At 37.0% G+C, this 63,436-nt stretch overlaps 1 protein-coding gene across 1 annotated transcript; it reads right to left on the reverse strand.

The window, feature by feature from the left end:
- Positions 1-3,158: 3,158 nt before the first annotated feature.
- On the reverse strand, positions 3,159-55,425 carry LOC150101253 (uncharacterized). Its single transcript, XM_090401560.1, has 12 exons — positions 54,528-55,425; positions 47,118-47,188; positions 40,031-40,223; positions 38,261-38,419; positions 33,576-33,752; positions 33,171-33,268; positions 30,771-30,868; positions 22,713-22,881; positions 17,581-17,705; positions 13,730-13,902; positions 9,161-9,302; positions 3,159-3,755 (listed from the first exon to the last, which is right to left on the reverse strand). The coding sequence occupies exons 1-12, from the start codon at positions 54,604-54,606 to the stop codon at positions 3,674-3,676; spliced, it is 1,566 nt and encodes a 521-aa protein (XP_090257686.1). The 5' UTR covers positions 54,607-55,425; the 3' UTR covers positions 3,159-3,673.
- Positions 55,426-63,436: the final 8,011 nt, after the last annotated feature.

Here is a 63,436-nt window from a genome sequence, read left to right on the forward strand (position 1 = left end):
TGAGGTATGTTACATCGAAGTCACTTATAAGGCTAATTAATTTTTTTTTTTTTTAAAATAAATTAAAGCCATTAAGAGTTATTTTAACATGATACTGTATAAGAACATAAATGTGGAAGAACATAGAAGTTACTATTGCACAATATTATCTATTAACATGAGAGTGCAAGCTGATTAATTTTCGCACTGTTAAGCACAACAATCCTTCTTTCTTCCACCTTTCTTTGGGGGGGAAGGTGTCACTTCTATGCTGGAAAGTGGATTATAATGCAGTCGCCCTGCTCAGCCAGGAGTTGATTCCGTGGCTTCCATTCTTGGTGGAAAAGATCTAAGGTGTTGTTTTGCTTATGGTGGTGATGCTCGTGTAGGATCCTACTTCTCACCTTTTGTTGGAAGGCTGCAGTGAGTTGGTCAATTGCCTCTCTCTGTGAAGTTGCTGTGCTGTCTGGTCTTGTATGTCTGAGGTAGAAGTTGTATATTACCGCTTTTGCGGTGGGTGATGAAAAGGTAATTGCAGAACGAATGGTTATTTGACTCCACATGGACGAGATTGAAATATTCCTCTTCTGTATGAAGATTACCACATAGAGAGAGAGAGAGAGAGAGAGAGAGAGAATGCGAATTTTTAATTGACAGAAAGAAAAGGTTTTAGTGTCGTACGTTGCCGGTTGCCAGCCGACTGTTTTTCGCTCTCTCTCTCTCTCTCTCTCTCTCTCAAGATGGACGAGATCACCATGCGTGCTCCCAGAGTAGATCCAACCCTGTCACAATTTGGGAAAAGCCTTTACTCAACAATTGGGAAAAGACTTCTTATTCTTATCAATAAGAATAAGGCATGACAAGTATCTGATTTTAGTTCTCACCATCAAAATTATATCTAATTTCAGTTACAGTAAGGCATACACAAGAGACCAACTAACAGCTGAAACTAGGAGCAAAAAAAAAAAGAAACTATTCTTTCATAAATTCGCAGAATACAGTGTCAATATGAGAGAAATATGGACTACACTTAATGAAGTATTAGGTCGAAAAAGGAAAGTCTCTCCACAAGATTTTATCACCAAAGACATTGGCCAAGAGAAAAACAGAACGAACTTGCTAAATCATTGAAGTATGCCTTCACAAACAACATAAATCCAAAAAAAAGAAGAAAAAAAAAGATACTTTTACCATTAGGTTCTTCACAAAACTACTACCCCAATGTCAACAGCTAACGTGTACTTTCCTCCTATAATCCAAATTCGAACTGAAAGATGCTCTCACACGACTAACACGATAAACGAGTTCAGGAATTAACAGAAGCAGACTCACAGACCTCCTAACATTTTGAACAACTACATGCTGTACTTCTCAAACTTGAGAAAATCATATTCGATACTGGATCTATTCCCAAACACCTGAACCGCGATAGTTACACCTACTTACAAACAGGAAAAAGAAAAAAAATAAGAAATGTTAATTTTAATAAACGTTTTTCGGATCATTCCCTGCTGTAAGAGCAAATGACCACGGATAATGAATGATGGTGGTGTCTACTTACATATATATATATATATACGCGTTAGGGTCATGAGCATAAGTGAATAAATATCTCGTTGTGTAGAATAAGCCTGTATGGTACGAAAGCGTCGGCTTACCTCTAAAAGTATAACTGGACCTTATATAGTTAAATTGCCCACGTGTTCATTTCATTTTTGTTTTCTTTTGTTATAGTGTGACGCTTAACTTACATAAACCAGGTTATATAGAAACTGGGCATCATTCGAGAGGAAAAAAAATCGCAACATTTTATATACGAGTGATACATTTCCCAGGAAATGTTTTCTCTTGATAATAGGGATTAAATCATCTGAGTCAATTATATTTTGATATCAAACTGTCGCCTTTAATAGTTGACGTTGTAATGTGTCATCATTGAATCATATTATGATCCCGAATTATCACTCCTATCCACCTTGCAAAAATGATGTGGCCATCTCTATTGACTAAGGGCTTGTGCAGCTATAACTGTTTAAGTCAATTATGTTCTAAAAATATTAAAATTTAGAAAGGATATCTACACTTAGGAGCAAAACACTGTGATCGCCTACTTATCTATATGTTAGGCCTTTCATTTTGCCGAGATAACTTCTTACCACCAGTCTTGGTATTGACTATACTAGACCCCAGGTGACCTGAGATATTGGCCTACGATACCTTAGACCAACTAGCCAGAAGAACGTCCTAGAGATCAGCGACCGAGCAAAGCGTTGATGTGGACCAGCGGTGCTATGTTGCACATGATCTCACAAATCTTCGATGAAATTCAAATCACAGAATTAAGTTTGCCAGGAAACGCATGGAATGCTTAGATATGCTCTTGGAACAATGTGAGCCTTGTAAAACGAGTCTTGCTGAAGAGTCCAGATCCATTAGATCACATTGGCACAATGTAGTGGGCAAGGAACGAAGTTATCCAGAGGTAAGCATTCGAAATAGAGATGTGCTCAATGGGGAAGAGGACTAGTGATGTCCATGAGAACAATCCTCATAGATGCAGTGCGGTGAAGGGTACTACCATCACCGCACTGCAGAGTTGGCATGTCAACGGTGCAGTCCGGTTAACCCGAAAAACAGGCAGGGTGATCACAATGTTTTGGCTAATGAATGTATTTCTAATAATGACATAGCTTAAAACACACCTGTTGTATTGGAATAATGATGATTACTAATGTCTCCAATCACGAAAGATTGTAAATCAGTTATAGATCAGTACGATGGGGAGAGCTGACGAATTTTGTAAGCATATCTATGTTATTATTATTTATTTATTTTTATTTTATTTATTTATTTTTTTTTTTGCATTTCCCCCCCTATTTTACATAGTTTGGAAGCCTTGCTTTAAGGAGTAAATGGAACCTTTTTTCAAGCTTCTTCATGAGTACAATTAGTGGGAGAGGTAATCTTACGGCCGATAAGAATCGTCTCCAAAGTAAAGAAAGTCACAAACATCAATGACCACGGCTGAATCCGAAAGCCTGTTGGTAGGAGAGGAGATTTGTTAATTTACGATGAAATAGGTATCTAAAAAAACTTAATGAAAAGGGGAAAATATATTTAGGGATTCAAATGCAACACATTCTTACAGATTTCGTTGTTCCTCAATAGACAAAATAGAATAAAAATAAAGAGACTTTATGCGTACATTTCCTTAATCGATAAAGAGTTCTGTTGAAATATTTTCTTACATGCTTCGTTGAATAACATATTAAAACAATTTTCAGAATTGCATGAAGATTGGTTAATCGCTGATCGTTACAAAAATCCCTTGTAAATTTATATAATATTCTAGAATTTCTATAATTCTCTGCGATCTTGTATTCCTAAGGTTCTCTGCTGCTGTCTTTAAAAATGTACAAATCATTTCTGATCCCCAAACAATTCACACTACACTCTCTTCTTAAATGTCCTTCACAACTTAGATCTTAAAAGTTTTAAGTGTCGTAGAAAAAAAAACTTTTTTTTTTTCTACGACAGGTCAAACATACATTCATTTAAGTATCTAAATTTCAGCATCCCAAATTCTTGAACGTACAGGTATGCGCATATCATACCGGAAATGTAGTTGTTATTGGCAAATCTCATCCGGAAACTGGTTTCTCAATACGTACTTCAAAGCGTTGTGATGTTCCATTCATAGTTCAGTTTCATCTTCCGAACTGCTCGATGTTTCAACTTTATGAGGATCCTCGTAGATGTGGGGTACAGTTTCATCACTGGAAAATAAATAAATAAAAAGTCAAAATCGGTGAAAATTATTGAATCAATATATTTGTGTGTTTTCCGATTTGAGTGTTAAGACGAGTGGGCCCATCGAACGGGAACAGATTCTGATGCTTCAGTTTAATATCACATTAAGGCTATCTTCGTTTTAGTTTTGTAAATGCCACTTTGCCGTTAGATTCCTGTTTTATTTTTATTTTTATATTTATTTATTTATTAGGATGATAAACAACTCGCACAGATACATTTGATCGACTTTCATTTTTTCACGATCCTTTTGAAAAGAAGCGAATGAAATTATTGAAAGCGGAAATTTTGCAAACAGATTTGCATTTACAAAGGGTTGTGAAAAATCGATGTGTAATTTATGGCGATGGGAAAGAAGTGAGGAGCCTCCGTAACTCGGTACAGATGAAGATTTTAGTTGGAAAGATGTGAATATTCGAATTCACATAGCGGGTCTCAGAGGAAGTAGTAGTGTTTTTTTACCTGTTTATCATCTCGCAAAATACACATACCGACCACTAAATTAGAAACTTTTAAGAAATCAGTGGTTTCCGTATAGGTATGCGACTGCCAATGCCGATCATCTTGAATTCTGTGCGCATAGTTCGGTGAGATATGGATCGGGAACAGCTTTCATTAAATGTTTCTGTCCATTGATGCACACAGGAAGATCTGTTTGATTTACAAGCCTTCTCACACGACAGTGATCTCGTTCCTGACAGACTATCTTAGGACCACTGTTACGCCTCTTAGACCAGCAAAGCGAGTTATTTTTCCACTAATTAAACACCCGGGATAGCTCACCTTTTGAGAAATCAGTGAGCTTTGTCGTTTTCAAAATCGTGGTTCCAGCCAGACGGTCACCTATATAATAAGCCCTATCGCAACCACATATATCTTTAGGTAGTACAGATTTTTATCCACATTATGATCAGCACTATTGGCGATTACCGACTAGCAACACTCTTAAATAGTTGCCTTGAACAGGTGGTGACGTATGTGACAAAGTATTTTACATATACGCTATAAGTGACGTTTTCGTGCGTCTGCATAAAGGTATCTAATTAAGTGGCGTGGCGATATGTGTAGATAAACCGGCCAAAGGACACACGCAATTTACAGCCATAGCAAATAATGCAGGTTGGAGTAACCCCCCTGTCGAAAGCAGTGTTGGATTTCTAAGAAGGTTACTTGGCTGTAATAGACCATTGAGTTCACACGAAAAGAAAGATGGAATGGGAATAGGAGTAAAATATCTGCCATGCGTCATTGTTCAAACGTTCGTGCTGCTGAGAGATGCTCAGAATGAACGTGGAAAGCAACAACTACCTGCCGGAGTCACGGCAGTAAAAGTCAAATGTCACTAAAGCATTTGACAAAATTTAGCATTTATAATATTATTGACCCCCACTTTTATTCAACAGAATATTCCCTGCCAACTATGAAGCCTAATTAGGAAAGAAATATCAACAAGAATATGCCTGAAAGCTATCCATGAAGAAGAAGAAGAAGGAGAAGAAGATGAAGAAAGGCGTCCATTTTCTTCTTTACCACATGTATCTTTAGGTAGTACAGATTTTGATCCACTTTCGAATAGACAGTAACTGTTTCTGACGTTGCTAAAGGTCCCCAAAGAAATTCTGCCTACCTTGACGACAAACAAGAGGAGAATTGGGGTGTTGCTGCGTTCTCTGAGGAGATGTTACAAGCAGCTTCGTCCAACTGTTTCTATCAAACTAACCTGTAGTATGTTTAATGTCGCGTAACAATTTTGGCACAGTTAAAACAAAATGGATTATAACCTGTGAAAGAAGGAGAAGAAAGATTAATGCCATTCAATAGCTATCAGTCACATGCTCGGGTAAATCAACTGAGCACGGGAAATACAAAGATGTCTCATTGAAACTTCACATGTAAAAAGTGAGCCAGAAATCAAAAACCTGTTATAAAGTATAAGTGCTTCTTCGGCTGAAATTATTGTTTTAATCGGTGTGACTTTAAATTCCCCTTGAAATTGCGAGAAAAATTGCAACAGCAGCAGCATGACCACTAATTATATTTTTTTTAAAAAATGTTATTAAATTAACCGCTTTTAAATTGCAGCTATCATTGCTTATCTTCAGCACTCGTGCTTATTTTGTTTTCGATATAAGAAGTTTTATGACATTAACAATAACGCCAGGAAAGCTTTGCTAAAATGCCGTCACACTAAATTTTGAAGAGATAACAACATCGATAGATTTTCATTGTATTCTTCCCATTTCGAATCAACGATCTTTTGTAAGAGTGTATTTTGCAGTCACTAATTAAATTAGCAGCACAAGTAATTACATTGAAAAGAATAGGTTTGACAAGACGTATTGGTTTGAAAGGTAAATTTCAAAGCAGCACGTTTTCAAATACTAAGAAAGTTCTATACTGCGGATGTACAGGATACAAAACTTAACGGAACGCCACTGGATTTTCTGAAATATTTTACTTTCCCACCATGCAATGACCTTTCATTAATCTCCTGTCGCGATAACAGATGTCGTTTTTCTGGAGAGAATTCTCTGAATGTTACATAAATACAGTATGTGCTATGTTAACAGTTTTCCTCCACAAAATTGGTCTTGTCTTAAAAATGAAGCTGAAAGTCTTGATGTTATCCTAATTCTTTTCGGTGGTTCTGTGGTGAAGGGCTCAAACCGAGACTGTGTTGTGTTTAAGGTTGAATCTCGTTTAGAACACGAAGAACGTTTATGAGGAACTTTACTGACCGTGAGACATGCAGAAGTCTCACGCAGAAGTTTTCGTGCCACAAAACCTGGCCAGAAGAACACACTCAATATCAATATATAAATATCATTTTTTAAATCCAATTAATAACACCACAACCCGATCACGTGTACACTTCTCTTGGGGTACTATATGATGTATTACCATGTTCATTTTTTTTTTTTTCAAATAGTATCATAGCATACGCAAGAGAGAATTATGAAAAATATTTATATAACGTTAGGTGTTCATTTTTCAGGATCTTATAAGATATAGTAGACGAAGCATCTTCCACACTGTGGTAGACGGACGACATGGTGAAGTAAACATTTTCCTGGCAGCTGTCATACCAACTGATTTGTGAATTCGTGACTCCATACCACAACATTCCGAGGGTCAACTGTCCCATCATTGCCAACTCTGCACGGCAAGTCGAATCAGCACGATGTCGGTTGTTTCTCTCATACGAGCAGCTTGTATAAAATTAAAATCCGAAGCTGTCAAGTTCGGTCACAAACATCGATGCTGCGAACGCCCTCAATTCCTAATTGCTAGCATTCACACATGACTCTTGATGGACACTGGAAAAATGCACAATTCTCTCGATCAGTTTATACACTGGTGTAAAAAAGCTAAGAAGGAACTGCGTTTTACCTATATAATGAAAATTTTTTCATGACTGCAGTCAAATGTGGACATAAATTTATTGCCAGCATACCAATAAATTATATTTCACAAAAAACGTGTTATAACTGGCTTACAAATTAAATACGTTTTTGGCAAAAGTTACAAATTTCCTAAGTACATAGTTAAGGAATTAATGTGCAGTTTTTAAAGAAAACTGTGCGTAGAGACTCGTGATAGCATCCAACAGGATAAAAGGCAAAAATCTGCGCTAAGCAAACTGTATTTGAAGAAATCTCTTTTCATGAACGAATAACTGCACACTTGGTTGTCTTGTAATGTCGCAAAGACATCATTACACGATTTCAAGCAGGGAAGTATTATTGGAAAGCTTGAAAAAGCCCTCAGAATTACAGATGTTGCCAGAGAGTCTGGAATCTCACAATAGCGTTGTATCAGGCAGTGTTTCAAATCAATGGAATGTGTTCCAGACGAGGTCGTCCTCGCTCTACCACCGAGCATGGAGGTAGGTTTTTGGTTACGACAGAAAACGGAATGGACGCCACCACAGCAGATCAGCTTAGAAGTCGGCTCTATTCAAGTACAGATACGCCGATATCTCGATAATCCTTCGGAGCAACGATTTGTCCTTATTTGTTTCCTGGAAATGAATTTCTTGCAGCAGTATATCTCTCTTGCGTGCCAAACGTGATCTATTGGCCTGAGTTCTGGGGGTGTGAGCTGGCTACTCGATTAGATTAATATCCTTGGTCTCCAGCAGTATCTCAACCTCTCGTGTACGATATGGAGTGGCATTGTCATCCATAAAAATTAATTTTTCGCCTACAGCACCACCGAAGAATCGAACATAACGCTGAAGAACTTCGTTTAGGAGCAAAAGTCATAGAGCCTTTTTCCAGCACGTTTACCTCGGTGAATTTATTAAGCATAAGTCTCCCCCCTCCCCCATCGCCCCAGAACCGCCGTATCTATCCCTCTCAAGGACATTCTCGCGATGATAAGCAGTACCACTTTCATTAGCTACAATTTTTCAAGATATCAGCGTATCTGTACTTGAATAGAGCCGACTTCTAAGCTGATCTGCTGTGGTGGCGTCCATTCCGTTTTCTGTCGTAACCAAAAATCTATCTCCATGCTCGGTGGTAGAGCGAGGGCGACCTCTTAGCAAATGTCTGGAACACATTTCATTTGAAACGCTGCCTGATACAACGCTATTGTGAGATTCCAGACTCTCTGGCAACATCAGTAATTCTGAGGGCTTTTTCAAGTTTTCCAATAATTCTTCTCTGCTTGAAATCGTGTGATGATGTCTTTGCGACATTACAAGACAACGAAGTTTGCAGTTATTCGTTCACGAAAAGAGATTTCTTCAAATACAATTCACTTAGCGCAGACTTTTGCCTTTTATCCCGTTGAGTGCTATTTGTGCCAATTCGAAAATCTGAGTGCGTACCCGGTTTTAACTTCAAATCGTCAGTTATAGAAATTGCCACAAGCTGATTCATCTGAATCTGCAGTTGTAATCTTCAAAAACAGTGTTCGTCCTTAGATTTTGGACACCGGTGTATAAACTGCCTGACGATGTCTTCTGTTAGCTTCACGATCGCGCTTCCATGACAGTCACAGTTGGATTCGAACGGTCTAACTGTGCTGTATCATTCGCACAGACTGCTGAATAATAATAATTAATGCCATAAATAACTGATAATTTAGTTTATGTATGCTATTTATTCTGAATGAGACTTGACAAGGGAACAAAGCGCAGTAAATTACTTTTTTAATAGTTTATATTCATCATTAATATATTATAACGCTACTGGTATTTTGGAATTCATTGCATTACTTTGGCAAGAAGCGATTTTTCCCCCTCGCTCTAACCTGGATACTAACCGGTAATTGCTGGTTTATTCCAGCTTAACAGTGGATGATGCAATGAGATCCTTCAGAGCCCTCTTTAAATGCGACGAAAGGTAAATAGGAATAGACTTACTCGTCTTCGTGGATTCTGGGGATGGTTTCCCTCCAAATGCGACCATCAAGAAATGTTGAAAACCCGATATTGTTCATTTTTTGGATTTCCGTTGATTCTTCGAAAGATCGCCTTCCAGCAAATTTCCAGTTGCCTTGCAAATCTGAGTGAGAAAAATACGTAAAATGAAAAATCACACCCATGTGCGAGTTATTAATCATAGTAAAGGAACTTTTAGACAGTAATCACACTAACGGTAAGAAATTGTTTTATAAGAATGGGTTGGATGACGAGGAAAACGGAGAGAGAAAGAGAAAATATACTTGCACATGAGGTTTTCTTAAACGATAGAAATAGAAATATAAGCAGAGTGTTGAAATAAGAGACAAAAATGAATGCTGGATTGGTGGATTTATTTATTTTTATTTCCATTATTTTTCATTTATTTCATCTATTGGCAATTTATTTATTAAATTGCCAATAGACAGTGGTAGGCTGCTTTCTTTTCATATATGCGGTAGATTCGAAATGTGTCCTACACGTAGTTGATGTCGACCACGTCCTTGGGCCCGAAAGACCTACGTTGGTTTGAAACCGTATAGGAAGTGAAGAACATTTGTATGGATTTTTCGACTAAATATGAAGTAGTTGTCTCAAAAACTGGCTCTTCGAGGAAACTGAAATTTTACTTCCTTCACAACAAACCGGAGAGAGAATAAGTGCGTAGACAACTTTAACTGCTCTATCGTTAAACGTTACGTGTAAACACACACGCGCGCGCGCGCTCGTGTGTGTGTGTGTGTGTGTGTGTGTGTGTGTGTGTGTGTGTGTGTGTGTGTGTGTGTGTGTGTGTGTGTGTGTGTGTGTGTGTGTGTGTGTGTGTGTGTGTGTGTGTGTGTGTGTGTGAGAGAGAGAGAGAGAGAGAGAGAGAGAGAGAGAGAGAGAGAGAGAGAGAGAGAGAGAGACAATCAAGAAAGATTGTAAACCTTTCGGAGTGGTAAAACGCTAGCCAATCCGAAAACCATATTCTAGTGATCATCTATACTCCTTTACAAGATACTTCCATTACTCCAGTACACAGGGAGTGGTTTGGTCACACGCCGAACATGACTTGTCACAAAACCTTCTAACAACGTCCATGCCATAGTGCGAATCGAATACAACAGCCTGATGGTAGGAGACCAGCGCCTCTATCTGCTCAGCATTATAAATCATCTATAATGATCTAGAAAATGAAGATGCGAGAAATAATTCAGGAATGTGACGCTCCCAAATCAGTGCAAAGAGCTGCGGGAAGGGAACTGACAGAACTTGAAAGAGGCATTTGATACGATGATATATTGCAGGCATATCTATTCGCAAACTGTTGATTAATTAGGCCATCCCACGTCAAAAATCAGTGATACCATACTGAGAAGAAAGCGCAAGGAGGAAACTGCCACTGCTGATAGCAGTGGACGAACAAACTCACCGAAAGTGACATGTGCTGCTAAGAATAATATTTAAAAACCGCCATTCGTCAGCTGATATGTTGAATGAGGAGTTCCGGGCATTGACTAGACCAGACATCTGCAAAAATCATTTAAAACGGATGATAACATGAGCTTCCATGGTAGGACCACAGTATGCAAGCCTCACATTACCCGAACCAACACACAGCGTCTTCAGTGGTGAAAAGAGCGTGTACAGTATGAGCGTGGACGTGGAATCTTGGAAAGCTGTTACAGAGCGGCGCACTCTACACCATCTACTGAGCAGATGAACAGGTGTGGGTGTGCCGGATGCCACGTGAACGTCTCTCACTACAGTGCGTAACCTCAACTATGAAATTCGGAGGTGGTGGTGCGATGTATGTGCATGTCCAGTGCAATGCTTCCTACTTTGTGGCGTTTCAAGGGAATGGACCACTGTCAGAAAGACAATACACCGTGTCATAAGACTACTGCTGTAACTGCGTGGTGTGTATAGACATGAACATCCCAACATTTACTAGCTTCCACAGAGCCCAGATCTCAACCGAACATCGAATATCGACGCTCCAGTTCATCCCACAGATGTTCTGTAGAACATCTGTGGGATAAACTGGAGCGTCGGAAAAGGGACGTCAGGCCCACAAGAATCCAGGATCTCATTACATGTTTGCAGGAAAAAAAACGCTTAACATTCCCATGGATCTTGTGGAAAGTATGCGTCGTGGGATTGTTGCAGCCATTGCAACAAAAAGGCGTATATCTTATTAAGCTTGGCACCATGGCTGTTTGTTTCTCAGTGTGTTGTCCATTAATTTCTTTTCAAGCAGTATATATTTGAAATTTTGCTTGTTTATGAAAACTTCGTTAAATGACAAACTGTGGGATATCATTATCAGCAAACGTATGTTGGGATTAACAATCAATGAAGTACATTGATATACAGAAGAGAAAACATTGACATTACAAAGCCACCATTCATCTTTATCGTTTATCCCGTGGCGTCTGCACTAATGATATTGGGATAAAATAGGAGCGTATTATTGGTCACCTTCAAATGATGAAACTTATTCATCTCTGCTACAAGTAAAATCTCACAATTCGAAACTTTATCTTCACTTGTTTCGCAACGAATAATCATGAATTATCAAATACCGTAAATCGCTCTTGTGAAATGGACACAAGTGAAAGGTATATTACGATTACATACTTGCCTCACTCCGTTGCACTGCAGGTAGCAAAGTTAAGTATGATAGAAGTCCCCTAATTTCTTAAACTAGTGTTTCCAAACTTTTCTCTATCAGCAATGGGTAACTGTGTTCACGGTATTACTCATTGGTGATTGTTACTCATTATTTATTTATTAATATTCATTGCTACCTGCAATTAATAATAAATTTGATAATTACTCTTTTAGGATTAAGTAAACACTTTAATGTTAGTGAATATGGAATGAAATGACTTCTATGAATGGATTCCCAAAAACAATTGCTCAACGTCAAATTCCTAGTACTGCTGGATTTTAGGAAATGCATACGAAGGCGTCACCCAAAGAACAGCAGCAATATAGAGGTGAATTAGACAAAACTTTTCTTCTTCATTTCCTCTCGACACCACCCATTCACGGTTCGAGTCCCAATTGTGAGGTTGAGTCGAACTGCAAATGGAGAGTGTGTACTCGATGCAAGTTTTTAACCGATTTTGAAGGTAGTGAAAGAATTTCTGATGTAAACGCTGATGATTAGCGACCATGGAATTTGTATGCACACGTTCGCTGCAGAATTGTAATATCTGTGTGAAAAGGAGTGGAGAGAATCAGTGAAAGATGGGTCATCAACCGAATCAACCGAATGGATCTTCTTCACTAGATCAAGGATTTTAGGGAGCTGACGGAAACATCCTGAATGAGGGATTAGATGAAGATCACGAACTATTCAAAAATCGTGCCTAGAACGAAAGACAAGTTACTTTCTTGAATGGCGAGGAGCCCATACATCGGAAATGTAAAAGCTAAGAAAAATTACAGAATGAAGTTTATCCCATGGCTCGTGCTGTCCAGAAATTTGGGGATATCCTTGTTAAAAGTGAAGAGTTTATGAATAGCTTTGAAAGAAATCGCATTTGCATTAATAAGAATATTAGATCCTTCTAAAATCGCTTAAGAAGAGATGTTTACCATTGTGGAAGGAGAGAGAGAGAGAGAGAGAGAGAGAGAGATCACCTGGAAGTTTTGTTCTAAAGAGCCCTTTATGTCGAATCAATAAAATAATTTTCTAACAACTTTTATCAACACTGACTTTCGCCATCGTGGTAGCAAGTGCATTTCTGCCAGTCTACGTAACGTGGGAAGAGGAGAGACTATGACAGACAACTGCTGCCATATCGTGATCCTAATTATCACCAATATTCATTATACTTAATATATATCGTGTGAATTCTGCTCCATTTTTTTAAGTTGTGGGATTGAAAACCTGAAATTCAGCTGAAAAAGAAAATACTTATTAGAACCACGTGTATGGAACCAAATGACTTTTTCTATTGGAATCTGCCTATTGGAATGCCTAGCAGGAAATCATACCAGGTTTATGATGCTAGGCATTCAAATAGTCAGAAAAGTCATTTGGTTCCATCCACGTGGTTCTAATAAGTATTTTCTTTTCAGCTGGATGTCGGGTTTTCCACCACATAACTCAGAAAATAGACACTTAAACCATACAAGTAATTTAATATTCTTGTAAGAATAAAATATTTTCGAAACAACTCTCAAGTCATGTCACATCATGTCACTGACTACTTTCTTGCATTGTTTTATTGACAAGTTAAAAAATATGCTTTATCACTATGCCTTCTTTCGAATCTTTTTTTTTTTATTTGGGTGACTTTTTAATAACAAACCTTACAAGAATGCCACTCGAATTTCGGTAGTAACATCGTATAGCAATTTTCTGTCTGTTGCTAGCAATTAATCTCTACAGCGGCACTAAATTCTGCAGCTGCATTAAAACAATATTAATTGTGGACTAAAATGAAAGAAAATGTGTCATTGTTGTCATTGTTTTCACACACACACGCACGGAAGAAAGAAAGAAGAAAATAGAGATGTTTCCGATTCATTCCTTACCCCAACATTTATGCGACGGTCCTGGTTCTGCCCAGCTGTTTCCGAACACGGGAGTTTCCGAGTATGGATTTTCGCTCGACCACTGTCTGCTCGTCATATGTGGAACATCGTATTCATGCCGAGTAAGAGGGGCTGAGGAGGAGGAACGATGTCTGCTGTGATTCTTGATTTTCCTGTAAGAATTCAAGAAATTTTAAAACAAATTTCACATTTATTTTAAAATTTATCTTAAATTTAAAATTTAGATAAATTTTAAAAGAACGTAGAAAAGAAAAACATACTCTGATTATTGATACCATTCTTAGACAGCTGCCACTCTAGTTCTTTCCTTGCTGTAATATGCTGATGTAATAGCTCCCATTGCATAATGATGATAATAATGAAATGCTTTTTTTTTATTTATTTTATGCTACTCAAAGGTACGGCGTTTAGAAATGGAAGCAAAATATCCATTCCTTAAAAGTTTACATTCACTCCATATTCAGCAGTCAGTTTATAGTGTTGAAAAGCTATGCCAAAAAGCGAAATGTATTGTTCCTACACAAAACAGCTTAGTAGGGTCACTTAATCCAGTTATTTACAATGAAATCACTGAATGTCTGGAAGTGTTTTCAGCAATAGAAAACTGGGAAGAATTAGCTGCTTCTCGATGATGAAGTTCGAAACTGTTTGTTATAGTATGATTTTACAGGGCTGAATTGAGCACATTCTCTTGAAGCTGTTTCTCAGTGGCTGCAGCTTTTCAAAAACTAAGCACACGTGGGAGTGCACACGCATTGTCACCCATGTAATGATGCAATAAAAGCATCCGGACATCAATAGTTAAATAAATGCTTTGATGTCATACATGCAACTACCGCGTCATCCTTGTGTCGTATACACAGAAAGATACTCTACCAAAAGTTATATTCTGTGAATCAGCCAAACAGCACAGTTGCTAGATGGCAAAGAATTTATCTCTACCCAAATTCTCATATGCTCTATAGAACATTGTGATACACCGTTGAGGTTTCTAGGATGGCGTCTTTTTTTTGCACATCATTCTCCCGACTGTGTATTTCCAAAACTCTTCCTATTGGATTTTTTTTTTAATGTGATTACAACCCATGGCATGTAGGGAACCTATCTTACACTACTCTTCAGGGGTTTAAAGAGTTAGATCAGAACTCTTGTTCTAAAGATCCAAACCTGTAATTAACATTTCTTCCCAAGCCACTTCAGAGCTCTGATAAGTACGTTGGTGGTTTCGCGACTGAGAAAACACACAGAAAAGAAATTCGAACCCTTGGGCTGGAGATCGAAAACGCTCTGCCACTCTGAAAGACAAGCCATCTTATTGCCATAGGAAGCGAAGCAATTCGTGTGTAAGTAGACCCCGCATGGAACACGTTTAATTGTTCAATGTGGATAAAATAAAGTGAAGTGAGTCTCAAGTAGATGCATCGGGTCTTATAAGGAAATGATTTACTAAAAATAATTAAGGCGCCAAATTCTTTTATTCGAAATGCCTTTCTATTGAAATACATTTGTATCCAGTGATGAGAGAAAAATTTGAATTGACAAACGGGATTTTAGCGTTAGAAGAATTCCCTGCATCCTTAAATGCACAAAACACTGAAATTTCTCAAATCAGAGAAACTGCCTAGAATATTTCTAGGTCGACTTTCTGATTAGAGACAGAGAGAGAGAGAGACGGGGTACGTTTTTCACATTTTCTCCGCCTCCAATCCAAACTGGAATCCACGTATTGAATTTAATCTGTTTCCGAACCACTATCGAACCACTAAATCTCGATCTCGGGATTTAGTGACAGTGTTAAAACTATAGTTCGAAAAGTTTAATAATTTAGTATCCCAGAGTGACCAGGGGTTAGTTAATCTGATTCCCCTTCTCTGGAATCAAAACGTGGTACTTTTTTTAAGCCAGAGGTTTCTGCTTAGAGAGTCCCAGAGCAAGTTAGAAAACTTAATAAATAATAATATGCTGCAAGCAAGAAAAAAAACTGTACATGGCAAAATGATTTTAAGGAATGACGATGGTAAGGAGGTCACTGAACCAGTCGATATAGTGGAGTTACTGAGCGCTCATTTTGCAAAAGTATATCATCCAGGTGGTGACATTGATAAAATGAAGGAGCCATTAGTTTATACGGGAATTGTGATGAATGAAGTGGAGGTGAATAGTCTATTACAGAACCTTAATGTGAATACATCTGTGGGATTGGATGGTATACCGGCACGGGTCTTGCGTGAAGCGGCTAAGGAATTATCAGTGCCCTTGACCATAGTCTCGGGTCTGGTTTAGTCCCGAAGGCGTGGAAAGAGGGGAAAATAGTTTCACTGCATAAAGAAGGATCCAAGACTATGGTTGCAAATTACCGACCGATCAGAATATCAGGAGTTGTTGTCAAGGTCTTGGAGAAAGTAGTCAAGAGAAAAATTCAGGAATTGATTGATGAAAATGAGATACTGTACAGGGGACAGCATGGCTTTGTAAAGGGTAGATCATGCCTGAGTAACTTGCTCAAGTTTTATAACAAGGTGACAGCTGAACTGGATAGGGGAAATGGGTTTACACTGATACTGCTGGACCTGGAAAAGGCGTTTGACAGGATACCACATGGAATTTTAATACGTGAACTACAACATATGGGAATGGATATAGGGTTGGTGAGATGGATAGGTGGGTGGTTGATGGAGAGATATCAAAGAGTGGTTTATTCAGGAGTGGAGTCCAAAAGACGGCCTGTGACTAGTGGGGGCCGCAGGGTTCTGTTCTTGGACCACTGCTGTTTAATCTGTTCATTAACGATATAGGGAAGGATCTAAGTGGAACAGTTCATTTGTTCGCTGATGATGCAAAGTTGGGGAGGGCGATAGTGAATGCAGAAGATGTCAAAATCTTGCAGGATGACTTAGATAGATTGGAGTTCTGGGCTAAGGAGAATGGATGTCAATTTAATGTGACAAAATGTAAGGTTATGCATTTTGGGGTGAAAAGATTAGCAGCAGTATACCACATGGGTAGAACTGTACTCCAAGAGATTGATGAGGCCAGGGACTTGGGAGTGTTGGTGGATAGGGAGATGAAGTTTATGGAGCACATTGCGAAAGTAGCTAAATCACCTCATCAACTCACTTGGTTGTTGAAAAATACCTTAACGAGCAGAGACAAGCAAGTTATTGTACCTCTGTACTGAGCCTTGATAAGACCGCATCTTGACTACTGTGCGCAGATTTGGTCACCGCGGTTCCTTCTTGATGGGGAGGAGGTGAAGAGGATCCAGAGGCGAGTGACTAAGATGATAGCAGGTCTATGGAATGAACCATATGAGAACAGGTTGAAGATTTGTGGGTTGCAGAAACTGGTTGATAGGCGGAAAAGGGGAGATATGATTGAGACATTCAAATTGCTAAAAGGATTCTATAAGATTAATTCAGAGGATATTTTTGAGATCAGGACTGGTGGTGGGAGAACTAGGGGACACCTATGGAAGCTGGGCAAGCGTGTGGTTAGCAGTGGTGTTAGAGCTGGGTTCTTTACTTTTAGAGTGGTAAATGAGTGAAATAAGCTGCCAGAGTCTGTTGTGTGTGCTATGACAGTGAGTGAGTTCAAGGCAAGATATGATAGATACTGTGAGAATGTCGTATAGTTGTGTGGACATGATGTTTAGGGCCTCCCTCGACGAGTCTAAGGACTCCCTGGAGTAGCCCGAAAAAAAAAATAATAATAATAGAAATAATAATAATTCGTAAGGCACAGAAAGATGGTGAAATTAGTTATCATATAAAATGCGAGTTCCCATAAGAGGTACTAATTCTAACTGAATTTAACTCTTGGCAAAATCTTACCGGTTCCAGTACGCTTGATGCTGCCAACGCCAAACGATCAGAGTGGCGATCACCAATAAAGGCAGAAAAAAGTAAAATGCTATGTGATCTTTGTAGCCATAATTGGGATCGCATAATCTTGCATTCTAAAAGAAAAGAAAAGAAAAGTAATTCGGATTTTAAAAAAAAAGAATGTTCTTTTTTTTAAAATTTTTTTTTAAAAGAACATTCTTTTAAAAAAAAAGAATGTTCTTTTTTTGCTACGATTAAGATAAATGAAACTACAAATGTGTTAAACCACTGTTTAGTGCATGCGCATTCCTCTTTAAATTATAACAACTTTAGTTTTCTAATTGAACTACTGTATTTCTTTTAATTTATGAGGTACTTTAATCTTTCGATTAAAAACACTGATACTTTTTTGCGATAAATAAACTGACTGCATTTCCAACAGTGGAGAACACTTAGGACTTGAGACTCCATTTCAAAGGAGTTCCCAGTTTCATTTTGAAGCACGTTGAAAAAATTATATTTTAGAATTACTCCTTTCCATCGAAAAAAGAGGTTGCACGAAGCCGCTTTTGTATAAGAGTTTGCAGTTAAAATCTATTCTGACCAGAATTATTATTATCACAATTAGATCGAAGCGTTAACGGGCAACGATATTTAAAAAAGCGGCATTTATAGTCAATGTTGTCATAGTATGCAATACTACAATGGAGTGAGCCAGGTTGAAAACATCGCGTTTTGCTTCCTAGTCATACTTGATTTACTTGTTTATTTTTTTTTCTTTCACGCTGACATTCACTTTCTACTGAATTCACTTCTTACAGCATTCGCATGGCCAAAATTCAGCAGAAATGCCATCGGTCATCATTGCTCCATCGTATTTTGGACCTTTAAAGATACGCTCAATGACTGGACATCATTTCCTTTATACTTCAACTCTCAACTAAACTTTTTTGTTTCTTCTGTAATTCCTCCTGTCGCTGTCTTTCAGACTTTCTTCCTCGTTCATTTCCTTTACTTTTCGGAAGAGCCTTCGCGCTTGTGTATTTCCTGAAGGGTGCAATCTGCAAATGCTCAAGCATCCACAGAACTAATGAAATATAAGAAAGCCTTCTCTTGTGAGAAATTACCTTTAAAAAATAGTATATTTACATTAGAAGAAATTCTTCGTAGATGAGAAAGTCATGAAGGGGATTCTACGTTCGTTTTGCGAATGCACCTATCAGATTTGATTGATCTGTCCTTACGACGTTACTTCTGGCAGGATGCATTTCCTTCAAATTCACTATTTGGAATCGTAACAAAAATTTCATTTGTTGACCATCTTTCATGCTTTGTTTAATTCGAGCCAAAGGTTTTGATGAAGTCATTAATAACGAACCAGAAAAGTGGAGGACGTGGTCTTTATCAAGTGGGACAAAACGAACAGTAGAATAAAAACAAGCGTTGATTGATTACATCAAGGGAAGCACACCAAAGATGCTAATTGAAGCTTACAAAGAAAAAAGTACCGACTACACAGTAGATTCATAAAAGCAGTACTAGGGGAAAGAAATGGCAAAAAAATCAGAATTGAAAAAAAAAAAAAACCTCTATATTGCTTGTGAAGGAAATATCGATTGCAAAATCTCCTGGGATCACATAGTTGAAAAAGTTATTTGAAGTGAGGATGAAAAATGCCAAGATATTATGGGACTTTAAAATTTAAAATTCAGTCAGATAGACTGAATCTTGAACATACGAGAATATGTCAGATATCACTGTAGTCGAACAATAACATGTATGGTATATTGATGAGGCAACAACAGGGGATAGTAGAGTAGAAGAAAACATGCATGCAAAAGTATAGGGATCTGGAAATTGAAAATCAACGACTTTGGAGCAAGAAAGAAAAACACAGTTCCAATCGTCATAGAAGCGCTAGGAGCATTTCATAAATGTTCTTGGTATTGCTAGGAGCAATACCAAGAACATTTATGAAACATCTGGAAAAGTTGGATCTCCCAGACATAACACCATCTCCACTCCAGAAAACGGCACTTTTAGGGACTTCTCACATTTTACGACGATATCAGTCGTTTCTTATTATTGGCTTTTTTTTTTTGTATGACGCTAGAATGTTTGTGGTTATATCTTTCTGTGCACATATAACTTATTCGACAAACAATAAATTACTTTTATTGTTTATGAAAGTGAAAAACTTATATATATATTAACTCTGTGGTTCCATGAAATTTAGTATTCTGTATCTACTATAATTTATCTAGTCCCTTCCAAATTTTATTCGGGCCATTTTAAGAACAAAATGAAACTGCTATTCATACATTCTACAACAACTTGATTATGAAAGACACCATTCTATGATTGCCTTTGATATCTTTTTCGCTTTATTTATTATTCCAAATGCAAGTAGCGGTGCATCCATGTCCACAGACGACAAATAATTCTACATCTTTAAGCAATTTATCTTCAATCTTCATAGTTTTAATACACATTCAGGCACAATACTGTCGATTAAAGTGCCACGGAGATGGCGGTAATCCATAAATATATTCAAGTATATTAAATAATTTTCAAAACAATTGACATTTTCTTTATAATTCAGTTGAACTGACGGGCAAACCTTTTATAAGAGCTTCATCCGATATCAAGATACGACTTCCTCCAGTGACAGAAGTAGTAGTCCGACCGTGTTATATTCCGACTACAGGAAAAATCATTTCGTGCTGTAAGTTCAAGAATGAAACTCCCTTGTTTGGACAGTATTCGGGAGGGACAGTCTTCGTTTTGATATATTTTGTACTGAATTTTTATCCCTTTATGAGAGAAATTATTTTAAGTTTTGAATTCAGTAAAAAAAAAAAGAGGTATTTTCATTCTATAACTTAGGAGTTTCATCTGATTCTATAACTATGCTGTGAAGTTTCCGTATACTACTGTACACAGGAATCTGTGCAATGAATATAATCCTCGTGCAGATTCGAACGTATCCAGTGTACTGAATTATGAAAAGATACGAGTGGGTTGTATGCTGAAGTAGTTTACATAGTAATACAAACCAGATTGGTAAATTTCAAGTCAAGGGGAAATGGTAGCGATATCATAAAGTATAAAAAGGACATGGTCGTCAGTTTCTTCCATCTCAGATACTGCTCGCTGTATCAGCTTCTCACAGTCCGTAATAGTTAAGCTGTACACAAATGGGCGTCTCTCACCGATAAAACCCTAAACGCAGCAAGGAAAATCGACAAGAAAGTTTGCCCTTTGACATCACATTAAAACAGGAGAAACACAGGAACTAGATCACAGATGAATATGATGCAATTTTAATGTATTGTTGGAATTCTGCTATGGAGGTGTCAACGACCCATTGGTTGAACATTAGAAGAGTGGAAAAAGGTGCTGGACTCAGAGGTCCAGCTGCAGATGAGAGGTATGCCCATTAGCAAACACAATTGCTTCCGTCTTGCAGGAAGGTGATGGTATTATGGTGTGGAATATGGTTCGCTGGTCATAATTAAGTGTCCTATTAATAATCAGCATGTGAACCAATTTAACCGGATCTCAACCAAACCGCGCCCTTTTGGCTATTCGAGAACGTACTGAGAGGCGTATAGACTTCGCACCCTCTTCCATTCAGGGACAGAGATGCCCTGCAAACATCATGGCCACATTTCTACACCCACGTGGATTTGGACATCTAGGAATCCATGCCCCCGAGTTCCACTGCGTGAAAATCGGTCCAACACGATATGAGTCACACGGTGTAAATCGGTGTTATATGAGCGTATGTCTTGTTAATACATGTTTTAGAACGAAGACGCTCATACTTAGACGGTGTTGTATCGGTAATACACTTTCTGAACAAAAATATCTGACTTCTGCTCATTTTCAACTACATATTAGCGTGCATATCTGGTGCAAATTATATCCCGTGGAAATAATTTGCACCAGATTCTGTTACGTTGCTGCGTCACTTCCATTCTTCCAGAGACGAGGTCTCTGTCCAGGCCACATAGCCCAATGAAGTTCTTCACAATACACAATTCCTGCACATACATTTCTTGCACGTACTTCGCTTTGTAGATGGGTTTGTTGTGTTGATACAGGAAAGGGGACATCACCGAACTGTTGCTATAGAGTTGGAAATAAAGAATTGTCTAGAATATCATTATAGGCCGTAGGGTTAAGATTCCCGAACCATCAAAAAGAGCTACAGATCAACTGGTACAACACCTTCGGTAAATAGCGTTTTCCTAGCAATCGCCAAACTCAGACTCGACCCTCAGACTTCCACATGGTATGTACATCATAGCCATATTATATACATCATACACCATAAACAACATGCATCATAACCAAGTATATCCAGACTTCATTACTCCAAAAGTGCGTTTCAGCTGCTTCAGAATGATATGCCTGTGAGTGTTAAATCACTCCGCCTGACTCTCAGCGTTAGCTTACCTAATGTGAGCAGTTGCGTTGCTATGGAAAGTGCAGTCGGTCACTGTACACCAAACGGGTTCACCGAACCCATGTTCTTCGGCTCCAGACAAATATTTATGGTGCTGGAGTTCGGAACTCAGTAGCGAGAGTTTCAACTAAGGACAAGCGTTTTTAGCTCGTCACGCGCTTCAGCACTCGGAGGTCTCGCACTGTGGTTTTGTGTGGCGTACCAGATCGCGGTTGTGCAGTTGTTGCACCTCGATGTTTCCATTTCACAATAAAATCGCTTACAGATAATCAGGGCAGCTGTAGCAGCGCAGAAATTCCCAGAACTGAGTTGCTACAAAAATGGCATAACCGTGATATTGCGTCGAAAGCTATTGAGCTCTTCTGCACGGCAAATTTTACTGTTAATATTCGTCTGTGAAGATTTGAAGACTGTGCTTCTTTTTATACACGTATAAGCCATGGTTATGATGTGTATATGGCCATATCTACCAATATGAAACTGTGTCCGATATTTTCGATCAGATAGTGTATTTACGTTACTGGTTTTATATTTAGAATTGTCTTTTGTTATCAGTATAAAATAAGAAGAATGCGTCCTATTCCTTTAGCAGTTGTGAGCTAAAATGCCTCCCGATTTAAGAAGATGTTCATAAAACTAAACATGTATGTGCAGTTCTACTTCTACTTACTGTGGAATTAAGTTGGATATTTTGACTCAACATGTCTTCTAACTGATATTTTCGAAAAAGAGCTTTCTGTGCATCCAAAGGATTTTTGATTGTCACCATGGTATAAATTCCCTTGGTGGAATTTCCAGGATAAAGAGGATCTGCACTTAACATGAGCACGTCTGTTTCACTAAAAAAACAAACAAACAAAACCTTTTGCACTACGGAGTTATAAAAAGTTTTTAAGACTAGTTTAAAATTATTTTTTTAATTAAAGAAATTAATTATCATACAATAATTCAGAGGAAACAGACTGAATTTCTCACGTCTCCCTGACTGACGTACTTCGCGATATGGCTCTGAAAGTGACGTTGCGATTACATCAGAGAAAAGTGATCACAGTCTTCAAAGTGATCAAAGAAAAGTGATCAAAATAACAGATCAAAGTCTGTTATTTTCGCAAGTAATGACGTTTGGTCACCATAGAAGTGAGGAGTGAACTGGTGGATTGAACATATTCCGGTAGTTTGGTTTTGTAAAATAATCCAAATTTTTTGTTCACTTGAAATCCCTTTTCTGCTTTGGTTATTGAAATGGTAAAACATTTTGAAAAGCTTTCATCACTGCTTGGCCATATAAATGTGGATGCTAATTTCACCCACGATAGATTATAAGCCAATATATTAACACTTTGGATGGACGATACGTTAGATCATCCTCTCTCTCTCTCTCTCTCTCTCTCTCCTGATCTTGTTCAGATCAAACATCGGATGATCTGCATCGCTCGGTGCACTCAGGCGATGAAAATCACTATCTGAACATTCATACCATAGCGAGATTCTCTCATTCAGTTGTCTGGAGAAGGAAATGCTATTTGCTCGTTCTATCCTGCTGGCTTATGTGATGCATTGCAATCCCAGTTCTTCTTTCATCTGAAAAAGTCCTCACAGAATCCAGATTTTTCAGATCTCGTAATTCCGTTCATGATTATTTAATTCGTTTGGAAACTTTTCTCTATTCCTGTTCCATTCTCCGGATCTCAATTATGAGGTCGAGTGACATCTGAATTACCATAATTGTGATATACTTACTGATGCCATGAAGGATGTTTATAAAACTGTTGGTTTCTTGTTTCGATTCCTTATTCTGTTTACATCAGCATGGAAAACAGAAAATAACACGACAGCTTTGGATCAAGAGCTGAAGATGACAGCTTAAAAAGCTGTGATCTTCATGCTGCTGCATGAAGATGCATTTCATGATGCATTTCAATTAGGAAATTAAAGAAAATTCGCTCAAGTTAAAGAGGAAGAAAATCATTAAAGCAAAGAAATACTGCAAGAAGATCAGGCGCATACTTCTCGAAACAAGTTTCACGTAGTGGTTCTCACACTCTTAAAATAACCTTCATAGATGAAAGGTATAATATCCTTTTCAAACATCAACACTTTTTTCTCTATATCATACAGGAATATTGGAAGTTTCTTTTTTTTCACTTAGTTAGACTATAGATTATATATTTAGTTTAATCCTTTATCCAAGTGTAAGCAAACAAGGTTTGCGCCTGAAGTATCTTCAGGACTGGGGCAACTTGTGGCAAAGGTGGACTCAGTTCTCATCACTTTCCTTAGTATCCCATAATGCAAAGCACATCTCCTTGCGGACATGTATAATGCTATGCATTATGGGAAGGGTCACTACCATATGGAAATATGGCTTCTGCATTGCTTCAGCCTTGGTATCACCTCTGGGTCTGGCTCCCACTAAAGAGACCTCAATAAAGGTCGAAACCGATCTGGGTTGTGACCCTTTCCACAATTCATAGCATTATGCATGTCCGCAACGAGATGTGCTTTGCGTTATGGGATACTAAGGAAAGTGATGAGAACTGAGTCCACCTTTGCCACGAGTTGCCTCAGTCCTGAAGTTACTTCAGGCGAAAACCTTGTTTGCTTACACTTGGATAAAGGATTAAACTAAATATATAATCTATATAGCAGAATAGCTCTGGTGGTTGAATTTCGATGAAATCTGGTGTCTACAATCTTACAGCATTTTTATTTATTTTTTTACTTCCTTTTCTTTCTTTACTAATTTTCGTTTGCCATTTAAAATTACCACAACCGAAGGATTGCAATCTTTGCAGTATTTTGGTTCCGGTAGAGTAATTTGATGGAGGGTCTTGCCTTCTCACGTTCATACCGAAAATACAAACCACGGAGGATCTCTTCTTCGAAGTCTGCTAACTCGTTTCAGCGATTGGGCTTGTAGCCTCTATGAGACATTCAGCATTGGTGATAGGTTATTGATGGCTGCCTCTTTCACCAACGTCCCAGTTTTCAGCAGAATGGCCTTCTTTCTTTTAATCTCAGAAGAGATGAAAATATTTTAATGTAAAATTCTGCTGCCATATGCGGAATAGGAAATCAAGACAAGAGGATCACTTGTTCGTGTTTGTTTCTCATTTTGCATATATTCATCATAGGTAGTTTTTTTTTTGGCTGCGAGACGAAAATCCTGCACGCTCAAATGAGACCGATAAAAGCCCAATGAAAATATTTTGCGTCCTTGAAGAAATTCGAACTCGCATCTTTTCAGAAAAAGGGCATCTTCGTAACCAACTAAATTACGGGCGCTCTATTTAAACTTGAGCTTCTTTTTTCCCAATAATTAATAAATTGTTAATAAATATGTATTGTTTAAAATAAAACCTTCGGAAGACAAGTTATAATTATAATCACGAATTGGGAGATTTTCTCCACAAAATAATTAAATACAAAATATTGGAAAGGTCTATGAATTTTGATAAAATATTCAATTCTATCTTCATACTGCATGTGCAGGTCGGAAGCCCCATGGGGACTCATGGGGCTTGCGACTTGCAGGCACAGACATGGCTAACCCGGGGTCCCAGAGCTAAGTATGATCTATTTCAAAGCTTTTGGTCATACTTTTCTCTAACTCTTCCACTTCCTGCTTCTACCCTCATACTAACATTCTTCCTAATGAGGATTCTTTACTTAAAACTTTCTGTCTGTCTCTTTTCTTGCTTACTAACCTCAGGAGGTGGTCCTCCATTCTTCCTGAAGCTATTAGAGTACTCGAGGGCTAGGGGTGTTTCCTCCTCTTTCAACTAACCACTAATAGTTATAGCAGTGGGCAGCAACGCTACTTGTATTAACCTCCGTAGCATACATGTTACAATACTGTGATGTGGAAGGCAAGGGGAAACCTCAATATTATAATGGTCTACATGCCAACATCACAACATAGCGACGAAGAACCACATTACATTCCCAAGTAAAAGCAGCAATGGAAGTTATGAAATCAAGATTGGCGATGGAGCCTTCACTGAAGGAGTCGTGCCGGAAGGAGAAGTAACCGGGCTTCTCAGGTCGGCAGCCAACGAAATCCTGGTACTTATTCAAAATGAAGACAAGAAATAAGCTGAATATTGGAACAAGGAATGCAAGAACACCGCTAGAACCAGGTAAAATAGAAAATGTGAAAAAAGAAATGGAAAGACTTGAAATAGACATTCAGGGCATTAATGAGACGAGATGGGAGGGACAGGGTGATTTCTGGAGTGGAGAATTTCGAATAATATATTCAGGACAAAAGAAGGGCGAGTCAGGTGTTGCAATAATGCTTCATAAAAAAGTTGGAAAGTTAATCACTACAATAATTAACTATGGTGACAGAATCATGGCGATAAGCATTCAAAATGAACCAGTAAACCTCAATATTATAATGGTCTACATGTCAACATCACAACATAGCGATGAATAAATAGAAGAAATTTATGAACAAATAGAAGAAATCTGGAGCAGCTTTAAAGACAGAGACAATACAATAATAATGGGAGATTGGAATGCTATAGTGGGAGAAGAGAGCAATGATAATATTTCAGGAAGATTTGGTCTTGGACGTAGGAATGAAAGAGAAAGCAATTAATAGAATTTTGTACACAGAAACAGTTAGTTATAGCAAATACACTATTTCAAGCTCCAAAAAGAAGAAGATACACCTGGAAAGCACCTGGGGATTCAAATAGATATCAGATAGATTATATATTGATCAAGAAAAGATACAGAAACCAAATAAAAAATTGCAAAAGCTATCCAGGTGCCGACATTAGTAGTGACCATAACCTTGTCTTAATGAAAACAGAACTGAAACATAGGAAACAAATCCAAAGATACAAACCAATAAGATGGAACCTTGAAAATTTAAAGAGTAAAGAAGTAAAGAGAGGATACCAAGAGGCAACTGATCATAACATTCCAGAAAACATAAATAGTCAGAATAATATTGAAAACCAATGGAATATGATTAAAGAGTTAATTACAAATTCATCAAATCAATTATTGAAAAATGCAGAAAAAGAAAAAAGAAAATATTGGATAACAGATGAAATACTTGGCCTTATGGATGAAAGAAGAAAATATAAAAATGCCGTTAAAGAAGAAGATGTGGCCAAATACAAATATCTTAAAAATCAAATTATTAGAAAATGTAGACAAGCCAAAAAAGAATACCTGGAAGAACAGTGTAATAACATAGATGAATTATTTAAAAAAGAAAACATAGAGAAAGCCTATAAAGAAATTAACAAACTGACGTTCAAATTTAATAAGAACGGCAAAAACAATGCCATCAAAGATGAAAATAGAAAATTACTAATAGAATCTGAGGATATATTAATGGAATGGAAGAATTATCTTGAAAATCTCTATAATGGCGACGAACTTGATGTTGATATCAGCATAGAGAATCAACATGAAGATAATCTAGGACCCCCCAATAATGCGAGAAGAATTTGATAAAGCACTGTCCGAAGTGAGTAATGGAAAAAGTCCAGGTGTAGACAATATTCCTATAGAACTGCTACAAAATCTAGGTGATGAGACCAAAACCTTGCTCTATCAATTAATAGCCCAAATCTATGATAGAGGAGAAATACCAAAGGAGTTTATGAAATCAACCTTAATACCAATACCAAAAAAGAATAATGCAAACAAATGCAGCCAATTTAGAACAATAGCTTTAATCCCACATGTTAGCAAAATTCTGCTAAAAATTATTCAAAATAGAATTTATTCAAAAATAGATTGTCTATTGGATGAAGACCAATTTGGATTCAGAAAGAATAAAGGAACAAGAGAGGCAATACTCTGTTTAAGAACAATAATAGAGAGAAGATTAGACCTTAGTCAAAATACTTGCATTTGCTTCCTTGATTTAGAGAAAGCGTTTGATAAAGTAAACCAGAAAATACTCCTAAATTGTCTAACTAATATCGGCATAGATTTGAGGGATAGGAAAATAATTTATCAAATTTACAAAAATCAAAATGGACGGATTAAAATCAACGATAAGGAGAAAATAATAAATATCAGGAGTGGAGTAAGACAAGGATGTATGCTTTCACCACTTTTATTTAATTTATATAATGAAAAGGCCATTCAGGAAACTAAAGATAAAATAAATAGTGGCATAAAGATAAATGGTGAGCAAGTCATGTGTATAAGATTTGCTGATGACATAGCCCTTGTAGCAGAAATCAGAAGAACGTTAAAAACAATGCTAGAATTATTAAATAATAACCTTGAAAAATATAAAATGAAAATCAACACAGATAAGACTAAAATCATTGTTACAGGCAAATTCCCTATCAATACAGAGGATATAGACATCAGCGGGGAACAAATAAAACAAGTGAAAAGCTTTAAATATTTAGGAAGCCTAATAACAGAAGATGGCAGAACAAGAGAAGACATAAGATCAAGAATAAACAATACAAAAGCCAAATTCTCTAAGATGAAAAGCATTTTAACAGAAACCTCAACCTACAATTTAAAAAAAAATAGTAAAGACATTGATATGGAGCATTGCACTGTATGGATGTGAAACCTGGATTCTAGGCAGAGAAGATGTAAAAAGATTGGAGGCTTTTGAAATGTGGTGCTGGCGTCGCGTGAAGAAAATAAAATAAAAAAAATCAAACCAACAAGTCCTTAGAGAGATAAACGAAACAAGAACTCTAATTAAATCGATCAAAATTAGAAGGGATAGGTGGTTTGGACATATACTTCGACATGATGGACTTGTGAAAAGAATAACTGAAAGCAAAATAGAGGGGAAAAGAAGAAGAGGCAGACCAAGGAAAAGCTTTCGTGACGAAGTCAAAGATAGCACGGGTTTGAGGAGTTACCAGGAGGTTAAGAAGAAAGCCAATGACAGAGCGGAATGGAGAAAATTGCTGCTGAGCTACTAGTCCCAAGACTGATGCAACTGATGATGACTGCATGTGACAACTTTGACACGAAATCGGCAGAAGAAACACAATTTCGATTCTAATTCCAATGACTACACGAGCATTTTCAATCAGATTTTGAAGCCTAAGTTGTTCAATCATTATTGACAATGCTCTTTGGCTGAAAAAAATCTGAGTTCGAAGGTTATTTATACGAGATTTTTGTACTGAATGTCAGTTACTTGATCTCAGTATGGAACTGGCGAGGTTTTTCATTCCGTCGAACAGACAAATCGGCAAGAAGAACACAGTTTAAAATATGAGCCAAATTTCTATTATTATTATTTTATTTATTTATATATTTTTTCCAACTGGTTACTGAGTTAGTAACGTGCCTGTGTAGCTCAGCGGAAGTGGCCTACGGCACTAGACAGCTGAAGAAAGAGCGTTGTAAGTTCTATTTCAGTCACCGACCAGAGGAACTTTTACTAAGCTTTTTTGTCGACCGGTTATCGAGGTAGTCGATCTCTGGCACAGAGAAGCAGGTTTTTTCTCCGAGAAACGCAGGTTTTTCGTCCCGTAAACTCAAGAAAATCGACCGCAGAACCCACAATAATTTCAGACAGAAAGCATAGTGTTAGGTGGGACCACAAGATGGTGGTACTTCTCAGCCGCCTCTCTTCACCCAATGCCATGTATGATGAGTGGCAGTGTTGGGCCAGCTATCTGTGATTGGCTGCCGGTGGAGATTGAACTGCCCACTCAATCTCCAAACGTTAGATAGGGTTAAAAGGCCTCGCTTGCTCCCTATAAGGGAATAAAAGACGTTCGCTGAGTTTTGATACCGAGTTAGTTGATACCGTGTTTGAAAAATCTGAGCGTAGAACACGCGAAAATATAAGTTAGGATTAAGAACATGAAATGGCTTCAGCTTGTTTCGTTGTCTCATCGCCAGCAACGACTAAGGTGGAAGTGAATGTCGTACACAATTAAAACATACATTGGATTCGATAATTTTATTCATAAGTTAGAATTTTATTATTTTTCCACCGCCAGACAGAATAAAAAAAAAATTCAGTGCTTTGTTACATTTTAAGATTTAATTTTGGGAAGAATTTCATTTAATTTCTTTTCTGATAAATCTTTCATTTCAAGTGTGTGTGTGTGTGTGGCGCGTGCGTGCGCTTTGAGCTCTTTCAGTATTCAAGTAACGTTTTTTTTTCGTTTTTCTCTTTAATGAAAAGTGCCATATTAGAAAACACGAACGCAGTATTTCAACGACGCCCCCCTCCCCCAAGGGTTATATAATACGTGTCGACGAGATATTTCTTGATCAAGAACCAATGCTTATTTTTAAAGTGAATGTTAGAGCAGGCAAAAAAAGGGGTGGAGAGTTTCCTCCACTAAGAATTAAAGCATCCTTTCAAAAGTTCCAAAACATGAATGGAATCAACTTTGAGTGAAGTTATTTTTAGGGGAGTTCTGTTAGTAGGCGTTTAATGCCCCCACATGAGTGTTGAAAATATGAAGCTGCCTGTCAGTAACAGTTCGGTGAAGTGGAATGCCAGGTTTGTTTGTTTGTTTGTTGTAGTCGAATAGACCAGAACTTAAAAAGCCCCGAATTTAAGTTTCGGTTCGATCTGGCTAACAACGGTGACGGATTCATAATATTCTTCATATTAATAACTTAGCTTACCAAACTGAAGCCTTTTCGACTCTACATTATAATACAGTTCTACATTATGATTAAATTAGATAACCAAAGCAAGCAAATCATTTTCCAGTTTAAATTTTACTAAAAGAGGGGCTAAAAATTCACATACTTCAATGAGACGACCTTCAGGTTTTTCTCGTCAGCTAAAGTTAAAGCCTTTTCTGTGAGCTTCGTTCGAAATTCATTGAAATAATTTCCATTCCTGAACTAAAATAAGGGAAATAAATGAAGATTGCAGCACAATGCAACAAGGGAATTTAATGGCGTTTAAATAAAAAAAAAAAAGAGACTAATTTGGGACATTTATATACAATAAAAAGTAAATGACAGTATTTTAAATTAAGGGGATATAAAATCCACATTGTTTTAAAACCGAACAAGAAACTCAAAGATTGGAATCAGAGAGTTTCATGCCGAATATAGTAAACTATAAAGTATCAGCGATCACTAGCGTGAGCTAATGCAAGTGACCCTAGTACAATACCGTCTGGTAATGTTCTGGTATTGTACTACGTACTAGGGTCACTTGCATTAGCTCACGCTAGTGATCGCTGATACTTTATAGTTTACTATATTCGGCATGAAACTCTCTGATTCCAATCTTTGAGTTTCTTGTTCGGTTTTAAAACAATGTGGATTTTATATCCCCTTAATTTAAAATATTGTTTATATCGCCGAAATGAAGCTTATTAGCTCTTTATATTTAAGTAAATGACAGTTTAGTTTGCGAAGTCGTGATCAGTGTTATTTGTAGATGATATTCACAAACGCTAAGTGTTCCTTTGTATTGACGAGCGTTTAAAATGTCGAGGAATAGGGCGGGTAGCAAAATGTCAAAATGTCTACCCGAGTGTAATTTCAACACGTGCAGACAGCAGAACAAGTGGTGCACGAACAGAAGTGAACCTGGCTCGGACTGAACAGGCAGCACTGTACAATAAGTCTGCTTGCGAGAGAGGAAAAAGTCGTTGATAAAATCTGGTTTATGCGAGGACGGAATACTATAGGGTTGTAGAGAGGTCTACAGGAAATGTGCGATACTCGGCCAGATGGCCGTAAACCAACGCAACAGGATCCTGTGCGTCCAAGACGACGTGCATTATTTGCACCACACTCGGAAGATAACAACCGTCGCGATCAGTTCTCGTACCTTGCCATCTTCATGCACAAAGGAGCGCACTCTGGTGACATTCTGCTCAACTACGATAGTGTTGTAAGTATTTTATTTTATTTTTTCTGTCAACACTCATTTATGAGCGCGAAGAGTTTATTCCACTAAAAAGGAAAGCAGAAAAGCTAACAAATGAGTACTGAAACTTCTCAGATTGCAGATAACCGCGAGGGGCCAATAACAAATTTTGAGCGATAAAAGCGTTAAATGATCGGCGACAGCAAACCGTCTGTATCACTTGGTATCCGCACTTTTAACCACGCTACCGGCCAAGACGTCTATAGACGTCAAGATTATCATGGATGCGAAGTGCACATTAAAATTGTAATACCATTGATATTACATTGAAATATATGATGGATACGAAGCATATGAGGATGCGTATTTGATCCATAATGGCCGGTAAGGTCTTCAAATCAAATTTTACCAAAGTTAGCCACCCACGAATACCTCTTGAATGTTCAAGGAACAGAGAAGCAGGTTTTGCAGTTATGTTTCTTAAATGCTTTTGTTCTGATTCGTGAAATGTCTTTGTTTTGAATCGCACATAACTATCAAGACCTCACTAGTCCAAATTAGACTGAGGGTGAAATTAAACAACAGCCATCATTATTATAATATTTTTAAAAGAAATCTAACAGTTAGAACAGACTTGAGAAGTTCGAACACTTTCAAGCAGTCAAGTCCGAATGTTACAAACTTCTTTTGTCGCATTTCGACTAGCGTTTTGTCACGTAATATTTCCTTCCGGTAGCACGGGTGGGCGCCATTTAGTTCTTTCCTTCACAGACATTCGCTAAGTCGCAAGAGGCAAAGCGACAAAGTGAGCTTGTGCATGGATTTTGCTTCCTTCGAACTGACCCCTTAAACGACTCTTTTTTTGGTGGAGAAGTCTGAAATTTCCAAGGAATGATGTGCAAAACTGTTACTTATTGGAATGAAGTCGGTTTATTATTATTATTTATTTTATTTTACTTTATTTTTGTAAATAATGTGCGTGTGTGGGTGGGTGAGAAAAAAAAGAGAGAGAAATATTCTCTCTCTTTCTCACACAAAACACTCATGCCTTATTTTCTCTCTCTTTCTATCGCTCGAGAGATAGAAAGAGAGAGAGAGAGAATCAGGTTTGTATTGTAAATACCCTCTGTTTTATTTCTTTCTGTCACGAATAAAATATCAAAATGTAATTATTTGCGAGCCGAACTGCTACGAATGTTAATTGTGTTCACCGACCTTGAATAAGTTGCAAGATGGAACACTAAACTGTAATTACGCACTGAGATCTACTGAAATTATGACTTCCGCACATAACTTCATGAATCCGGTGAGGATACTTGCCTCTTTGTGCTCGAGTTCATAGAAACAAACGGGAACCGCTTGAAGTTCTAAATCAAAAAGAAAATTCTCTTTCGTGTCCGGAGGAAGGAACTCTCCATCTAAAAAAGAAAAATAAATTTATTTAGAAGGCTCAGTAAGAATTAAAGAGGAAAAGCCAAAAGCAAGGATAATTGGGAAATATCTCAATCGGAGTTTCTCTCTCTCTCACTCTCTCTCTCAGTAGATTAATTAACTTTCATATGTCATCGGCATTACCTGTGAATTTTATTTTATTTCTTTCAGCATTCCAAAATCAATAACGCGTCAACCCAAGGAATGATGCTTAAATAAAATTTAAGCTACTTCTGCAGATAAATAGACTTTCTGAGGAAAAGGTAACAAAATTAAATAAATTTCTACACTTACCAACACTTTTCCAAGTAAGATGGAATTCCCCTTTGTGACTTGCTCGACACCCTCCGGATCTTCGAGGTGCGAAGATTACGTAGGCCTCTCTACTCAAGATGAGGAAGTCTTGTTGTGTGCTGAGTTCTCCAGTGAGAAAGGATGCTGGAGGTCCTTGCAACGTGCGATTCCGATCTCCTGAAAAATTCATCCCAAGGCATCGCATGCAGTTACACTTCCCGATCTCAGTAATAATGAATTCAACATGTTCATAAAGGAATTACTAAAAACAACTTCTTGGTTTATACGTTATTTGTGTTTACAATATACACGTGTGAATAAAAGCAAAAATAATAATAAACTCGATTAGGTTACAGTAATGCAGTTGAAAACCTATACATTTGGGGGTGGGGGGATAGTAAAATTTAAGGTTTTTTGATTTATTTTCCTCCAACGCTTTGCAACCAGCTCTCTTCCGTTACATTTGAATTGTTTTTATTTTCTTTCTTTCTTTTCTTTTTCTTTTTTAATTTAAACAACGATGTGTAACCACGAGAATAAACTCTTCAGTATTACATAATGCATAAAGATAATCCAAATCAACATATGGTGGATAAAGCGCAAAAAACAAAAAAAAAAAAAAAAGAAAAGAAAAAACGTTGTTCAATCAACAGCAACTTCAAATCAACACTAACACTGTGCCAGTGTTGCTGTTGCCGTCAAGCCTTATATAAAGGCTTCGCGGCCCACGAACAGTCAATTGTACTTGAGTTTTCATCCTAATTTTTTTCGATTTTTTTTGAAGTCTTATGCTTGCTGAATAAATTTTGTCTGTAAGCGTTTCATGGATTATCATGGTAGGGTTGCCTTTTTGCGGGAGGAAACAGACTCCCCCCATGAGACCGGCTAGCTATTTTTCGGTTGAAAACGCGTTAGCTTATGAAGATTCTCGCGTCCTAGACAGGATCCAAACCTAGGTTTATCCAAACGAAGAATATCGCCGATACCGACTAATAAAATAATAGTCTGCTTATTCAGCCAATTGTTTATGGCAGCGTTTCTCAAAGTGTGGTAGGCGTACCCCCGGGGGTACGTGGCAATTTTCGACTATGAATAATTAAAGGAGTCATTATATATTTCAACAAACAGTGCAATTAGAGACAACCCGGATAAAACGGCACTAACTAATGAATCACATCCCCCTCTCCAACAGAAACTGTTGTGTAGACCAAGCAAAACCATATGTTGCCGGTGGAATATATGGTTTTGCTTGACGCCACCCCAGTCGTTAACGTGTTAAAACTAAGAAATATATAGTGAATGTGTTTCAGATATTATGGAATTGGGTTGAAGGGAATTAGCATTTCAACTCAACTGTTGAAATGCCAATTTGTCTTTGGTTCGCGCGATCTTTTGTTAATACCGCACCAATCATATGCAGTTCTTCGCTGGTCTACGTTTCTCAAGTCTTGTAAATTACTGATAATTTTTGCTTGAAATAATGGGAAAGAAGATGACGCTATTTGATTATGCACAGGAAGAAACTGTCTCGATGCCAAAAGTAGTGATAGCGAGCAGGAGCTCGCTAAGTCGCACCATTTTCAGTTTTCTTCTGAAAACTTTAGTTTCCGAAAATTCCCGCACGTATCTCGCAACACGATTTTTTAGCTTTAATTTTGGGAAAAAAGTTAGAGTTATATTCGAGTAAATACATTATTATTTTTTTTTTTAGCTTTCAAATTCTTACGTATGGATCATTGGTTCAAGATTGGATTTATAAAACCCCCAAAAGAGAGCAATATAGCAAATACAAGTAGCTGTAAGCAACAAGAGAACGTTGATATTGCATCTGGATCAAATGAAATTGATGAGTGTGTCGTCTGACATCTCTAAAGAACCAAAATTTAAAAATAAATGATATTTTTTGTTTACATGAACATATAAATTCAAATAAAATAGATATTTAATTTTAATTAATATTTTAAATTAATTTATTAATTTTAATTAATCAATTTTTTAATTTATTTATTTATTTATATTTTAATTAATTGATTTTTTAAATTAATTAATTAGGGGGTACTTGGTAATAATGAAAATTTAAGAAGGGGTACGCTGATACCTGAAGTTTGAGAAACACTGGTTTATGCTACAAGATAATTTTTAAATTTATACTTCTAAAGAAATTATAAATATTCCTATAGAAGGTTTGAGAGCTTATCAGAGAATACTCTTCTCAAATTCCTGTACCTTCGTTTCTTATTAAGATGTGTAGGCTATTAAAGATTTTTGGGACCACATTTCTGCAAAAGTATGGACCTTTCTAATGTTTACATAACAATGTTTACAACAATAATATCCAGGAGATATAAGAAGACTTGAAATTCTCACTTTTCCATTCTTCATATTGTCCTCTTACTTTGCCCAATAAACGCATTTGTCTGTATTTTAGAATTTACTGGCCACAGAAACAGTACACTTTTCCTTGTAAGTTAGTTCACATACCACTAAGTAAACTTCAAGGTGCTGCTGTTCTTTGCTATGCACCACAATTCTGTTTGCATCTCAACAAATCAAGTTTTCAGTTCAACTGCTTTTCTTCAAAATGCACGAGCACCTGTTTCCTTTTTGTCTGTCCACGTGACACAACTTCTCTTGAAATTCTGACTGGGCGAATTTTATTGACGAATTTAGTATTTCGAATGTTTATAAGAATTTTTCGAAATGTCTCGATTATTGTTTCGTTAGGAACATTTCAGGTGGTCAAAGAGGCAAACAGTAGAATATTATATACTGAAATAAACTCTGCTTCAAAATGAACACAACACTACAGTGTATCGACGTGATTCAATTTTGATATAAATCAGATTATTTATTTATTTTTCTATGTTGCTTCTACCACGGGCTAGAGATTTCTCCATTTTTTTCATATATGATAAAAACAGTGTACTTAAAATGGAATTCGTCCCTAGGATTTGGAAAACAGCATGTGTGTGTGTGTGTGTGTGTGTGTGTGTGTGTGTGTGTGTGTGTGTGTGTGTGTGTGTGTGTGTGTGTGTGTGTGTGTGTGTGTGTGTGTGTGTGTGTGTGTGTGTGTGTGTGTGTGCGTGTGCGTGTGCGCTGTTTTCCAAAACCTAATGACTGCAGCCAAATGTGGACATAAATTTATTGCCAGCATACTAATAAATTATATTTCACAAAAAACGTGTTATAAATTTCGTACAAATTAAATTGCAATATGTTATTGGAAAAAAGTTACAAATTGCCTGAGTTAGGGAATTAATGTACAATACTAACAGAAATTTATGCGGAGAGACATTTCAGTATGGAACATGTCCACTCCAAACTGCAATGCAGCTCTCACAACGTCGTATCATGATTATCACGAAGTGAATCAGGAGCCTTAAGGCAAACTGGCCCACTCCTTCGTCAGAGCAAGGATAAGGCAGTGTTTATTATCTGGAAGAGAATTTTGAGCAAAAATGCATCTCCCTGTTGCATCCAAACGTTCTGTAGGGTTAAGATCTGATGAACCTACTGCCACTCATTCAATTAATATCCTCAGGTGTAGTATTGTCATCCATAAACATATTTGCTTACAGCACTACGGAACAATCCAGTATGACGTTGAAGAACTTCATTGCAATATTTTTCACCAGTCATGGTCGCTTTTTCCGGCACATGTAGCTCAGTAAGCATGTACGTTCAGTAAGCATACTGTCTCCCCACACTATGAACCCAGTATCGCCGTATCTATCTCTCTCAAGAACATTCTAGCGATGATATGTGTGCTACCAATTTCACGCCAGATCAAGTGTCGCCTAGAATCTGAGGAAAGACTAAAACGGACTCTCATTTGTAAAGTGTAGCCCATTGGTGTCTTGTCCAATTTCTATTGATACAACACCAGTGGAGAAAAAAAAAAAGAAAAACAAACGTGCTTTACGATGAGCTGTGGATAAAAGGACGCAGACTACAGCGTTTTGCTACAGTTTGTCGAGATATCCGCGTACCTTTTGATTAGCGAAATTATAAAAAGCGATTCGAAATGATATTTCTGATTCGACACCGGCTGGGCGGAATTTATGGAAATTTGCTATTTAGGATCTGCATTCAAATTTATCGAGTTATTTACATTTTACTGCCGAAAGGACTATTTTAATGTCAAAAGCAGCCAAAAGAAAAGTATGTCTTCATTACAAGGGTTGCGTTCGTTAATGATGATGATGCTATTGGAGGTGGTGGTGTCGATATGTGAGGATATATAACTCAATATGTAAGTGTTAATGAGTAAAATCGAAACGTGTTTCGAAGATAGAAGAATAATAAAATGTTAAGCTGCGAGGATATGTTCTGGTTTTTTTCCATTGTAATATTCAACAGATATCATTTGAAGCAACTGATTTAATTACATACAAGGAAACAATCACTAAAACAACAACAAAAACTTATCAACCTTTTAACAACCTCGACCAGCCTTCACTTCTAATGAAGAAGATGACTGGATGCATCATATGATGGATAAAGAATATAAATAAGAGAATGTAAATAATCCAATTGTGTTAAATTATAAGAATTATTTGGATAATCAGAGCGGAGATGTCAAGGAATAACTGCGAGATTTTAATTTAGCAGTTTCTAACATTTTTTTCCTTCATAAAATATGTGATTTGTGGTAAGTGGGGTAAGGAGATTGATGTTCTTCTTACCAGCTCCAATAAGAAGCAAGTCTCCAACGATGTCATCAAGATGGAGAGAAAGGAGGGTCAGCTGAACGTTAGTGTTCACTTTCTCTGAAACTGGATGTAGGATCCACGTGAACACAATGTCTGGGTGGTTGTCTTTTGTAGCGCAGGATTCAGCACAGCCTTCACAACATTCATGAAAGGGAAATTATGGGATTAGTTAGGACGTTTTTCATTGGAAAAGTTAATATACAAAAGAAATCAACTGAAAAGAAATGTAAATTATTAACTTCTTCAAATAAATTGAAGAAGTCAATTTCATAACTTCTGAATATTTCATACTTTTACATTCTACTTACTTCGTTACCGCAACATACTCGCAAATGAAAATATTTCATTCTTGGTTTACTAAAAAGACACGCACTCTCATCACGCCTGGACACTGAAATCAACCACACAAACTACACTGCTTGAAAAGAAGAAACCGGGCAGCATAGTATGAGCAACAAACAGCCATAACGCCCACTTTAATAAGATGTAGGACCTGCTTTCGCTGAGATGACTGCATCAGTCCTACAGGATATACTTCCCACTAGTGGACAACAGAAACCGATGGAAACGTTGGACTATTCTTTCTGTTGACATGTAATGTGGTCCTGGATTGTTCTAGGGCTGATGTCCCTTGACCTCACCCGAGGCTCCAGCTGATCCCAGAGATGATCAGCAGGGTTTAGATCAGGGCTCTCTGTAGGCCAGTCAAGTGTGGTGACGTTCATGTCCACAAACCACGCAGTTACAGCACAGTTATAACACGGTGCATTGAAAGAGACAGTGGTCTGTTCTGTAGAAACAACACAAAGAGGAACAGTCTCCAGAATGTTCAGATACCTATCGGAGTTTAGTGTTCGTGGCACTACAGAGGTCCGAAGCCAAACCAGGAAACACAAGACCATACCATCACACCGCCACCTCCGAATTTCATTGTTGGGGTTAAGCAACTCTAGTAAGAGACCTTCACAGGACATCTGCCACACCCACACTTGTCAACCTGTTCAGAACAGGGTGGAAGTGTGATTCGTCGCGCCATAACATAGCTTTCCAAGCTTCCACGTCCCAGTGTAACGCTCTTTGTGCCACTGAAGACGAAGCTGCAGTTTGGTTCGGGTAATGTAGGGCTTGTATATTGCGGTGCAACCATGTTGGGAGCCTCGGTTCTAAATTTTTTGTACCGATTCGTGTTCCAATCGATGCACGGAAGTCCACATTGAACGGGTTGACGGACGAATGGCGGTTTTCACGTATTATCCTTCGTAGCATACTACGGTGACGTTCGTTCAGTGTGGTGGATCGTCCACTGTGGACAGCACTTGCAGTTGATTCCCTGCGCTCCCATCTCAGTATGGTATCACTGATTCTTGACCTGGAATGGCCCAATTTGTCGGCCAGATCGGTCTGTACCATTGCATCCCATCACAACGCTTCCTTGAAAATCCGTCAAATCCTTTCTCGCATCCATTTCACCCGGACGCCGTTGCACTCAGTTGAAAGCATCCTATTCCTCCAATTTATATCGGCTACAAACACGATACATGGCACCTTGTCCACGGGGATGTCTGTTGACTTCTTTCCAAGTAGTCTATATAAAACTGCTAAAGTTAAGGTCAAGTGTCAACTGATGCACAGATTCCTGTGCTTTTATTATCTGATTCTTCAGATTCCCTAAAGAGATCAATAATCTCTCTCTTTCACACACACACAAATATGAATATATTTCTCTTCGCCCACGGTACTTACAATTGTAATTTTCCTCGTACTTTAGATGTAAATCTCCATGATTTGCGGTCAAAAAGGAATCGAGGATGTAGATGCAAACATCAGATGAATTAAAACAGCGGCAACCAAGGACTGAACTCGTGTTGTTGCTTTGGTTTTCAGTGGGACACCTGAAACCATCAGGATTGGCAATCGAAATGTTGTAGGTGAATCCCTAGAATACATGAGAGAAACTTGATTCAGAATGTTATTCAGAATGACTAATTAACAGTTTAATATTCTTGAAAGGCATAATGATAAAATAATTATGGTTAATAGAATGCATACGAAGTAAAATTAATACTTAAATGCTTGCATTTCTTGCTATCCGTGATTCCCTACATATACAAACTGCTAGAATCCGAGCAATTGCAAGAAGCTCTTTTACAAAATGCATGACACCGAATGAATCGTGTCTCCGACGATTTTTATGTCAGGCGGGAACTCTCTTGACCGTACGTATAACATGTCCTTTCAGCATCTGAAGAGCATATTTTTCACAAATTGTTAAATACTGTTTACATATGGCATGGCAGTTTCAATTCGGTACACTTTTATTTCTAAGAGAGTATTTGTGAACCATATTAATTGAGCAGAAAATCTCAAGTGTAACGTTATGTTATTTCAAGTCATTTAAAAAAATGAAAACTAATGTATTTGCATTACATAAATCCGTTTTAAATGAATAAATCTTCCTTACCAACTGCTTTCAAATTGGTTGTTAGGTCATTGTAATTTAGCTATAACAAAACTACAATACTTCGTTTGACTTGAGTCCGCGCAGTATGGTGGCTGTGAGGGAAGGATGCTTTCCGCTGGGCAGGGTGTCATAAATTCCAGTTGTCTCTAATTACACTAGATACTGTACTTATTCTATTTCTCACTACATACAGTGTACTGGTTCTCTATGCTGCATTTAATACTACAATGAAACTGTTTTGCTTGCATCTCTGCAATGTGATGTCTTCTGTGTAGGCGCTTTTTATTATTGGTTAGTTTACAACCAAACATAGAATTTCCATTCATATTTGTAGATTTAGGGACTCAAAAACACACGTGTTGAACAGATTATTTTATTAATACAAATAAAATAAAACTTGACTTTTCGACCTCTATATCGAGGTCATCATCGGAAGAATACAACTGTATACAGAACCAAGCTACATGCTCATGCTTTCTATAACAGTAAACTAAATCTACGTAGTTAATAAATCTTTTTTTTAGCCTGACCTCTAGTGATAGAAAGGAAAAACAAAAATAAACTTTCTATCATTAGAGGTCAGGCTAGAAAAAAGATTTATTAACTACGTAGATTTAGTTTACTGTTATAGAAAGCATGAGCATGTAGCTTGGTTCTGTATACAGTTGTATTCTTCCGATGATGACCTCGATATAGAGGTCGAAAAGTCAAGTTTTATTTTATTTCTATTAATAAAATAATCTGTTCAACACGTGTGTTTTTGAGTCCCTAAATCTACAAATATGAGTGCTGATCACCGTGTAACCCTAAAAGATAGAATTTCCATTGATTAATGATGTGTAATACATCTTGGGGTAGAGCGGACTCCTACCAGGCGCGTCCCTTGGGTGGCAGATGAGGGAAGAGCCAACAGATTGCTCCGAATAAAGAATAAGAAGCTGTGGACCAAACGGCGTGGCAGAGAAAAGGCCACACTAAAATGCCAAAGACTTTCATGGATTACACGATTACCGGGAATACATCTCGCACTACCGCCGATGCGCTATTCCGTACTTATTATTCTATTCTGGAAGAAGAGACAATGTACGTAGAGAAGAAGTTGCAATCCTAATAAAAAAATCTTACTGCAAGTGTAACAGAAATAAGCCTATCTAATCCAGAATAATAGGAATTAGACTAAAAGCCAAAGAAAAAGGACTACATATAAAGGTTATACAGATTTATGCACCGGACACAAGTCACAATGAAGAAGAAGACATCGAACTATTCTACAACGATCTCCAAAAAGAAATAGATAATGCAAACGCCAGAGACATCTTACTCATAATCGGAGATTTCAACGCTAAGATTGGAACTTTCAGAGAAGAGCTAAAAGATGTAATGGGGAAATTTGGAATTGGAACCGAAAAGGAAAGGGGAGAAACTCTGCTCAATTTCTGCAAATAAACAACCTCATCATCTCAAACACAATGTTTTACCATAGACCTAGTTTTAAATACACCGGGACCTCACCAGATAGAGAAATGCGAAATTGTATAGATTATATCCTAATTAGAAGTAAATGGAAAACTTCAATCAAAAACGTAAGAACGCTCAAGCGCCTAGATCTGAATACAGACCATGAACTGCAACATTGTGGATAAAATTTAAAGTTAACCATGAAATGGCCTCGCCTACTCCGGTATATACGGGAATAAAAAGGCGTTAGTTGATTTTTTTTTTTTTTTTAAAGAAATAGAATTGATAAACTCCACATGGATAAGTTAAAAATTTACCAAATTAGGAAAATTGAAGAAATAAATAGGACTCAAACAGATGAAACCGAAAACTTTGGAAAACAGGAAAAGAAACTTAAATATAAAGAGCTAATAAGCTTCATTTCGGCGATATAAACAATATTTTAAATTAAGGGGATATTAAATCCCACATTGTTTCAAAACCGAATGAGAAACTCAAAGATTGGAATCAGAGAGTTTCATGCCGAATATAGTAAACTATAAAGAATCGGCGAACCTAGCGTGAGCTAATGCAAGTGATCCTAGTACATAGTACGTTACCGGACACTCGTTGCAAAGGTGGGGAAAGTTCAGATCGCTATTCTTAGGTATTTTCCATAATGTAAAAACACATTTCCTAGGGAATAGGGAATGTATGCTGTTATTACATTATGGAGGGAGGTCACTACCCAGACCGGTTTCAGCCTTTTTTGAGACTTCATCAGTGAGTAGCTAGACCCGTTAATACCAAAGTGTATAGCGAAAAGAACTTATACTCTGCTATACGAGTTTCCAAAGAGGTGCAACCATTAAGTTACTTAAATATAAAGAGCTAATAAGCTTCATTTCGGCGATATAAACAATATTTTAAATTAAGGGGATATAAAATCCACACAAGGAAAAGAAATATTAATTAACTCGACAAGGGAAACTTTAGGAATTTATGAGACCCAATAATAAATGTATAACATCTGAAATATTACAAAATTTGAAAAAAAAAAAAAAACTAAAAACAAAAATAAACAGACATACCTCAGGAAAAAAAAAGAAGAAATGAAATTACACTCAAAAATGAAATTGATAAACTCTGCAGACAGGCTAAAGAAAACTGGCTAAACAAAAAAGCAGAAAAATTCAATGGGGCATATAAACACCGTAACTCAAAAACATTACATAACAAAATTAAAGAAATTATAAAAAAACTTTTCACCACTACCGCTCACAATGATCAACGATGAGGGTGAGGAAACAAGAAACCCAAATGCGATAAAGGCAACATGGATGGAACACTACTAAGAAACCCTTAAGAATGAAAGCAATAACTACCTAATAACAAAGCCCCGCACTAACTCAAGACATGACACCTTAATGATCCATTCTTCCATCGGAAGTGGAGAATGTTCTAAAGCAGGGGTTGTCAACCTTTTCCAGTGGCGTACCACTATATTTAATTCGAGATATTAGATGTACCAGTAAGGCAGTGGCTCACGTACCACCAGTGGTACGCGTACCATAGGTTGAGAATCCCTGTTCTAAAGCAAATGAAATATAATAAACCACCAGGGATAGACCAAATTCCAGCAGAACTCAGGAAAGAAGGAAAGCAAACAACATTAAAATTCCTTACCACACTTTTCAACAAAATCATTAAATCAGGAGAAATACTAGAAGATGGGAGAACAGGAATTATCAAACCAATTAACAAGAAAGATGATAAGAAAAATTGTAAAAATTGTAAAAACAGACCAATCACATTACTCAGCCATGCTTACAAAATATTTACAAGAGTCTTACAGAACAGAATAAAGAGCGCATATGAGATCATTCTTAGTGAAGAACAGGCAGGCTTCAGAAAGAATCGCTCCACATTGGATCAGATCTTCATAATACAAAATACTAGCAGAATTATACTGAGAACATAACAAAAATGTCCATTCCTGTTTTATAGATTTCAAACTATAGGCATTCGACTCAATAAACAGACTAACCTTATTAAGAATATTAAAACAGAAACAAATTGATGAACATACCCTAAACATCTTAGAAAAATATTGTAGTCTCACAGAATCAATAAATAAATTCAATAATATAACAACAGATAAAATAAACGTCAGTAAAGGAGTAGCCCAAGGATGTCCCATCTCCCCATACCTTTTTAACATCTACCTAGAGGATATGGTTAACCAAGCCTTGGAAAAGAGAAAAAAGAGTCAACCTAAATGGTTATAACCTTAATAACATAAAATACGCAGACGACATTGTAATGATAGCAGACACAAAAGATAAAATGGTGAACCTAATAACCAAACTAAACAATACGGGCTAAAGAATAGAGCATGACCATAAATACAGACAAAACAAAAATCTCGATAATTGGAAAAAACGAAGAAAAACTAAATCTCTCCTTGAATGGATCAACGAGTGAACAGATAAAACAATTCAACTGTTTAAGAATAGTAATAACAGAACACCTAGATACCATGACCACTATTAAACGTAGAATATCGACTGCATGGTCATCATTTAATAAGCTAGGTAAAATCTGGAAAAATAATAAAATCTCCAAACCTCTAAAAATAAAATTATATAATTCAATTATAATACCCACCGTGCTATGCTTCAGAAACTTGGACACTCAAGAAGACGGGACGGACTCATTGGGACGGACATGTCGAGAGAATGCCATCAAAAAGGCTACCCAACCTTGCTCTGTATGCAAGAATAAAAAAGGAAGACCAAGAACTAAATGGACAACAACAATAAAGGCCAACTCTGGATTACAAACACAGACAGCTCACCAGCCACTCAAGAAACCGAGACTCCTGGTAAGTAAGTAATACATCGTGAAACAGATTTTCTTTCCTGCACATATATACAGGGTGGCCATCCCTATTCAGAAAGTTATGTTGCTCGATCTAACAATTGGAATGTCACCGAGTTTGGTAGGAAGACTAATCAAGATACGGAAAGAATGATTCTGCGAAAAAAAAAAAAGTTCGAAAAATCGCCATTAGAGGGAATTATGGAGCAGGAAGCCGAAAATTTTCATATAAAAAAAACGTTGAACACCTGCCTTGCTGGCATCATAAGAACTATAAAGTAAAGGGGAAAACTTCTCAAATGCATTTCTGTTGATACTCGTGTTCAACATGCGCCTCACTTTACCTTACCAAGTGAAATGAATCAGCTGCTTTTTGAGTTCAAAATCCTCTGTCAGTTAACGTAGTTAGATCGATGATTTGGAAGTTTGAACACACACACACACAAAAACAACTCGAGCATATTGAGTTCACCCCCAAAGGTAAACTCAATGTGCTCGAGTGTGTGCAACACGTTTGTGACAGCACTTAGACTCCAGTAAATGTAATACTGTAAATACTGTGCTAAATTAAATTTATATCAAATATTGATTACTTTATTGAAGTGTGGTTGGTGTATCATTGGTGGAACACATAAAGTCCTTGTTATTCGTTTTTGTCCAATGTAACGCTTTTTTTTTTTTTTTTACATTGTACAGCGCCATATCTCCCTTTATCGGCGACTTATTTTAATTTTCGCGGAGTCCTTCTTCCCATGTTTTGATTAGGTCTCTCTCTCTCTCTCTCTCTCTCTCTCTCTCTCTCTCTCTCTCTCTCTCTCTCTCTACCAAATTAGGTAGCATTCCGATTGTTAGACCGAGATATAAGGCCCTGAATAGGGGATGTTTAATTCTGGCCACCCTGTATTGGGTTTAGATCGAAGCTTGCCTGTCGTGTTAAAGTTTCCAAGAATTTTGACACTGTTAACGACAAAATGTTGGTGATTCCTTGTTCCAGTTGATCGTCGAGAGTGCAGTGATTGGTGTCAGTAGTTTACATGTTGTGTAAAATAGAATATTTTCTGCGACTTGATAATTGTTTTTTGATATTTGTAAAAATCCTCTTTCAGTACCTCAGGAAGTAGTGAAAGAGGATTTTTTTGTTGCTCAGTATAAACATTCATCTTGGTATTATTTTAAACGTATTGCAGGTGTGTGTCAACAGTGTTGAAAAATAAATCAAAGCAGCTGATCAAAGTACTGTCGGCTTACAGTAACCATCTGAAAAGTCAGCACAATAAGTTATTACAAAGAGGAGAAAGGGAAAAACTGTTGATGCAGCACCTTCAGCTGAAATTATTGATATTGAAACGACACTAAATTAAAAAAAAGTTCATGTCGGGTTATTTATGTTTCTATTTTCCTTATCTTTTAATTACTATTTATGTATAGAAATAAAAATCCATAAGTTATTTAACAATAATTCTTTAGAATAATATATTTTTAAGGTTTTATTGTCATGTTTTTTATGTTTTTATTCTTATGTTTCAATAAAATTTTTCTTTATTAGTAATATTGACACCTTTCAATACACAACTCTTGAAAATGTAACAGAATACTGATAAATTACCGATAATTATGAAATATTTTAGCGCATTACTGGTAATTGAAAACGTCAGTCAATGTCCATTCCCTAACGTGGAGTATCTCCATAGAACAGACGGAAAGAGAACGCCTTTTGGTTGAACACCCAGGGGATTCTGTCTCCAGATAAGAAATATTTATGAAGGTTGTATTGTTATTTTTATTGAATATGAGTCATCCTGTTACGCGAAAGCATTGCAAGGATTTTAACTCTGTTAACCTAAGCAAACTAGTCTGAGAACACACGGAGTTAAGAGTATCGCTTAAGCAGTGGTGGCATTGACAGCTGAAATTTCCTGAAAAAATATCACATGAAAATCGAATACAATAAAGATTTCAGTATCAGTTTTTCTCTGATTCATTTTAGTTCTACTTCACTCCAAAATCCTGGGATTTCAAGGCATTTTGAATTGTTCAAAGTGATCTACTTACAGTTTCACTGCTGTTCGAAATCCTTGAAGGGTTGGTTTTAAAATCGCATTTCATCGAACTGACGAAATCATCTGCAAATAAAATGTAAAAAGATTATTAATCTTTAATACGTTAGAACCATTATGTAATCATTAAATTTCCACCGACCATCTATTCATGGCAAAATTATTTCATCAGTAACCATAGCCATTAATATCCATTCATTAACGGATAGGTAATGGCTATTAAATATAAATTGACTGAAATGCAGAATTTTGTTAACAAAAGTTTACGCATACTTCGTATGTGTGAAGGTAAATGAATTTATTACATTTGTACTCAATAATAATTTAATTTGCTGTACATCAGAACGTTTGAAGCCAGAAAAGGTGATGAGTTTTTTTAATTATGAAACGTGAAAATGCCATGCACCCATGACTCTAAATGTGAACAGATTTTTACGCCATCTAATAAGTGGACAAATGTTTCTGATTTGTTCATCAAAGTCCAGATCCTCAATTAGTAGTCAGGATAATAGTTATCATCCTGTTCTGAATAATATCGAATGAAATTTGAGATCATGCTCGACCATTCACTGTAATGCAGCATTTAAAATGAGCTGCCTACACGATTATATAGAGGCGATCAGCAAATTTAATTGCGGAAAGAAACATTTGACATGTTGCTATAGCAGTTCTTCATTATAAAACCTAAAGAACATCACAAATCCAGATTGTATGGTCCAGAATTTTAGCTCCATGTTTATAGTTAATAAAGCAGATTAACATTGATTAAAAAATCGATTGTGAAGGACTGATAACTCTCTCATCACTTTGAAAGAAGTCAAAGCCATGTAACGATGCTCCCAAGTCAGTGCAATTGTGTCGAAGTGAAATGGCTGTGAGAAGGGCACCTGACGGAGTTTGAAAGAGGCATTGTGATAGAATGCTATGTTGCAAGCCTGTCTGTTAGGCAAATTGTTGACAAACTGGCCCATCCTAAGTCAACAATCCAATATCATAGTGAGATGGAAACGCAGAAATCAACTCCAAAGTGAACGACTCACCACACTCACTGAACATGTAGTGTGCTAAGAAGTAAAATATGTAAAACCACCATTCGCCGCTCGACGCGTTGAATGCGAACTTCTCAGCATTGACTGGAACACGAATCAGCACAAAAACATTCAGAACGGAGGCTCACAACATTGGTTTCCATGGTAGGACTGCAATATGCAAGCCCCACATTACACGAACCAACATGCAGCGTCGTCTTCAGAGGTGCAGCAAACTGCGTATACAGTGGGACGGCGAAGCTTGGAAAGCTGTATTCACTCTACACCCTCTACTGCGTAGATGGACAGGTGAGGACGTGGTGAATTTATGGTGAACCCCAACTATGAAATTCATGGTTGAGGTGGCAATGGTATGACGTTTGTGGTGCTACGAACATTTTAACCCCCTCCAACGCTCCACAGAGGCCTAATCGCAAAGTACTAAACATTTTTGGGATTAGCTGGAGCGTTGGAGGAGGTTAAGTGACTTCCGTTCCCCACAACTGCTCTGGACCTCATTACATGCCTACAAGAAGAATACGCCCAAATTCCCACTGATTTTGTGGAAGATATGCCCCGCAGGATTGCTGTAGTCATCACAGCGAAGGGATTTCCTATATCTTATTAAGTGGGGGGGGGGAGGCATGGTTGTTTGTTCGTTACACCATGTCCCTTGACTTCGTTTCAAGCAGTGTATAAACGCGCACGCACACACACGCAGTAGGATATCAGACAGCCATTGATTTCTTATTGGATCTTAGACTGTAATGCGCGCGTGTTTTGTAGGTGTTGGGTTCCAAAATGCTAGACCACTGGAAGAAAGATAGTTGTAGGATCGGTAGTGGAACTGTTTCTAGTTTTTTTTTTTTTTTTTTTTTTTTGAACCGTGCCAAACATCGATCTTTGGTGCAAGCAAGTAGTTTATCATTATTGTCAATGTCAGTGTCATATCCCCACGTGCCCCGAGGGCACAGAGGTCTGACATACGTCAGTTTATAGGCCGAAGTTAACCCTGTGAGAATGTCCAGTCCTCAGCAGAGTGCCAATAGCATCGAACGATTGATCCCCTTTCAACTACTAACCGCGCTCAAACTTGTTAACTTTTTTTTGCGTGAGCCATTAGTAGCAGAAACTCAACCAATCGACCAACCTTTGCTGGCAAGTTTTTATCATCATCATCAAATTATGGAGTTGATCGTACTAAGGAAACCAGCAACATATACAGAGAACTTTTATGTTATACCCAAAGCACAATACGATTTTCAGAAAAAATAAGGGAACGACATCTCTCTTGGAAGATTTTACGGACGCCATTAATACCGCCTTAGATAAAAACAAAATTATCATGTTAGACTTCATCGATTTGACTAAAGCATTTGACCCACTCACACATGAAACCAAATAAGCAAAGCTAAGACATCTAGGAATAGATGGGGCCACTGCAAAGATGGTTTAGAAATTACCTTCAAAATAGAAAACAGATCACATGAATCGGGCCAAACCGCATTAGAGAGCCACCAGTAACCTGTGGAGTGCTATAGGGAGCTGTTTTCTCCCCAACTTTATTCAACATTTATATGCACGATATTAACGAGCTACCTCTCAAAGGCAGTTTACAGCGATACAGCGATAATATCCATCAATAATAATGTAAGCATAGCCCAAACAAATATGCAGCATAGCATAAATCTGCGTCCTCGCAGTTAGCCGAGTGGCTATGCGCTTCGCAACCATATGCCTGGGAAAGGAATGGCCTGGGTTCGATTTCCGTCGCCGAAGGGAGGAGCTTAATGATCTTTTTCAGACATAGCCAAGTTAGTCGATCTTAGGTGTGGACAATAGGGTTTTCTCCCCAGTTTATCTGGGGGTTTTCCTTCCTCTAGCAGGCAACCCGGCCCCGTAAACCCATGCAGTTATAGTCATAGGATATATCAGGAGGCATTTCTTTACTTAAGAAGTAGCAAATTGCATTAACAAAGTTTTACTGAACTGTATTAATTAACACAAAAATAAATTAACAAAATCACATTAATATTTTGTATTAGTTTCTAATCATTAATAAGAAAAATAGAAATCGAAATGTTTTCTATGTTCTGTTCGTGCTAGTTGTGGATAACTCTTGACCCACACAACGGAAGTGCTCGAACTGAAGCGACAACTCTTTTAAGGCGTCTTTCCATGACACAAAGCATTTCTTAACTCACTTTATTTATGTACTTTATCAGTAAGTAATAAGTTTGCTTATTTAAAAGGCAGATGGCAGCAGTTGTAGAAGTCAAATCAATCAAAAGTGCTAATGACTTTCATAATTTGATAAAATATGAGCTAAATAGATATCACATATCGAACAAAATACTTTATTGCAACTAAAAGACGGCAGAAGACTTTATTACAAGTGGTACGTGGCCTCAATCTATTGCAGATTCTGACTTAAAAATAAAAAAAAAAAAACATAATTTTTTCTCCCAGCATAATGAATTCTGATGCACTGCTTCAAAAGAAATTAATAACCCGCCCATTTTATCTATCTTGAGAGATCGGTAGGTTAAATTTTGCCTGTTTCTGTTTTAGTGGTTTTTCTTTCTCATCAGAATGTAATTTTGAGTTCCAATTCTTAAAGGATCTTATTGAGCCTTCTCTCCTCTAAGGTCTTTAATGGAATGAGTGGACGACAACCCCAGAAGGAGACAGCCTAACTCTAGGCGATTGGCTCGGAAAGAGCAGTTCATCAGGGTACCACTCACTATTCTCATCTTATTAGCAAAACGCTATTCGCTAGTCTCTTTCATCGTGTGCACAGTAACATAAAACTCACAGGTTAGACTGTGAAAGAGGCTAACGGATAGCGTTTTGCTAATAAGATGAGAATGGTGACCTGAGGCCTTTTCTACTACTTTTACTATTGCCACTGTTTTTTTTTTCTTTTTTTAATTTCATCCTCTCCTATAACCGTCTCCCTCACCCTTTGTAATTCTTTCATAGGCCGATGATGTGAACCCGCACTCTTTCATCGTGGAGGGAACTGAGGTAGTTGGAAAGAAGCATTGTTAGAGGGCCCGTAATTTTACAGGCTTATTTATTCAATAAATTGTTAAAAAATTGGGCCGTTGCAACTCGATAGTCAGTAATACCATACTCAGATGGAAGCGCAGGGAATCAACTGCAAATGATATCCGCAATAGACGACCCAGCACAGTCACCGAAAGTGACGCTGCTACGAAGGATAATATGTAAAAACTGCAATTCGCCGGCCGACATGTTCAATGCGGAGTTACGGCATCGACTGGAACAAAAATCTGCACACAGACATTCAGAACCAAGGCTCACAACATAGACTTCCATGTATGACTGCAAGCCTCACACTGCCGAACCAAAATGCAGCTTCGTCATGAGTGGTGCAACAAGTGTACAGTGGAAGCTTGGAAAGCTGTGTCCATAACATTGAAGAGCATGCTATTCGATTACCATCCTTTAAAACGTTTCCATCATATGCAAATCAGTTGCATGACCCGAAAGACATTTCCGTTTGCCTGATCTTTCCGTTTACCTGATGAAAACAGCCAAATGCATGCATGTATGCATGCACAGACACTGCCGTAGCTGTGGCACGTTAAATTGTTTATTGTATCGCGATACCTCTCCGAAGTAACCAAGGAGGTCACAAGACCCGACTAGCGAATGTCCTCAAAGAAGAATGATCCAATGATAAACGAAGTTGTAAACTTTGGATGAATGCAAAGGAATTTGTTGGATTGCATGTGGGTTTTGCGTAGCTCATGCCCGGCAATTGTGGTATTCACAGCTTCATTCAGGTAAAAGTGAGCATCATCTCCACACAAAATCATCCACGGCCACGCAAGGTCCACCTCCACTCGAACAAAGAATGTTAAAGCGCGAATGCCAGTTGATTTTCAAAATTCTACGGGCACAACTCCTGTGTTGGTTGAAGATCCTTTAATGAAAGTGAGAGATCGTATAACAAATGCAGCAGTCGATTTTCAACTTCTGATTGAGGAAGACCGAATCAGCTACTATCAAAACTATTAAGTAGACCATTTTTTGATTTAAACGATATAGCCTATCCAAAACAGGTGAGCTGATAGAAAGCTGAGTTACTAGAATCATGGGCCAGATTCTGTGATTATATCAATATTTTTTTAAATATAAATATTTATAAACGGTAAAATCTTTCCGGTTGAGAGCAAACATTTGTTCTATGATGTTACAAAGAAGAGGGTTGTCGCAGGCAGTGACGTGTTGAGGAGCATGAGAAAACATGTTCATGATGAAATCTGCGTAGATTTGAAATGCCATCAAGAAAACAGGCAGGTTGGATTCACATAAAAGTAAGCAATACTTGTATGTACATTCATTCTAATTCAGACCATTCTCATTCAACTTGTGTTGCACCGAGAAAGTGCACGTAATTTCAATTTTGTTTTTTCAGGAAAATCACTCGAGAAAAAACACTTCACTTAACTCTAAAAAGATGGCTGCTAGTTGTTATTTTTAAGATACTCACAACGTTATGTGGTTATCAAGAACCAACACAGAAAAACGGGCAACAATTATGGAATGATATCTTGAGACACCTAGAGTACATTTTGATGTTGACATTGGACATTTTAAAATACCGAGATGGCAAATTTATCGTCGATGCCAAACAAAACGTCGTAGACGGTGATGGTAAAATTATCATTGAAAGGCGAGGATGCTGAGCGATTCATCAAAATGCTTGACATTGACAACCAGCTCTTGTTCATGCAATTTGAGTTACCAGCTATCCATATTATATGGGACGGGTAAAGTCACATTCTGAAGAGTTCCGTGAAATCATTCGAAGTGCAAGTTTATTTAGTTTGACAAAGAGTATTTTTTTTTTGGAACATGTACAAGTATTATACAAAACCAGCATGCGATTCCTTGGTTAATAAGGAGCACTAGAATCTTTTACCAGGCATCAAGTTGTTTGGATGTATGAGCTGTTCTTCTAGATGGTATTATATTTAATGGGTTTAGATCATTTAGATTTATTAGATTAACGGTATTAGACTTAAAGATTCTTTAGTACGACTATTTTAAGCACTCTTTTAAGCGACTATTTTAAGTACGACTTTTAAGCACTTCGAGATCGATGATTAATGAACATTTTTCTTATCGAACTGATGTAAGGCACATTTTATTTCATTTGAAATTTGAACAACCCTCAGTGAAGAGGTGTGAAATGTTGCTAATATTTCACTAATGTTGTTAATATAATAATTAATTCACTTATCAGTTGTTCTCTTAGTTCAACTGTAAATAAACTGATGTCGAATAAAATGTGCATTTGTGAACTTAATGAATAATTAGAATGTCCTCCAGAAGTAAGTTACACCACATCTTAATTAGCTATTGTAATAAGACTTTATTTGAAGTCGTGGCGAAGCAAAATTTTTCCTTACTTATTCCGATCAGTGTTTGATATACAAAACATAAATTTTTATGAAACACAAAAATCTGTTTACTTAATGTGATTACAAAGATCTGAAGATTTTGTTTTGGGGCTATCCGTATTATGTGGAACGCCTTCACCTTGGCCATCGGCTACAATTCCTGCGTAAATTTTATTTTTTCATACGATTCCGTACTACTTGCGATAGGTTTCATTAATTAAATTAGACTTGATACGAAATTACATTTCTGGTTTCATCCAAGTGTGAACAAACAAAGTCTGCGTGTGAAATATCTTCTCGAGCGGAGTTTATAGAGGCTTCACATTATATAATTAACGACTTTACATTAATTATCTTAATATCGGATATGGGATATTATAGACATGTATAATGCCACACATTATGGGACTATGGATTATGGTTTTGACCTTTCTTGTGGTCTCATCAGTGGAGCCAAACTAGGTAGGTTTCATTAATATTCACTTCATTAACATTCGGTTATTATTAAAACGACAAATTCTGGCGATACATTATTAAAAATTAGTGAGTTTTTCTCTAAGTCAAAATAGCAAGTCTCTGAGGTCAATTCTGTAAACATCGTCGCTGATCGTTTCCAAATGTTTTTTTGCAATTTTTTTCCAAATTTCGAAATTCGTAGTTTTAAAAAATTGTTTTTCAGGATATGACAGTTCCTTGAAATTGAAGATGGAGATTCCAGTCTTAAGATGACCAGACAGATGACTTCAGTCATCGGTCTGACCTGCCAAGTGTGATGCAGTTAACAGCAGTTACTGATTACACGTCACGTACGTTAATAATTAACTTTTGAAAATGAATTTATTCTGATCAAAATCTTTTTGCTGAGAACGTTTTATAATTTTTCAGATTTTTTTCTGCAGTTTAAAAACTATACAAAGTTTCGTGTAGAGGAAAAGTACTTACTCGAATGTGTTCGTGCTTCGCCACTTTTCAGACTACACACAGCTGCAAGAAACATGACGAAAACCTTTTCCTTGGACATTTTATCCTTATTTGAATCACGTTATGTTCTGAAACGTTACTAAAAGTTCATATCCGTGTTTTGCTAGGCTTAAAAGTCAAACGTACATAGAATGCGGCATTCTTGGGTGTGTGAATATTTTTCTATCTCCCCGATAACAGCCTTCTCCAAACAACAGTGAAATTTCACACTACGTCACAAGTTATCACCTGCACAACTGATGATCGCTTGAACAACTTTATAAACAGATCCCATTCAGGTTGCAAATATCTGATCAGAATTGTTCTAGTTATTTAAGAGGGAACATACTGGGTAAAATTATTTAAATTACAAACGGAAGTTTTCAACATTATGCATAGAAGATTGGTCATCCTAATTGCACATTCTGTATAACTCTAACATACCTTCATGCTATCCGTATCATCCTCTCCATTTCCCTCTGCCACTATTGTTCTTTATGTAGCCGATTGTAATATTTCTCATAAATATGCACTCTTCTTTCTTCCAATGAGATACGCAGAAGCATGTCACTGAAAGGTGAATCACTATTGTTGCACCCGATTAGCGATTTCAAATGAGCTCACAAAATACCCACACTGTTCCAGATAGTAATGCAGATCTGGATGGAATCGTTGTTTATATTTAGAACTTATCGTCAGATATTCTTGTTTCACAATCGCATGAGAAGTACATTAATTCTCGCTATGTACTTTCAGTAACTTTTCTTATTTAACTTACTTTTAATGCCTCCGCAGAACAACGACACACTTCCTCATTCAACATTTAGCTGTCATTTCGCCTTAGTGATGTGATTCTGCTGTAAGAGGTGTTTTTTACTATATAATTAACGTTGGTGTATTCCACAGTTCTGCATGTGTATAAAAAACGAAATAATCAAAATATTTTCAGATTTTTCCCTTGACAGTTAATCACTATAGAAATTATCTCGCATTCTAGTGCTATTAGGTAACGTGTCCCTTCAGATGGAACTAACGATCCCACCTGCAGTTAACTCGCTCTGGCTTTTGATAGGCTTATCAGATAATTCGAAATGGAATATGATTTTATTTCCGAGGTCTGCATTGATAAAGAAGATTACGTCTCATAATAAGCAGATAAAAGTGATTACCCGTTCCAAAGTGCAGCTTTGTTCACAATTCTTGAATTCATTTTTACACGAGAGCAGTTTCTCTCTCTCTCAATTTCTTTTTAATCTGTCGTTACATAGTTCCTGTTTTAAGCCTTTCAGCCTATAAAAGGAAACGACAAATATAAAATAAAGAAATTTCATCGTATACACAACATGCGTATACACAAATACAAGGCGACAAATTTATCGCAAGCCGTTTCGAATGGCGCCACAGATTCAGTAGATGTTTACTGCCAGCGCAGCCTGTAGGCAAGAGCAGTGCTGACTTAAGCTGCGCGCAGATGAGGAAGCCGAAACGAGGGCTTGTTCGATTCCTGTGATTACCAAGAAGGCAGAAATACTAACTGCACACTCATTCGAAGAAAGTACCCAGTGGTAATATCGTTATGGGAGGTGTGAAGTGTAAATCTGTTTCTTCCTGATTTGAATGACGTGAATTCCAATTCCATCTGGACTTTTCATCTGATAATGAGTTCGGCATACGAATGTGGAAGAGATTCTCTTCCCAGAAACTGGGGTCCCTCATCCCGAAAAACAGGCAAAGTTTCCAGAAGGACCACACATAATATAAACCTCTAATACTAGTATAATAGCTAGTTTCTTCAACCGTAAATCTAGAACAACCAAACAAGCCGAAGACAATCAGTTCTAATGTTATTTAATGTCATCATTTATGTTTACAGCAACTGATGACTGCACGACAAACCAATGTGACTGGTATGTGCAATGGCATCATCTATCGTGAAAAATGTACTGCCGCTTATAATTCAGTTGTATAATCACAGTTGTATATATCCATCTATACGCGCTCCATATATATAGGAGTATATCCATCCCAAAGAACTGTAATTCAAATACTGGAATCTGTAGTGCCACCTAGTGACAATCACTACAATAGATAAGTCATCGATTCATCTGTTGTATATGGAAACGTAACGAAGAAAATCCTGCAAAAGCGGAAGCAATTCTGACTGTGAAAATAAATATTAAATACCATCCTCGCTGCCCATTTGAAGTCTTCGTGCAGTGCTTTTACAGCGCATATGCAATATAATAAATTTAGTTTAATCCTTTATCCAAATGTAAGCAAACAGAGTTTGTGCCTGAAGTATCTTCAGGATTGAGGCAACTCGTGGTAAAGGTGGACCAAGAGCTCTCATCACTCGTTGTCTTAGTATCTCCCATGCAAAGTAATTTAATAATAAGGTGAGACACCATCTGGCAACTCGTATAGATAAATAGGACTTCTCCATTGCTTCTGCCTTAGTATCACCACTCTGGGTCTGCCTCCCACTGACGAGACCTCAATAAAGGTCGAAACCGGTCTGGGTAGTGCCCTTCCCTTAATGCATAGCATTATACATGTCCGGAAGGAAATGTGCTTTGCACTATGGAAGATACTAAGGCAAGTGATGGGAACTTATACCACCTTTACCACGAATTGCTTCAGTCCTGAAGGTGCAAACTTTGTTTGCTTACATTTGGATAAAGGATTAAACTAAATTTATTATAGTCTAACCAAGTGGGGAAAAAACTTCCAACCGCATATGCAAATTATTCTGTTATTCTTACTCATTTTGTACACGACGTAAATACTTCTACTTTTCTCGGTTCGGCCAGTGACAGGAATAAGTAAGGCACGAGAAATGATTTGTAGTATGCGCTACGTAACATAATTTGCTAGAACAACTGGTTCGTTATAACAGCATGAATTATGAATTATCTGACTTCACACCGTTTAACAGAGCATGTAAGAGTACGACCAAATGTGTTCGAATTTCTCAAGTATTTGACGGTTACCAAACAAGCCTCAGACCGAACTAATACAGGCCCTCTAAAAATATAATAATAATAATTAAAATAAACACTTAAAATAATAATAATTTGGCGAATTATTAGATAACTTTTTCTCTAATAATTTTTAGAGAAACAAAATCGCATAATTATAGTCTGTCTTCTGCATTTGTGCTACGATATGGGGGGGGGGATAGTTTTTTCCTTAATATTGAATTTAATTTATTCACAAACCGTCCATTATTTTAAGGCTTTTAGCGCTGTCTTAGTTTAAAATTACTCAAGAAACTTCCGCTCCTCTGGTGTAAAATGGGAGCATTCTCCTTTACAGAATAAAAAGAAATGACCTCTTGGTGTTTTCGTTTGATCGCTGGGAACAGAACTATGACAGGATTCTGACTGTGCAGTTTCCTATACAGCTTGAGATTATTTAATTCACTGTGAATGGTGGATATTCTCTACAGAGGGGTGTAAGAAAGTCATTTCCACTTTCATTCACAGAACCCAGCTGTCTTGTCGATGTGTGAGTGCTCATAAAGGAGGCACTGAAACGCAAACTTCCTATGAAGCCGAAAAGCTGGGTATGTGAGCTCAATGTTTCATACGGAACAGGATTTTAATTTTGTTGAGAATATAGAGAATATAATATTATGTGTCAATTTTGTGTGTCCTTCTAATGTTTGACCTCATTAGCGTGATAAAACTCTTCGACCTCCGCATGATACCCGTTAACATTCCTTCAGCTCTAAAGCTCTTGTAAAGGTTCTTCGTGTTCATCGAAGAGGTTCGAACTGAGATCTTCTCAATCAAAGGGCATCGGTTGAATCGACCAACTACGCAGCAGTGTTTGGTCAATCAATAAATGAAAGTTTTCCAGACCAATAAACCTAATGAGCAATGTAATAAAATTACTATTGTGAATTATACCGGAAAGAAAAAAATTTAAAACAGCAGATGAAATAAAGCATAGAGAAAGGCTCTTGGAAATGCAGAAAGATGAAAGAAAGAAAAAATATCGTATATTTTTGTTTCATAGTAGAATATAATAAAGCATTTTCTGCCATACCCTGTAAAAATTAACAGAAACATTAAGAAAGATAAGAATAGACAGAAATGACATCGCCGATATCGTATATACTGGAACCAAATGCAAACATAAAAATCACAAACTAACTCTTGGAAACTTGTGAAATGTAAAACGTTGTTAGAGGAAAGGGATGTGTGCTTTTCCCACTTCTGTTCTGTTCCCCTTCCTTTCCTCCATAGTGAAAAAAGTTTTCAAAATATATGGAAGAAGTAATAATAGAAGAAAGAAATATAAATAATGTTCATTCTGCAGACGATACTCTATTCATTACTGACAGAGAAGAAGACATAAATAATAATAATGGAGCAAACAAATACAGAGTAAAATATGGCCTTATATTAAATTCAGAAAAAAACAACAACTAAAGTAATGATAGTAAACAGAGAAAACTATACTTCAAGTTAAAAATCAAAGTAGAAAACCAAATTATAGAACAATTCAAATGTTACACTTGTTTGGAGCATTTACCTGCAGATAACAGAAAGCGCAAAACACATTTGGAAAACAATAGCACGTAAAGAAGAAGTTAGAATAATGGAAGGTGATCAAAATTTAAGTATCCCTTTTTAAAGTTTGAATCCGGTTAGTGTTGAGAACTATGATTATAGTACTAATGACAGTAGTTATATATGGCAGTGAGTTTGAAGCCATCTGGTGTGAGGACGAATCTTCTTCTTCCTAACATGGAATTTAGGCCATGTGACCTGTTCTGGTCTCATGCCATCTCTTTCTTGGTCTTCCGATTCTTCTTTTTCCACTTATTTTGTATCTGTATAATATTTTTAGTAGTCTGTTGTTGTCCATTCGATTTAAATGTTCTAGCCATTTTTGTTTATACTGTCTTATGTAGTAAGTAATTAGTTTTATTTTCAGGGATTGTAAGATTTCTTCATTTGTTTAGTGGTCCCACTTGGTATTTCCAGCTGTTTTTCTGAGAAACTTCATTTCTGCTGTTTGAATTCGTTTTTCATCTTTCCTTTTCATGGTTCATATTTCGCTTCCGTATAGTAGAATTAGTTTTGACAAGACATTATACAGTCTAGTGTGTTTTTGTACCAGGGATGGCTTAAATATATTATTTATTATGCCATTTACTTTGACAGAGTTTGATATTTTGGTGCCTATGTCTTTTTCTTCTTCGTATGATAGATCACATCCCAAGTATCTGAAAGTGCTTACTTGTTATGGAATTTTATTATCTATCACTATTTTACTTCTTATTGGGTTTTCTCCTTTGAATGCCATTATTTTTTTTTTCTTTGGATATTGTCATATTATATTGCTTTGAGATATCATTTAATGATTTTAATGATCTTTGTAAGTCATCTTCTGATGTAGCTAATACTATTTGGTCATCTGCAAATAGTAGTGTATCTATCTTCATTTGCGGGGTCATTTGTATACCAAATGGGTTATGCTGTTTCCAGATTGTTAATATTTCATTTATATATATATTGAAAAGCAGAGGTGAGAAGGTACATCCTTGTCGTACGCTCTCGATATATCTTTCCATTCTGAGGTGTGTTCTAATTTAACTACTATTTTATTTCCTGTATATATTTCTTGAATAGATTGTAAAAGTTGGTTTGGTATGTTTAAATCGGTTAATATTTTAAACAATTTTTGTCTACTAATTTTGTCAAAGGCTTTTTCATAGTCAATAAACGCCACGTGTGTTTCTTTTTGAAATTCTCTTCTCTTTTCTATTAATAATTTTAAAGTAAAAATTGGATCTATGCAGGATCGACCTTTTCGGAAACCGTTTTGTTCTTCTAGTAATTTGTTTTCTACAACGCTGCTCAGTTTCTCTTTTAATATTCCTGCATATATTTTATATCCTGTATTCAGCAGGCTAATTCCCCTATAATTATTGCAAATGTCTTTATTTCCTTTTTTATAGATTGGGATAACCAGTGCTTTTTTCCAAGAGTTAGGGGTTTTTCCGGACATCCAAACCATATTAAAAAATTTCATGTCTTTCATTAAATTTTTCACCTGCATTTTTGTATAGTTCTATATTTATATTGTCTTCTCCTGGCGTTTCCCTATTTTTCATCTTCTTTTTTATATTTTTCAGTTCTAACATCGTGATATTTTCTATTAGGTCATTCTTTGTCTTATAAAATTTTAATTCATTGTTCTCATCTGTCCAGAGATTTTGGAAATAGGTCACCCATTTTTCTAAATCTATTGTTTGTATTTTTATCTTTTCTTTTATTTCTTTATTCATGTATTTGTTGTGGCTTAAATAAATCCTTTTCTAGTTCTGTCACGAAATTGTTCCATCTTTCTCTATGTTTTTTTCCTTACTTCTCGTTTTACAATTGCACTATTTCTTTTGTACTCTATTTCTGCTTCTATTGTTTTGGAATTTAGCCATTTCTGGTAACTGTCCTTTTTGGTTTTTATTATATTTTCTATTTCTTTGTTCCAGTCTCGTAGTCCTCTTTTTCTAATCCATTTGTGCTTTATTCCTAAGGTTTCTGTTGCTGCTTTTGTGAGAATTTGTTTCAAATTTTCCCATTCATATTCTATGTCACTTGATTTATGTGTGGTTTCTGTTTTTAAGTTTGTGCATTTTTGATATTGTAGTCTAACTTGAGGATGCTGTAATGAAGAATCTAAAAAGAAAAATTACATAGTGGGGTATTGTTACGGATCTGGTGGACCGTTTGCTAATGATGAAGAAATGCATCACCAAATAGACAAGATGAGCGTGGAATGGGTAATCATAATAGGAGACTTTAATTATCCAAATATTGATTGGGTAGCAGTAGAAATGGTTCATCGTGCCACTCCTTTTGTTCTTCAGACGATCTATTACAGAAAGAACTGCAATATATTACTTCTTCCTTTCTATCTAATGGATATAAGAATTCCTTCATCAAAAGAGCTTTAAATAGTTTTAATATGTCTTCCTCTTCAAATACACAAGAAATAACGCGCATTCCTATCCCTTATGCACAAAGTGAACGTACAACAACAGTTTTAAAACCACTGAATTTAAAACCACTGAATATTTTTGTTGCCTTTCGACCATTCAGAAAAATCTCCACCTTTCTCATTTCTTCTAAGGACAAGCTTCCACATCTTAATTATCCAGGTGTTTACCAGATTCCTTGCTCTTGTGGATTATCTTATTTCGGACAAACAGGAAGATCTGCCTCTATTCGACTAGAAGAAAACCAGTATTATATTCAATACCTTGAACCTGAACAGTCTGGACTTGCAGAACATTCCATCATCACTAGACATAGAATTCATTGGAAAAAGACAAGAGTCCTTCACAAAAGTCGGTTCCTCATGGTACGGCGTTATAAAGAAACATGTGAAACTTTACTTCACTCGCCTAACTTAAATAGATCTGATGGTTTACGTCTATCCCCTTTATGGGAGATAGTACTTTATAATCCAGCTAATCTTTCCTAACTTTTTATTGTATATATACATTTTTTTTGTTAGGAAATTTATTGAACTTTTTAGTTATCTTACACTAGCTACTTAGGTGGCGATTTTTGAAATTGTCAGTTATTGTTTAATTTATGCTTAAAATGTATTGAAGATACCTGTGACTCACAGGCAAAAATTATATTATTAAATAATCTTTTACGTGAGTTTTTCCGTTATTAATTTTGTATTTATTGGAAAGCTGTGTTATGGAGAGATGAATCACGGTACACCCTCTACCGAGGAAATCTCTTACTAGAGTACGTGACACTATCTGTGAAATTTGGAAGTGGCGGTGTGATGGTATTTTTTTTCTGGTTTGGTTTTGGACACCTATTTCTGGTGCCCCGAGCATTGAACTCAATAGGTATCTGAACATTCTTAAGCTTAAGAATGCTGTGCTTCCTACTCTGTGCCATTTCAATTGAACTGTCCATTGTCTGTTTCAGCAAGAGAATGCATCGCGTCGTAAGGCTGCTGCTGTAACTGCGTGGTTTGTGGACATGAACGTCTCGACACATGACTTACCTCCATAGAATCTTAACCTCAACCCTACTGAGCATCTCTGGGAAGTACTGGAGCATCGGGTGAAGTCAAGGGGCGTTCGCCGCACAGGAGTCCAGGATCTGATTGCATACTGACATCATCCAAAATTCGTATTAATCGTTATCGTACGCTTGTGAAAAGTATTCCCCGTAGGACAGATGTAATCATTGTACCAAAAGAAAGTCCAAGATCTTATTAAGTGAGCATCTAGGCTGTTTGTTTCTCACACTATAGTGTCCATTGAGTTCTTTTCATGCAGTGTATACATGTATAAAGACTGACAATGCCTGACTTACGTAAGGGTTACGTTTCACAAACTTTACATACACTATCTATCAATAATTGTCCTGACACTTTAGCAATTTAGAGTTGATACCAGTAGGCGAACCCTAGTATCGGGTATTTCCACCTTTGACTTTGATTCACCTGCTACATCCTTTGAGGGAGGCTTTCCATCAATATGCGCCAAATTTCACCACCAGGTGAAATTTGGCGCATATTGATGGAAAGTCTCATCAAAGCAGCACTGAGTGCTGCTCTGGACCTCAATCGTCGCTCCAATTCGTTTCAAAGGTGTTCGACAAGGAGTTTGGACGGGCCAGGGCAATCGTTTAATACCAATCTCTTCATACCATTCCATAATAGCTGCAGCTTTCTGCATACGGGTCCGTTCCATAAAAACTCCACAGTATAGGTGGCACCTAATTATCCAGAATATCAAGGTACTGAGCTGCCTTCATGGAACCACAGACAACGAGTAGTGGCCCCATTCCAAACCAGCTGAATGCACCCACACCATTACTTCTTCACCTCCAAACTTGTTACCA

The sequence above is a fragment of the Typopeltis vanoorti genome, chromosome 12 (genome assembly GCF_054136105.1).
Source record: "Typopeltis vanoorti isolate ZY-2024b chromosome 12, IOZ_Tvanoo_1.0, whole genome shotgun sequence".
Lineage (NCBI taxonomy): Eukaryota > Metazoa > Arthropoda > Arachnida > Uropygi > Thelyphonidae > Typopeltis > Typopeltis vanoorti.

Coding starts and splice junctions, on each gene's coding strand:
- LOC150101253 (XM_090401560.1), bottom strand. CDS start 54,606: ATGTCCAAGGAAAAGGTTTTCGTCATGTTTCTTGCAGCTGTGTGTAGT. Junction 47,189..54,527: donor CGAAGCACGAACACATTCGA/GTAAGTACTTTT, acceptor TTTTATTTGCAG/ATGATTTCGTCAGTTCGATG. Junction 13,903..17,580: donor CATCAAGCGTACTGGAACCG/GTAAGATTTTGC, acceptor GAATTCTTACAG/GAAAATCAAGAATCACAGCA.